Source organism: Lissotriton helveticus, chromosome 5_1 (genome assembly GCF_964261635.1).
Source record: "Lissotriton helveticus chromosome 5_1, aLisHel1.1, whole genome shotgun sequence".
NCBI lineage: Eukaryota > Metazoa > Chordata > Amphibia > Caudata > Salamandridae > Lissotriton > Lissotriton helveticus.
The window spans coordinates 657,883,015-657,955,103 of NC_136065.1; positions in this window are offsets into that span (position 1 = coordinate 657,883,015).

The window sequence follows — 72,089 nt, forward strand, 5'->3', positions numbered from 1 at the left end:
CCTCTTGTGTTGATGAGTCTTTGCAGTATTGCTGATCGGAGGACAGGATTATCTACTCATGAGATAATCATGGGCAGAACAATGGGATTACCAGCTGTACCTGCTAATGCACTTGTGAACATTACAGATGACATGATTATTGATTACTGCAAAAGACTGGCTGACATGGTGCGTTCTGTGTCTCATCAGGTTGCAGCTTCGAATCACCCGAGGTCTTGTTGAGTCAACAGTTGAAACTGAGACAGGAGAATCTAGTCCTGTGGCGTTGACTGAGCCAGATTCAGAACCTGACAAAGGGCTTAGTGCAGTGGCAACGTGAGTAAGACCTGAAGAACATTGGTCAAGACAGCAGGTGAGAGAGATATTGAGTCTACCTGAAAGATGTATGTCCCGCACCATCCCAGAGGGTACTGAGGATACTGATCTGAGTGACAGTGAAGAAGGGCCTGCACTCAGGAGATCAAAAAGAGCTAGAGTACACTGTTGGCGGTATTCTTCACCTCGATGGACATACCTTGCAACAAATGCCAAAGAGACATAATTTTGGTACTTGGAGGGTCAAAGTGCAAATCCAGCTGAACAACTGTGAATACTTACTTGCGGCTGAACTGTGTTTTGACTTTACTTTGCCATAGAACGGACTGACCCAAATTGTCCTTAATTTGATTTCTAGATTGAAGTTTGAAATTTGCTTTTGAACAGAGACATGGTAAACAGACTTTGTTAAAAGAATTAAGGAGAGTACTGAGGCACGAGGCAGCTGAAGGAGTGCAAGGTTGTCATTTAGAAGAACACGGCATAGGGCTAAGGAAGACTCATGAAGACTTGTAAATAATTTCATTGTGTGTCACTTGAATTTTGTTTTTCATTTGCACAGGTGGAAACTGACAGGGAAAAGACTCTGCTGCTGCTATTTTCTAGAAAAGTTATGGAACCTAATAATAACATTAATAGACGTAGGTACGTGATAGCAAGTGTGTTGATAACTGTAATTGCAGTACTGATTATGTTTCTTCTGATATTAGACTAAGGCTATACTTACCCTTAAGACCCCACTTTCTTCAGATGATAGAATGCACTACCTCGATGAGAAAGATTTAACACATAGATGTTTCTAAAGGAGACCTTACTTCAAATATTTTTGCAAATTGCTTTATAAGTACATTGACACTATGGAGGCTAGGGATTGCTACGGTTCAATGCAATTACCTGCATTGGCTAAAGAGGAATTCACCCACCATTACAATACTTTGGCTTATGGGGCTTCTTGAGCTTGTTAATGAATCTTCTGCATGGACAGGGTCATTTCCGGTATTATTTATTAAATTATGATTTTGATATTTTTGAAATTTCCAATACTTAAGCATTTGAATCATTACCCGCAAACTAACGCCCCTTTCACGCTAAGTGGTGCGTGAATGGGGTCATTAATCACTAGGCGGCATCAAGCCACAAAAAACGGCTTAGCGCCGGCTTGTAAATGAAGGTGAAGAAGCTAACGCCACCCAAACGTCAAAATATGTGACGTTCTGGTGGCATTGACTCCTTTTACATATGTCCCGTATTTTTATAAATTTTTACACTTATGTGTCAAGCTATATTACGATCAAATGAAAAGTGCTTCACAAGTGTAATCATGATTTTAGTATTCTTCTAACATGTATTTCAAAATAGTATGTGCGCCTATTTTAATCTAGCTGAAGTGCACTTTGAAGCTTGTTTAACTTGGCAAAAGTAGGCCTGGACTTCGAAATGTATACTTTTTGCTTGCATTGCATGTTCTCGCCTATGCAGGTGCAATCCCAATGCTTTATTAGTTAGAGAAAGGAGTACTATGTATTTAGATAGAGAGGCCTGACATGAAAATCTTGGCAGAAAGTGTGGAGAAGCTAATATTGTGAAGAAGCTGTATATTGATTGATATCTGCAACAATTGAGGAGCTCAAGGACGCAGGGACGACTAGGTTTTGTGAGATGGGAGAAAACCCCAAAGTTACTAAAATAAAGAAAGGTTCACCACCATTGGTCCAAGGAAAGACGGTGTCACAAATAGATCATGAGACTGTATCTGTATGCTTTAAATATTGTATATGCCGTTAGACTGTAGAGATGACATTGAGAGGTACAGACCTCTCTGCTTACCCCATTGCTTGCAGGTATATGGCTATAAGCGAAACACTTGTTCCCTTTAGAGGTTTCTTCTGAAATCTTCACAATGCTGATGCCTTCCTACATTCTTAAATTTCCCGCTGCCCATCCTTAATGACCCATCTATAGGTAGATTCTAATTCAGGTTAAACTACTTTAGAATTATTCATGTTTAGGGAGGAGGAACAGAGCCAGCAGCAGCAAGCATGACTTGTGGGGGTGGGGGTGGGGGTTGCGCTGGAAGGGGGGGGTCACACGGGTGGTTTAATTTAATAATTAAAAAAAATTTTGCTTACCTTGCCGCTGGCCGAGTCCCGCTTCGTCTCTGCTCCTCTCTTGCTCTCCTGCCTCCGGCAGGAACAGGATGCAGGCAGCCAAGCTCTCAGTCCCACCCTTCATCCAATCACAATGCTGCAAGCAGTGTTGTGATTGGTCGGGAAGTCCCTAAACCAGGGGCTAATGGCCCAGCCAGGTTCTCCATGTAGGCTGCATTGCAGCCTGTATGGAGAAGGGCAGAGTGAGCATGACTGGTTTGGGCGGCCCCAGAGGGCCGCCCAAACCAGCCATGCTTAATCAGGAGTGGGCACACCACTCCTCCCCTGCCTAGCCCGGCTCACAGAGCAGCCCCGCCGGCCCGCAAATAAACCCTTATGCTTTCACGCAGTGTGAGAAGCAGAAACGTAAAATGGTAGTTATTAACATTTTATGTTTCTGCTTTCTTTAAGAAAACAGGGGGGTGATGCTCCTCCGCCCTAGTGGAGGAGCAGCTCCTGAACAGAGTATGTGAGAGGAGCACCGAATTCTGTTCTTTTGTACTTGGATTATTTTGACCGTCATCTTTATTGGACTTTTGGTGTGTATATGTTGTATAAATATAATGTATGTTTCCAATGTTTCAATGAGTAATTGAACTCAGAAATATAAGGGACATTATAATTAAACAATCATGTGGAACTCATGATTACATTTTAAACTGTGTTTGGAGAGTAAAGAAAATGTGCCATCAAACTTGCTGCTCATGCATGTTTGCCTTTGGTTGGTTTTCTTTGTCCATTTTAAAGCACTTCACATTTGTTCTTTAGGCAATAGAAGGGTTAATGAGAACCGAGTCCACGCTCTAAAGATAGAGGAGGGACGCTGTACACCCTCACCCACTCTTAAATGCTCAAATTAAACCCATTCCGCCTAGGCAAAAAGAGGTGAAGTATTCAGTAGGGGTTTTATTCCACATCCCTCTGCTGCATAAAAAGGCTACCAAACGTTGACGGTTTTCAATTGATTGAGCCTTTGTCATAGTCAGCAGCTGACATCATAAAGAAAAGGTGGTGGGCGGGTGGGGCCGCGCGGGGGGCTTAGAAATACAACATTAAAAGAAAAAAAGTACAATTTGCCGCCAGCCGCCTCTAGCGTCGCGTCTTGTGGCGCTGCCTCTCCTCTTCCTGCCTGGTCCCAGCAGCCCCTGGGACAGACTTCCTGTCAAATATCCACACTGCAGAGCAGGGTAGAGATTGGTCTGAGTGGGCAGGAAAGACGGTCTGCTCAGACCAGGGAGTCTGTGGGGTTTCTCCCGCCCAGCTGTTCAATGCAGTTGAGCTGGAGAAAACTGCATGTGTGCTTTGGTCTGCCTGAGCCATCCCGCCAAACACACATGAGCACTTAGGGAGTGCCCCTCCCAACAGCGCTGGTTAAGAGCTGGCAAATGCAAAATAAAACGATACAAGAACATCGTTATATTTTACATTTGACTAAGCCAGGCAGTGGGGTGACGCTCCTTTGCCATGGCGGGCGAGCCGCTACTGGTCATAGTTCACACCCTACCCAGACTGGCATCCTTCACAAGCAAGGGTAAGCTACAAAGTGCTGGGTAAGTTGCTGCCCTGGCAGAGCAAGACTGCTCATGTCTGCTCCACATCAGTCTTCTTTCTTCAATGAGCCAGGTGAAATCAATACTTTTCTTTTAGAGCCAAGATATGTGTACTGTTTGTATTTATATGAGGATATGAGGTGGTATCATCCTGCACTCCAAATGATTTTCTCCCACTCTTTAGGTCTGGATTGGGAGCACAGCTGTCTGCAAGAACCATTGTTATCAGTTTTTTTAATTATACATGGAGTGGATTCTGGCTTCACCCAGAGGTGTATTGCTCTCTCACATTATGGTATTCTTTGGTGTAACATTCCACCTCCAGTGGAGTGCTTGCATTGCAAAGCATAAGGGACTTTTTTTTACATCTCAAAACTATTAGATTAGAAGTTGCTCTAACTGATCAGCCTACACATATACTACTGCATTATCCAATCTAGATTTAATACCAACATTAGCAACAATTATCAGTGATTGGGTGAAATAAAGCATAAGTAAAAACAACGTTCAGAGACAACTTGTACATGGTTGGAAATGGAGATTGGAGTCAACTGTAACACCAACATTCTTAATCTGTGACTGAAGATACTGTTGGTGAAGTTTTATGAGACGTCATTGATAATGTCACATGTGAAGTCAATTTTAATGGTAAATTAATATCAATAAAAAATGTGAGCTACACTGAAATTCATGCTATTTTACTTGCAAAATGTCTGGCACCTTATTCTATTATTGATTACAGTTAATTCATACTCATTTAGAAGAGGTTCTATAATTTGCTAAAAAGTTTGCATCCTATATTTAGCTGAGTTGCAAATTGAGCCGACAATTGTTTATTCCAAGGTGATATTTGCTTAATTACTTTAATAAATGCCCACATTTAGACCACAGCCCCAGTGTCTTCTGCCCATGGGATATATCCCTCGGGATACTATCTGAACCACAGATTTAAAAATGTGTAATATGTCTCTCAGTTAAAAAATGTCTCATTTTGGCTTCTCCTTTGCTCCAGATTCTTTTTTTAATTTGATGTGCGCATTCGCAAGTGCTTTTTGGGCCACTTGTATATTCACTTAAGACATGCAAATCTGTCAAAAAAACTACTCTGTAACTTTGGATAGAGGGGATTGTGTAAGGGCATGGTATTGGGCTCTGACTACACAATGTGATTCTCAAGTGGTGCACCCCTGTCACAGTAATTCAATTCAATAAGCTTTATTTCGACAATTCTTGTCATAAAAACAGATAAACCAATACAATAAAGAATATATGTTGCTGGTTCTTATATTAATCACACACGAGCCTTACCATCGAAGATTACAAGAGTGAGTGCTTCAAACATCATTCGAGCAAATGCCAGCTTCTCTACCCCAAATATTGCTTCCTTATTTACTATTGCATCATAAGAACGCGAAACAGGTAGATACAATGGGGTCATGGGACAAGAAGTTAAGAAATGCATACACCCTAAACCCTAAACAAGCTTATTAGTTTACCATAATATGCACGTGCCACACAAATCAATTATGATTAGTGCTACCAGTCATGTGGTATTTATTTATAAAAATTTGTCTGTTATTATGCATATTTATGTTTGCTCATTCTATATATATTTATTTTATGAAACAATGAACCTAAAACCACTAAATGTCAACATTTATTTACCCAATAAAAGTTACATTGGGGTGTGCTTTCGTTTTAGTGCCGTAAGAAACCATATATATTACTTCAGTAATACAAAGTACACTCATCTGACATTACCATTTTAGTATACTGGCAACTGTTTAAAGATTTATTAGGAAAACTCCCATGTTTAAAAAACTCCTGTGTTTCTGTCTGCGCAGCTATTGGCCTAGTAGTTATGACAAACAACATCAAAGATCACTCAAAAAATATCTATTTTCCGTATTTTTCCATATTATGTTCTTGCTAACCGATCATAGAGTTACGGGCATAATGGGTCCCCGCTGTCCATTAATAAAAAAGTGCAAAACATAATTGTCTGGATTATGCATCTGGCAGTCCATGTGTCAAGACAGTGATAGTCTGGTTTCCATAAGGGTTGCAGGTTGTTAAGCGTTGTTTAGAGTTATGTTGCTCAGCTGGACTGAGAACCAGCCCTGGCAATTAGGTCAGACTGGCCCCGGGGGGAGGGGAGTGCTACTGGTGGGAAGCACTGCTGCAAAACCGTCTCCCAGTAACAACAAGCATTGGCATAGCCAATAGGTCTCGCCTTTGGGACCTTATAAGTGTTTAGCCATGCAACAGTTGATGTTGTTGCACCAAGGAAATTGTGCTGGAATATCCTTGGTGCAACAACATCGCCTGTTGCATGGCTAAACACGTATAAGGTCCCAAAGGTGAGACCTATTGGCTATGCCAATGCTTGTCTCTCTTTTCTTCTACAGTGAGCGAGGGACCAAATAACTCACATTCACCTCCACAAACTGTGGGGAGTCTGTTGGGAACAGAGCGCGAGCCATGGCAGTGCAGGAGCCACACACATCTAGGAAAGGTAGGAGACAAATGCTGGCGATACACATACATACCACTGCCCCCTTCCCTGTTCATCCCACACACCCCCATCCCTAACCTGCATAAAGCTTGTATTGCATGATTCTTATCTGTAGGAACTAAACATCAACCCTATGGGGTCAAGGCCAATGCTGTATCATGGTCCATTCTTTTGTATGTACTATCCTACCTTTTTCTTTATGCCAGTTTGTTTGATTATTCAATAAAGAATTACAACAACAAAAAATGGTGCTTGAGTACAAATCTCAGCAAGACACTGCTCTCTCAACTTTGTGCCTTTACGCAATGCTTTAATTTCACACTAACATGACATTTTTATCACAAGAATGGCCAATACCACGGTCAGTGTGTGACTTTTATCAAATATGATGCTGCAGAATTTTCTCTCATTTAATCAACTTGGTGCTGTGTATTATTGCGCGGTACAAAAGGGGGTGGTAATGGACGGAGCACCTGAACCAATCGAACACTCACACCCAGCCAACAGATCTGGGTTGAATCCATCACCGTTCTTTAGCCCACTCGGCTTCCTTCTTTTAGCCAACTTGTTACTGAAACCTCCACGATGTATCACATGTATCCCCGCCCCAAAGCATTCTTGTGCCATCTCGTTGCTGTTGTGAATCACTTTGCAAAAACTAAAACACACAGCTACAGGCTGCCATCCTTCCGAGGTCGATAAACTGGGTATCATTAAACAATGTAATATTTAGGAACAGCCGAGGTTTGGATGTGAAGCGCTATCCAGGAAACACGTGAGTATTGTCGTGATCCCTGCTGGTGTGAAGGATGTGGGTTGTGGGAAGGTTGCTGACATCTGTGCAGGAAGATGGCTTACTGCCGGTTGTTTTCACCGATGATGTAGTGGGCCTGCTGCATTGTTACAGAAAGCGCAGCAGCATGATAGCGCCTTTCCTGTTGTAACAGGAAGCACAGGAGGGATCACTCAGAGGCCCCAAACAGGAAGAACAAGAGTTAACGGGGCTGAGAGGAAGCATGCACGACTCTGCGATGGAGCTGCAGCCACACCACGGAGCCCCGCCGCGCCGATCGGTCCTCCCGAGCGCATCCCTCCACAGACTTGGGGATGCCCCGCCGTGATCTCCTCACAATCGGAAAGTGCCCACCTGGGGGTCGGCTTCATTGCAGTGTTCTGACACCACCTTGTGGTGGAAGAACGCAATTCACTATAAGCATCTTGCAAAGATTTCACGCTGCATTTTGCAATGCAACGCGTGCACGTTTTTGCCCCCAAAGCTGTGGCGATGGCTACAGGTATCTCTCCTATGCAGCGCATGCGCGCTGCGTAGGCGAGACCTAAAAACTGCCCCCACCGCTCCAAAACCGGCCCCCACCCGTCCGGACCATCGGGATAATGCCTGGTGCCAGCTACAGCCAGTCCAGCCCTGGACATCTGCCCATTGCACAGGTCAGCTTTGTGGGGCGGAAATCTGAGTATTAGCGGTAGTTTCCCAAACATTTGTAAATCTATCTCCACTACTCTTGCACAGAAACCCTCTGCAAATGCAAAGTAGTGTGAGGAATCTTCAGTACATCCCAACCTTTCGGCACTCTTTCACAATTACGGTTATGTCAAAAATAGGACGCCCTCTCCTCAAGTAATTTTCTTTTTTGAGTTACAATCTCCGAGACATATGTGAATAGCAGAAAAATGATCCATTTTACTGATCAGAAAATTTCTATTCCAAGGTGCATTTTAGTCACTCCGTGCTACTGTGGTCACTCTTCATTCTTTCTACTGCCCTAAAGAAATATTTGACCTATAAGAATTGCATCTGATTTGAGTAGCTCCGCTTTGCCAACATTTATTTTCTTTGATTAATGCTCCTCAGTGCTGAATTACCAGTAAATGGAGCATTGATGCTATGCTGTAAAACTCAAATTGCATGGATGATCGCAGAATGTGGTTCATCAATTAGTCTAGAAGCAGACTAAAAGATCTCCTCAAAATGTCTCAGAAGGCTAGCAAGCGAGATGAATATTTTTTCCATGTTCCATTGACTCCCTTTCTTGCTTCCTGGAGATTGCATGTGTCAAGAAGGCATCTCGCCTGTCTCCAGTGGCCTTTGAACAAAATGTCAGAGGCCCCTGTAAAAGTCACAGCCTTTCTCTCAGAGGCACAGATAGGATGGCTACCCCTGACACCTGTGCAAATCTCCCCCTGCATCCCTGATCTCCCAAGGATTCTCTACGAGTTTCCATGAGGTCAGCTTCTGCATTCTGCTTCTAAGGTTGCTCCAGAATGGAGAACTGTGCTGCACAGCAAAGTTAAGAAGATGCAATTTAACTGTTTTGTTCCAAGCATATTTATTTCCTATGTAACGCCATGTTTTGTAGTGCTTTTTATGCTATATTGCTTCAGGCATTTTTGACTCTTTGTTCTCGAAATTATGGCTTTGACCATTGGAACAGGGTGTCATTTGCCTGCTTTTTCCTCCACCTTACCTGTGTTGGTGTCTTCGGACAGTTGTGTACTTTGAGTTGTTTAGGTGAAGGTTGATCCAAATGGGGCAGTTTTGCAACATTACACCTAATGCTTTTGCCTAAATAATATGTCGAAGGGAATGCGTGTGCATGTGGTCTGCACGGCACTGCCAATGATGGCTGTCAAACGTGGGGAACTGGCCTTGCACTCTCCCCTAAAATAGTGTGTGCGATCGGTGAGGTATGGGGTTTTGATTACATAGCAGTTAACTATATATAGCAAGTACTACTGGAATTATGTGATTATGTAGTGGTACCGTTTTGATTATAACTGTGGGTCTATTACACTTATTGCATAATCCCCCATCCCCTTCTTAATTAGCGGATTTCAACAAAAAAAACATTTTCTGGCTCAAATAGACCAAAATCTGCATTTAAAAAAATCATCATTATACATGGTGCAGTGAAACAGCAGAGTCACTGCACAGGTTAACTATTTGCTTTTTAGTTGCTGGGGCTTTATTAAATTGTTAACCAACTGATATGGAGCAACCTATGCTCAGACATGTGTCAGAATGATAAAATAGTAAACTAATACTGCCACAGATTGAGCTGCATTATTCCACATAATATGCCTTTTCTTGAAGCATGTTAGTCAACTCTGCTGAACAATTTGGTCATTCACTGCTGCTTAATTTCACTGGCCTTTACAATATACTAATGCATGTAACTACTTACACTCTACTACTCACTCTCTACTACTCACTCCCTATTACTCACTCTCTACTACTCTCTACTCTCTACAACTCTCTACTTTCTACTACTCTCTACTCTCTACTACTCACTCCCTACTACCCACTCCCAACTACTCACTCCCTACTACTCTACTACTCTCTACTCTGCTCCTCTCTCTCTACTACTCACTCTCTACTCTCTACTCTTCACTCTCTACCTCTCTACCTCTCTCTTCCCATCTACCTCTCTTTTCCTCTCTCTCTTCCTCCCTCTCTACCCCTCTCTCTACCCCTCTCCCAGCCTCTTTTACCTCTCTCTACACCTCTCTCTACCTCTACCTCTACACCTCTCTCGCTACCTCTCTACCTCTATCTCTCTCTCTACCTCTACGCGCATGCATATGCACATATATATATATATATATATATATATATATATATATATATATATATGTGTGTGTGTGTGTGTGTATATAAATGCATATATATGCATATGCATTTATATATATGTGTGTATATATATATATACATACACATATAAACATATATATGCATCTGCATATCTATATAAATACAAATATAAATGCATGCATACATATACATATATCCATACATATGCATGTTATGTACATGAAAGTTTGAAAAACACTAATAAAAGCAAAGCTAAAAAGCCACCTAATTACAAATAGAATTGCTTTAACTTAAACGAGGGCGCGACCCATTGCATTTTCAAGGCTTGTTTTACGTGTTTCCCCTCTGGATCTTTGAAAAATACACTGGAAGCAACAGTGTAACCACGTACACTTATTTATCTTCACCCCATTGTGTTTGACCACAAAAGGTACCTTGGTCCCAATCTACTGTGCTGAAGAAGATGACATGAACATTACGAAAACACTTTCATTTGAGGTTTCCTTGTTTGCTATTTCTAATTTTTACCCTGTTTTTTTTATCATAATTTCTGATCTCCTTAATAAACTTTTGTCATTTGGGTATAACTTTAAAAATGTATTTCTTTTTAGAGTAAACCCTTTTGGGGGGTTTAAATACAACACTCCAATTTGCTCTGAGGGAAACTTGGCACTTGAGCCACTCCACAAAAGTTAAGTAAAGGATTGCTTACCGAACTCTGCTTTTAGTTTCAGGCAATACTTTGTTTAACTTTAGGAGAACATAACTACGCACGAGAGCAAGAATGAGGCCTCTATCCCTCCTAGTTATCAATTTACAAAATTCAACAGTACAGTATGGTGCCTTATATAATTATTTTGGCAAATATTACAAAGGGATGTCCACAAAAACTCATTTTAGATTTGAAACACTCAAATGGTGCATTGAGTTCATAACTGCAACCCTTTAAAATTATTAAGGCCCCCGTGCTGAATTATTCTGTATTTCCAGAAGGTAGAACCACCCCTAATACCATTATATGGTGTGTTTGTTCTCCTGGATGATTTTTCCTCATAATTCTGAGTTCCTCAGATCGAAATAAGAAATAAATTGGAAGGTAAATGAGAGTCCAATGAATTTGTCAAATTGACGGCAGTTAGCCATGATGTGTTGTTCACAACTGAAATCATACAGCCTTACCTAATGTATGTAACACATTCTCATCACTGAATCCTATTGACTAGGTATTGACTCAATATGATACATTTTTTAATAGATTTTCCAGAAACGAGTGAATGATTTATAGATCCCAGAATATATGCATGTGACAGCATCTCCCTACAAAGCACTATTTACTTTATTTTATTGTGCACATTTTATAGAAACCCGAGGGCCTGTTACTTAAAGTCTCTGGGGCATTAGCAAGCGGCAGCGATAGTTATCGCTGACCGCTGCTAGCGTGAGGAAAACTATCGCCCGCCTTCGCTGGCGATAATCTCCATGGTAGCGTTGATAAAAATCCCAGCGATAGCGGGGATTATCGCCGTTTTCAATGGAATATCGCTGGTTTTCCGGCGATATTCCATTGAAAATGGCGATAACCTTGCTGATAGGGCAGGACAATCTTAGCCATGTAATCCACCTCCATTGGATTACATGGCTAAGAACAGGTCACAAGCAGGCGTTAGGAAAGTAGCGTTAACTGTGGTTAGCGCTACTTTTCCTAACGCTCTACTTATTCGCGAGCAGCTTGTTAATAGGAGAAATGTCGCTTAGCGACATTTCTCCTATTATTTTGCCCTGGAACGCCCACTTTGCATCTCATTAGAGATGCAAAGCTGGGCGTCATTGACAAGGGCGCAAAATCAGCAAAACCCGCGATAGCGTGTCTTTGCTGATAGGGCGAAGAAATTATCGCCGCTTTTCGGCCGAAAACGGCCGCAAAAACGGCGATAATTTCAAATCGCCTGCCTTGTTAATATGCCCCTCTGTTTCTTAAAGCCTCTGATTTAGAGATTTGCAAAAATTGTAGACCATATTTCATATATTTACAAGAACTAGAATCTCTGATTGTCAGCACTTTTTGCATGTAAAAACAAGTAAATAATAATTAGAAAATTGATATATAATAAAGTGTAAGATTTAAGTAGAACGATTATTATAAGTTATATATATTGTTTTAACGATTTTCTGATTTTATGTATTAGTTTTATGTATAATTGTATGCATTTTATGTTTTTGAAAGACGAATAAAGAATTGATTGAAGAAATAAATTAGGTTTCAGTTTTATTGCATTCTACAGTCTCATATTTTCCCTCATTCTGAGCAGTAAAATTCACAATAGGCTGCTTTTTCCCATGCACATTTTGCCCTATTGTAACATACAAAATTTGACCTGGGAAAATCACAGGTCTTAGCACTATCTGTGCAAGACTCAGAACATAAAACCAGGAATAAACAGCCATTTGCATGCAATTTTAAATTTTCTGGCCTCTTAAGAACCAACTAAGAAGGGACACATCTTTGGGTGCAAGGTCCCCCTATTTTTCCACGAAATATTCGCTTATCTAACAGCCAATGAAATGTGAATATCGCTCCTTAAAAGGACTGAATTTACGGAAGATTCTCCATAATGCAGTAAACTTGATCACATTGTATGCTTGAGTTGGATTCTTCAGTCGTTGCTTCTTGGTTCGAAGGCCCCTGCTCCTAAAACTCAAAAGCTCCTACTTTACAACTCAAAAGCTCCAGTTCACACTTCAATAGGCCACGTCACATTTAAAGAGCATGGATTTGAGCCATTGGAATGGACCACAGAGTACTGTTTACTGATTAAACTTATCTTCAATGGCAAATAGTACAATGTTTGATGCAAACAGATTTTACCACTGTGTCATGAAAGTGTGTATTTTTATGGGAGCTGTGATTGTGCATGGTTATTAGCACATACTACAGTTGAGAAATAAGAACACCACAACAGTAACACAATAGCAATAGTGTGGTTAAATAGGCTATAAATCAATATTATTTTGACATGTTGATGTTTTGCATACGGTGTAAGTATCTTAATTATTATTATTTAGGTTCTTTCTAAAATTAATGCATGCCTATTACATTTATTTTTTAAACTATTTAGGTAGCTAATGTATGATTGTAATTTGTCTCATGCTTTTAATTCAGAGGGGTCCTTTTATGGATTTAGTGTAAGATTGTTTTTATCACTTAATCTATTTCATTTTTCAGCCCTGAAGAAATTCCATAAGAAGGGAACGAAACAAATTGGCTGCTCCAGTTCAATTACAGATGTTTTGAACTTCATCACAAGCTGTTTGAATAAAGATAATGGGCCTGATTTAGAGATCGGAGGACAGGTTACTCCTTCACAAATGTGACGATTTCCCTTCTGCCGTATTCCAAGTGGCATGGAATATAATGTACATGTAATACGGCGGGCGAGATATTTTTGACGGAGTAGCCCATCCACCGAATTCTAAATCAGGCCCTCAGTCTGAAGCACACATCAAGATTAGACAATAAGTGGATTTGAAGAAAATATAGGGTTCTTTCATCCCAAAACATATTTTGAGATTGGATGTGAGTGCCTCTCTCAATATGTACTAAGGTATTGGAGTGTTCATGCTATGCTGAATACAAGTTCATAGGCAGTTTGCTCAGGATGAGGGCACCTCATATGAACTATGTGGCTCACCATGGGAATAATTTGTAACATACCTATTTTTTTAGTAAATTAGTGGATTGCATTACATACAGGATAATCCATTGGCTGGAACCAGTCTTCCTACAATCAAAACTCAGACTATACAACAAAAGAAGAATTCTTTTTTTTAATTATTTTTTTTAAAACATATTTTATTAAGGATTCCACATATAATGCAGGTCCCTGCACTCCAGAGATCACTGCCAGGCTCATAATCTTCAATACAGAAATCACAATCCAATTTCAAGGCAAGTGGTCAAGCAACAATGACCGGAGCAAACATAAAAGGAAACACTACCCCTCCCGCCCCTCCCTAACCCAACACCACCCCCTCTGCCCCCCTCCCCCCATCGCATGGTCAGCTTTCTTCATATTCGCACTCGCGCGGTACAACCAAACCCAAGCGTAGACGTAACAGCCACATCCTGAGCCAACATTAACCAGGGGATCCTGATCATCCGGGGGCTCAAGCTCCAGGCCTCTATAGTCAGCCCACCTCTTCCATATTTTGAAGTGTTTCCGTGGGCAGCCCCGAGCTACGAACACCGGTCCCTCCAGACCCATACAGAAGTCGAGTCCCCTCTTCCATGCTACAATCGCGGGGGCCCGAGTGTCCCTCCAGGCCCTAGCCACATCCCGCTTAGCCAGGGTGAGGCCCAATAACAGCAGGTGTCTTTTGTAAATGTTCCCTCCCACCCCTTCCATCACATGAAGGAGGCCCAGTCGTGGAGTGCGGGGGAGGCCCTACCCCAGAACCTCGGAGAGACAGTCCCAGACCCCCTTCCAAAACCTAGCCAGCACAGGACAGCCCCAGACCGTATGTATGAATGTCCTATCCTCCCGCTCACATCTTAAGCAGTCCGGGGAACCTATCAACCCTGCCCGCCGCAACCGATGGCGAGTGAAGTAGACCCTATGCAGGTATTTGAATTGTATCAACCGAAGGCGCATGGAAATGGCACCACCCCGGGGACCCCCCCAACGCCTCCCGCCAGTCCTCCTCTTCCAGGGTACCAACATCTGCCTCCCAGGAGTCCCGTAGCTTCTGCAGTGAGGGGGAACTATGCGTGACCAGGGATTGGTATAAACGGGAAATCTTCTTAGGCCCCAGGTCTCCCATAAAAACTTTTGCCTCCAGGGGACTAAACTCAGGAAGCAACTCCAATCCCACCAAACAGGGCGAGAGCGCGTGCCTGAACTGAAGGTATTTTAAAAACTGGGTACGGGGCATAGAAAATTCTTGACTCAACTCCTGGAAGGACTTCAGCATCACTCCCGTCAACACATCTCTTAACTTGGAGATACCAATGCTATCCCATCCCCCAAAGCCCTGGAGCGCGGCCAAGACAAGGAACCTACCATTGCGCCAAAAGGGGGTCTCACCCGTCAGGGTATTCCACCACCCCATCCGCCTCAGGGCCTGTCTCCAAATTTGGAATACTAGCTGCGTACTAGGCGGCAGGAGCCGCCGCCTCCGAGCCGCATATAAAAGAGTATGGAGCAAGTGATCTCCCATCAGTTAACGTTCCAGTGCATATGCCGGATCACTCCGATCCCCATACCACCAGTCTTTGAGGACCAGGAGGTGTGACGCCTGGTAGTAGGAGAGTATATCCGATGTCGCCAGCCCTCCACAGTACGTGGAAAGGAAGCAGGTACGCACTGCCACCCGTACGGCTCCCGGGGCCCATAAGAACTGACCCAGTGCCGCATTAACCTGCCGAAACCACGAGGTAGGGGCTGGATATGGATGATTTTGTAGCTGATACAATAATCTAGGGATGGCCACCATTTTGAATATCGGGGACCTGCCATAGATGGTGAGCGGCATGCGGGACCATGTTTTAATATCTATTTTTTAGCACGTTCCCACACCGGCACAACATTCCGTTCCCACGCAATCGCTGGAACCTCAGTGACAAACACTCCTAGATACTTAATGCCCCCAGTTGCCACCTGTAATGCAGAGGCCCAGGTCCCCGCCAGCGGGCCACCCCCCAGCTCCCACAATATGAATTTGCCAGGGTTCAGATACAGCCCCGAGGTCTCACCAAATATTTGCATTATCTCAAGGATCCGTGGCCCGGAGCGATTGACCTCCGTTAGAAAGAAGAGGACATTGTCCGCATATAACGCGATCCTGTCGGATAGGGTTGGGGTCCACTCGAACCCCCGCAACTGTGCGTCCATACGGACCCACGCTGCTAGTGGCTCCATGGCCAGAGCAAATAAATAAGGCGAGAGAGGACAACCCTGCCGGGTGCCCCTCCCAATGCTGAACGTAGAAGAAGCAACCCCTGCTATCTGAACTGAGGCCGTCAGGCCCGTGTATAAAAGCCGCAGATATGACAAAAAACGGGGGCCCAGATTCAGGCGGGACAATAGGGCAAAAAGGTAGACCCAGCTTAAAGAGTCAAAAGCCCTGTCCATATCTGCCAATAGAAGCGCCGCATGTACCCCAGTGTCTCGGACCGCCGCTATCGCCACGTGTGCCCGCCGTATATTATGTCTGGTCGCTCTCTGGGGCATAAACCCCGCCTGATCGGGGTGTACCAGCTCTGTGATGTAAGGGAGGAGGCGATTGGCCAGTGCTTTAGCTAGAATCTTCGCCTCTACATTCAAGAGGGAAATAGGGCGATGAGAGGCATGATGCTCAGGGGGACGACCAGGTTTATGAAAGACAACGACCTCCACATGTTGCCAGTCGGGAGAAAGGCAACCGCGCTCCCTCGCGTCCTCTACTACCTCCCGATAGAGCTTACCCAATTGTAAGTGGTGTTTCTTAAAGAATTCGCTTCGAAACCCGTTGGGCCCGGGCGCCTTACCAGTATTAAGTTCGCCAAGGGCAGTGCCGAGTTCCTCCTCCGTCAAAGGGAGATCTAAGCGGTCCCTCATCTCATCTGTAACAGCTCGCGGTGGCATATCGACCAGTAATTTGTCCACCACCTCAGCCGGAAGACATTCGTTCGGGGCGTACAAATTAGCGTAGTAAGTAGCAAACCCCTCTGCCAGTGCAGCAGGGTCAGTGATCGGCAGGCCCTCCTGATCCGTTATCCGAGGCAACGTCTGGGCCTGAAATGTGCCCTGGCAGAGACTGTGAAGCATGTTTCTGTATCTTTTCTGTATAAACTTTCATACAAAAAATATTTCAAAAAATTGAAGTTGATGGGTATAAAATAAATACCAGGCCAAACGTAAAAAATGTGTGTTTGTCCTACTGGTTGAAATAAGTGTTCAAAGAAAAGGTGGGGGCAGGCATTTTGTGTTTGCTAATATATAATAGGGTCCAGCCTACCCCACCCCTTGCATGGGCCTAACTCCTTAGTTTAAAAAAAAAAAAGCATCTATTAGATACAGCGCATTCCTGTCCTTTATCCCAGCGCCGGTGCACAATGGGTGGTGCGTCAACGCAGGCTGTTTTGCGCCATGGTGCACGGGTGCCTGCGTTGCGGGAATTATTATTTTTGTGCAGGGAGGGAAACCTTCCTGCACAAAAACAATCACAAGTGGCCTTTTCCTCTTTCTATGTGTGCTGCAGAATACAGCACACAAAGAAAGAGGAAAAATGAGAAGAAATAAAGATATTTGTCCTCTTTGTGCCTCTCTTACACCTCCCCTGGGAAGGCTTACGTTTTTGGCTTTGCTTCAGAATTACGATTTCTCGTAAATCTGGGGCAGTGTCAAATAACCATGGATGTTGCTGGGAATGCCCCCAGCAACACCCCTTTCGCACAGTTTTCTGTGTAAAAGGGGCACATATTTATAAGGCCATATAAAGCCACGTAATATGGCTTTGCGTGGCCTTATAAATATGCCAGTGGCAAATTGCACCACCGGAACATCAAAAAAGTGACGTTTTGGCGGTGCAAGAGTGCCTGTAGGGCCTCATAATTGAGTACCGCGGTCAACAATGGTATTGAATGATAAAATTAAAATAAAGGTGTTGATCACTCACAGGAACAGTTAGATGATACCAATATTTCAGCAACCTGCTAACTCATGTCAGTTTCAATCGTCTTTCTCATTCCATATCTCCAGTTTAAGTGCAGTAAACAATTTGTTGAAGACAGTATGCTAATCTCTACTTTGGTACCTTTTAAGATGTTAAAGAGGTAGCTCCCCAGGATTGGGTCTGCCATTAGATAAATACCCAACAGAAATATGGTAATATGGTTACTGAAGGTAAATAACTTATTTTTCTGGTGGATACTTCTAACAGCAGATTCCGCAATCCTTTAGAATAGATACTACGGCAATACCACCCAAATGCACAGAATCTGGGGTGTGAACGTAAGACCAAAAAGCCTTCAAAACCAGGCGAACTTCTCACTGGACCTGTCTGTCAAAGCAGTACTGCTTTGTGAATGCATGTACCAGCACCAATTTGCAGCCTGGAAGATGTCAACTACAAAGGAACCCCTTGTGTCATTGTCAATGTTGTGGCCTTGGCCTCTGTGGAATGGATTCTCAGACCTTCTGGGGCTGCTTTTTGGCCAGTACCTTTCAGATCTTGACACAGAAGGCTATATACCTTAACAGGGTCCTATTGTGCACTGCCTTACAGTTTTTTGCAACTGAAAACTTACCTGACTAGGAGCTGATCATCTAGCTGACGGTCTTTCGTGCGGTCCATGTAAAAACTTAACACCCTCTACTGACGAAGGCGATGAAGTATCCTCTCCTTCAAGCTGATGGAGTGATTGATTAGCCAATGTAGAAGAGTGTCACAACTTTAGGAAGGAAGGCCAACAACACCTGCAGTTCACTTACACAGTATGTGGACATATGTCAATATGAAATACATTTTTCAGTGTTAATAGCCTTAAAGAGCTGTATTACTTCGCATTCCCAGATAATATAAAATACTACTCTCCCACAAGGAGGCTCAAACACGACGAAGCAATAAACACAACACCACCTGGAAAGGGATTTCACTTTATAAAATTAAGCACATCAAAGTCTGTTCTCAGAATAAGGCTTGGGTTTTTATTTATGCAATGCTCCCCTACAGAAAGGCTTTCCCAGATGTCAAATTAACAGCATTCAAATGTATATAGAGATATAGGTATATATGCAAGCAATAATAATACACTTGGCAAATGCATCTGTTAAATGCATGGATAATAATATGAAATAAAACACAAGCAGATAATAATAAAATGAAACACAAGCAAACAATACTGGAATAAAACATAAACAGATTATGCTGGAATGAAACACAATTCAGAAAAGGGGGTGGTGATGGACAGAGTATCTGAATTAAGCAGAACACTCCTACCCAGTCAACAGATCAGGGCTTGATCCATCACCGTTTTTCAGCTCACTGCACCATCCCAGTTCAGAACCTGGCTACATGCAAATTAGTCTGTCCCTGGCCCAGTGCATCATGGGAACAGGGTAGACCAAACTACCAAGCCAATTCTTTACTGGAAAGGAAACAAGCTTCCGGGGACCGGTTTCTGGCATTTCAGCCGTCGTCGGCCCGGCTTGCTTGAATCCTGGTGGTGCAGTGAGCAAGCGACTCATGTCTGAGCATACCCTGCCACACCTGTAGTGGCCAAAAACGATTCAGAAAAGGGGGTGGTGATGGACAGAGTATCTGAATTAAGCAGAACACTCCTACCCAGTCAACAGATCAGGGCTTGATCCATCACCGTTTTTTAGCTCACTGCACCATCCCAGTTTAGAACCTGGCTACATGCAAATTAGTCTGTCCCTGGCCCAGTGCATCATGGGAATAGGGCAGACCAAACTACCAAGCCAATTCTTTACTGGAAAGGAAACAAGCTTCCGGGGACCGGTTTCTGGCATTTCAGCCGTCGTCGGCCCGGCTTGCTTGAATCCTGATGGTGCAGTGAGCAAGGGACTCATGTCTGAGCATACCCTGCCACACCTGTAGTGGCCAAAAACGATTCAGAAAAGGGGGTGGTGATGGACAGAGTATCTGAATTAAGCAGAACACTCCTACCCAGTCAACAGATCAGGGCTTGATCCATCACCGTTTTTTAGCTCACTGCACCATCCCAGTTCAGAACCTGGCTACATGCAAATTAGTCTGTCCCTGGCCCAGTGCATCATGGGAACAGGGCAGACCAAACTACCAAGCCAATTCTTTACTGGAAAGGAAACAAGCTTCCGGGGACCGGTTTCTGGCATTTCAGCCGTCGTCGGCCCAGCTTGCTTGAATCCTGATGGTACAGTGAGCAAGGGACTCATGTCTGAGCATACCCTGCCACACCTGTAGTGGCCAAAAACGATTCAGAAAAGGGGGTGGTGATGGACAGAGTATCTGAATTAAGCAGATCACTCCTACCCAGTCAACAGATCAGGGCTTGATCCATCACCGTTTTTTAGCTCACTGCACCATCCCAGTTCAGAACCTGGCTACATGCAAATTAGTCTGTACCTGGCCCAGTGCATCAGGGGAACAGGGCAGACCAAACTACCAAGCCAATTCTTTACTGGAAAGGAAACAAGCTTCCGGGGACCGGTTTCTGGTATTTCAGCCGTCGTCGTCCCGGCTTGCTTGAATCCTGATGGTGCAGTGAGCAAGGGACTCATGTCTGAGCATACCCTGCCACACCTGTAGTGGCCAAAAACGATTCAGAAAAGGGGGTGGTGATGGACAGAGTATCTGAATTAAGCAGAACACTCCTACCCAGTCAACAGATCAGGGCTTGATCCATCACCGTTTTTTAGCTCACTGCACCATCCCAGTTCAGAACCTGGCTACATGCAAATTAGTCTGTCCCTGGCCCAGTGCATCATGGGAACAGGGCAGACCAAACTATCAAGCCAATTCTTTACTGGAAAGGAAACAAGCTTCCGGGGACCGGTTTCTGGCATTTCAGCCGTCGTCGGCCCGGCTTGCTTGAATCCTGATGGTGCAGTGAGCAAGGGACTGCCCTGTTCCCATGATGCACTGGGCCAGGGACAGACTAATTTGCATGTAGCCAGGTTCTGAACTGGGATGGTGCAGTGAGCTAAAAAACGGTGATGGATCAAGCCCTGATCTCTTGACTGGGTAGGAGTGTTCTGCTTAATTCAGATACTCTGTCCATCATCACCCCCTTTTCTGAATCGTTTTGGCCACCATAAGCGTGGTAAGGTATGCTCAGATGTGAGTCCCTTGCTCACTGCACCATCAGGATTCAAGCAAGCCGGGCCGACGACGGCTGAAATGCCAGAAACCGGTCCCCGGAAGCTTGTTTCCTTTCCAGTAAAGAATTGGCTTGGTAGTTTGGTCTGCCCTGTTCCCATGATGCACTGGGCCAGGGACAGACTAATTTGCATGTAGCCAGGTTCTGAACTGGGATGGTGCAGTGAGCTAAAAAACGGTGATGGATCAAACCCTGATCTCTTGACTGGGTAGGAGTGTTCTGCTTAATTCAGATACTCTGTCCATCATTACCCCCTTTTTTTAATCGGAATGAAACACAAGCAGATTATGCTGGACGTCCTGCAAGAAATCAAAAAGTTATATACACTAAATACATCAGATTATTAACTTGGATATGCACACAAAGTCACTCACACATCACAAAGTCAATACTCAAAAACAAATCACCTCCTTGGCTGCAAACACTGCATCTTAGCCCACTACAGACTGGGGAATTCACAGCCAGGGTTAAGAGCCTCAGCAAACCGGGGTTCTGCTATAACGAAGTAGACGCGTCCGTCCCTGTTTGGGTTCCAAAGCAATCCCAGTCTCTAAGTCAACAAACCCCAGCTTTAAAGTCTCAAAACACACTAGAAGGTTCCGAGAGGCCTTCCTCTGTGCCAAGGAAACTTACTGGATTTGGCCACTTTCCATGCAAGCATTCCAAAAGCTAAGAAGCTCTCATGTTCTTTCTGCATTCTCATGTGTTCCAGCCTTTATCTTAACGAAGCTTACAAAAGTCTGTGGCAGTACATTCAATAATCTCCAAAAGTAGAGAAAACAACCTTGAAAGTGAATAGCCCAAACAACTTGAGTAATCTGGGGGCCTGCCTGTGCGTGCAAAAGCTTAAGCAAGAGTCAGAATTCATGATGACATGAGAGCATGTAAAAGCCTATAGTAAGAACTTCATATTACTTCCCAATGTACAACACAATGAACATTTGTGCACCACTGCCTATAACACTGCACACGTCATCCCCAATGTACAAAATAATGCACATTTGAGCACCATTGCTTACAACACTGCACTCCGAGTCCAAGAAGTACATTCCACGTCTCTCTCTCTCATGCTTTCAAATGCACGATCCCAAACAGATCCTACCAAGTCATGGACAAAGACTGCCTCTCTGACAGCTTTTCAATGATTTGTGGTGTCCCTCAGGGATCGTCTCTTAGCCCCACATTGTTTAATGTATATGTGCGCCAGCTTGCCACCTTAGTGTAGGACTTTAACCTGTCAGCGGTCTCCTATTCAGTTGGTTGTTTCTCTTACATAAGATAAACAGAAGATAAATTGCGCTGCTGGATGTCAAGCTACTGGCTAAAGCTGAATGGTGATAAGACGGAATTAATGATTCTTGAAAACCAGGCCATACACAGACATCTGATCAGGTGGCCTGTTGGCATGACCCCCCCCGGTTCCCAAAGCGGTGATGAGAAATTTGGAAATTTTGTTGGACAAATTGCTAGCAATGGACCACCAGGCAAATACATTGTCTGGCATCTGTTTCTCTTTACTCAGAATGCTCAGGAAGATACTGGTATTGATCCCAGAGCATCTAAGGAAAACGGTCATTCAATCCATCATAGTTTTCCGTCTGGATTATGGCAACTCACTTTCTGTGGGCGCACCCAAATACGTAATAAAGAGACTTTACACTGTGCAAAATGCGGCAGCAAGGCTCCTCGTAAAGGTTCCTAGCTATGTCTCCACAAGAGAACCCCTCAAACACCTGCATTTGCTCCCAACCGGGGCAAGGATTTTGTTTAAATCCCTCTGTATTGCTCATAGGGCCAGAAATAACAAGGGCCCAGTAAAGCTCAGAGAGTTGGTCAACATGTATGTTCAAACTAGACACCTGAGATCCTCGCATCTTCATTTCCTAAGTACTACCAGGGTAAAAAGGATGAGATGGGGAGGAAGATCGTTTCCACACGTAGTACCAAAGTTGTGGAACGATCTTCCACCCAGTCTCAGAGCACTGAAAAATGACTTTCCTTCAGGAAGAAACACAAGACCAGGCTGTTTTCCCGTTAATGTACCAATGGCCCTACTCTCAGCACAGTACTCACCAGTGCGGGGAAGCCTTTGGGTAGCCATGCGCTTTACAAAACATAAACACATGTTCTGTTCCTGGCAAGGCTGTTCTACTCTGTGAAAGCTCCCACTTTAAGACTACAAGATTACACGAAAGACATCTTCAGGGAACAAAGCACATGCAGGGAAAAATAATGTCATAAATTCAGGCTAGGGTAAAATAAAACACCAAAAGTCAGTTAAAATAATGGTAGTCGAAGGTCATCACATGGTATCAAAACATAGGAGAGCCTCTAGAACTTCAGGAGCAACTGTGCACAGGCACCAAGGGCATGCACATAAGACATACCAAATCCAGGTCATTGTCCCACTGAGACATCACAAATGGGTTGGGGAGAAATCTTTAGCAAAACACCTCACAATCTGTGACCTACCCAAGGATGATTGGTCGGGAAAACTCAGAAAGGCGTAAAAGTTGATAAATAATCTTTCAATGCACTTACTGAAAGGTCTTGCTTGCTTAAACTCCAGTAGGTTGATATAGAACTGGCTGTCTTCGGGAGACCTCTCATCTCCACCTCTCTATCTCATGTGGCCCCCTTAACCCACCAGTGGTGCATCTGCTACAACCATAACTCTGGATGGGGATTGTGGGTTGTCTGTCACAGGTCAGGATGGCATCTGCAGGTCAGCACTTCAGCTCTTGAGACATCTCTTTCAAGAATTGAATAGAGTCAGAGAGGCAGCCCGGGAGATGAGCTCACCGGATTCAGAGGCTCCACATCAGGGTCCCCATATGACACCCGGTGATTGAGATGAGGAGAATTCATGAGGCTAGAAGACCAAGAAGCCTCAGTACTGTCTTCACCAAAACCCAGTACTGGTCCCAAAACATCAGAGTTATATCCTGAATATCCTGGACGTGCAGCGAGGGAGAAAAGGCCTTGAACACAGCCATGTACTGGATTGCTCCAATGACTGGGATTCATTGCCTGGGGTTCAGGTGGTACTGCAGCTCATTGATAATGAATCCCAATGATGTCAGAAGTGTGACCATCTTCTGGAGGCGGTCTGAAACTGGCAGTGGTCAGCCCTCCGTCAGCAGTCAGTCATAGGAGTGCATGAATACATTTACTCCTGAACTTTGATCACCTCCATCACTTTTGTGAACAATTGACTGGGCAGAGTTAAGGTTGATGGGAGCATGAACAACAAATCCATTGTTCTTGACCCAAACTAAACCGCAAGCAACTCCATTGGGAATGTAAGACAGGTGTATGCAAATACGCATCCTGCAACATCAAGGACACAATCTGGTCTACTCGGTCCACAGCAGAGAGGATCTCAGCCAGTGTGAATTTGTCCTTCAACAGAAAGGCATTCATTGGGAAGGGATCCAGAAGAGGCCTAAATGTGCATCCTTGTTCAGAACGAGGAAATAGCAGGAAATGCACACTTCACCTTTCTCAGAGTCTGGTACCCATTTAATGGCACACTTGGAGAGTGAGCTACTTCATTAGGATTGCAGAGTGCTTTCCTGAAATTCGTTCTGGTGTGGGAGGGAGGTGGGGTGGGGTGGGGAGAGAATGAATGGTAGGGCAAAGCCCTTTGCGACACTCTGTTAGACCCATCTTTGAACCGTTCTAGTGCTGAATGAGCATTTTCTCTGTAGTGTGCAGACCCATCAACAAGTATAACCAATAGCACTTGAAAACCCTTTTGACCTCATCCAGGTGTGCCTTTTGAGCACAACATTAAGGCCAATGCAAGCAGTAGAGTCAAGCTTGGTCCTTAGTCTGCCTTTTGCCATGTTGTCCAGTATCCTCTAGGCTAGCAAGTCCAAAAGGTCTTCAGGGACCGCAGGCAAGATTTCAGTAGCCATATCTGTTGTGCGTAAGTAATTACATAGTACAATATTGGTGTAGATCAAGCTGACATTGGCTCAGGGTCCAAGATTGGAGTTGGAACCAGATGTTTTATCCTCAGCAGTGAAGTCAGTGTTGGCATTAATATCAGTGGGTACCAAGACAGCAGACGACATTGGAGGCAGATCCGTCATTGGTATTCTGATTGGAGGCGCCTGCGGCTCCTTGGGGTCAAAAGAGGCACCAAAGGAAGTTGTATATGTACAAAACATTTAGAGCTTGGCCTCTTAATTGCCTCTATCTGCTGTGGCCCAGGAACTCAGAGTGCCCTGGGACCAATTGTGAAATTGGTTTAGATTCCAGGGACTTCGAAGGGTTGTGATTTGTATCTTGATGCCCTCGCACAGTCTCATTGGATTTCAAATAGCAGAATCGGATGGAGTCCTATTGCGTCTTTTTATGCTCATTGTTTGATTTCGACTTACCAGAAGACTTCAAGCTGGGAGTAGATATTTCATTAAAGCAGCCTTGTGACGGGGTCCTAGACAGCATCCATGACTTAAACTGTGACCTGTGTTTAGAGTGACCTCTTCTTGTGTATGTAACTGTGGGGGTTCCTCTCCCTGTGTAGGATCACCTTCAGGTGCATAAAAGGGCAAACTGGTCATATGACTTGGAGTCGTGATCGTAACCCAAGCACAAAAGACATACCTTGGGCAGGTCCATGACCAACATCCGTTTCTTGCAATCTTGGCATGAACTTAAAAACTGTTGTTTTCTGAGAGGACACTCTTCCCTAGCTCACTTGAAAGTTCTGAAATCATCCAAAGGATGACAAAAGTGGGAGTGGAGCACCTGATCCGCATCTGAAGGTGCAGGAAAAGGGATGCTGGGGCTCTGTGATGACGCTTATATGTGGCGCCACTTTGTCACCTCTGGGACGGTGTGAAGCCACAGCAGAGCCACACAATGCCACTTACCAGTGCAGAAGAGCCCTGGTATGAAAAATCTTTGGACCAAGTCTGAACCCTGAGGATATTTAAAAAAAAAAAGGAATCTGCAGTTAGACACATCCATCAGAATGATTGCATACTGGCAATATACCTTTCACTCCCTAACAATATCATTGACAAATTAGACTTATTCCAATGTGATCCCTGCGCATAAATGTATTCAGGAAAATTGAGTATCATTAAATGGGTAATAGTAGCATGTTTTATTTACAGTGCCTAGAAATAACAGGTGTGTTGTGTTTGTATTAGTAACAACTGACGTGCTGTGTTTTTATTAGTAATATTAATATAACAACATTAGTAATAAAATCAAATAATAATTACAATAATCATAGTAATATTAACAACAGCAATAATGATAATAAGCGTCTGATCATGTTTTTGGGGAAAAGGACTTATAGAAGTCTCTGTATTAAAAGCCCTGGGAGAGTTGGTTATTAGTATCCACTAACCATCGCACTCCTACAAGTGTGACAGTTCAGGCTATTCAGTCTCCCAAAGCAGTAAGAATGGCTTTGGAGGTAGGTATTAGTTGTTTTAATGTATGTTGAATTAATAAACAACTGTTGTTCTTCTCATCTCTAAATTAGTCAAACACTGCCACCTTGTGGTGGACTGTCATAAATGCCAGTTTTGACACTTAAGAGTAGCCTAGCACAGGAAACCACTGGCTCAAATTAAGCACAGGTTGGTTGGTATCCCTTCCAACATGGAATCTATCTGCCAGAGCGTGAAGCATGCGTGGTAGAACTATAACAGCTCAAAAGAAACGTGCATTAAAAATGCCCCGGCGCTTGCGGCCTACGACGGCAAAGCACTACCTTCGACCCTATATGGGGCTGAATTATGGGGCTTTAAGAATGTTAGTGAGCTTGCCAAATCGGAAAATACATTTTTGAGAGACCTTATTTCCCTCCCTATTTCCACCCCGTTGAAGCCCTTATTTTACGATATGGGAAGGCGTTCCATCCAGGATATTGCACGCCTTTGTCCCCTGCTCTTTTGGGCGCGCATAAGAAGGACTGCTGAATTGTCCAACTATGCGGCTGCCCTCAATGAATTGGTATTAGCTGACACAGGGAGCAGGATTAAATGGATAGCCGACCTCAGACAGCTTCTAATAGATATTGGACTTTAAGAGGCTTTGATTAGCCAGATCCCTCCCTCAAAGCAGGATCTGAAGGGTGTCTATTGGGATTGGGTGCAGACACAAGAGTTCTCTAACCCCAAAATAGGGAAACTCACTGAGGGGTTCTTCTAACATAAATCCATCTGTAGATTGGAACCCTACCTAGATTTTATACAGGTCCCTAGGGACAGGGTCCTATTTATGAAGTTGAGACTAGGGACCCTCCCCCTCAACAGTGTGACAGCATCTTGGAAAGGGCCTAATCCAACATCATGCCCTGCCCAGGCTGCGCCTATCATAATGAGTCTGTTGCCCACTTTTTCTTTGCTTGCCCAGCCTACAGAACGGCTAGAGCCAAATGGCTCAAACCAGTCTGTAAAATAGTAGGCCTAATGAATCACCGTGCTGCACTTCGCATCTTAAGAACCAATACTTCTTCACTAATACTGATCTGTGGAGTAGCCAAGTTTCTGGGATGCACATGGTTGATAAGAAAAAAGATCCAGGCAATAAAATGTGATATGTCCCGATAGCTTTGACGCGCATTGTTGATAGATAAAATAAGAGCAAGGCTCTGAGTGAATAATGCCTAGTGCAATAGCCTTTATGGTTCTGATCCAATATTATTAGCTTGTGAAATGGATTGCTCTTTTTTATCTCTTGTCTTCTTTTAAATGTATTGATTTTAATATGCAATTTATATTGTAATGTATAGTATGATGCACTTTTATCTTGTCACATGGTTTTTAGTATCTGAATTTTTAAATGTATATGCTTTTATGATATTTTTTTATCGAATAAAGCTCATACTACTACTACTACTAGTACTACTGCATTAAAAATGCGGTAAAAAGTAGCAGTACTTTAGAGAACTGAGGCTTTGGCGGCTAAAAACTAACATGTTCTGAGTTGGAAACTAGTCAGTTTCAAAGCCACAAAATAGTCAAGAAATGTAAAATGATTGAAAAAGGTGCCATGTGGAAAACTGATGTGGATGCACAAAATATCACACTTTTTATAATTTGATAAATATTTAATCAGGTCCCGCCCATAAAGTGGTAGAATGTTTTGACTCCTGTAATGGTTTTATCAATCTCAGCCTATGAAATCCTCCATGTGCAGCTCACAACAGACACCATAGTAAGGGGCCAGATCGTTAGGCACTTATCTATTATGAAACGCGAATTAAGAAATAACATAAAACATATGTCTGCTGCATATTGGACATTGATCGAGGGTCACAGTCTGTAACTAGTAGAAAAGGGGAAAGAGAAATCCCTTGTGAATGATTATGTCAGTACTTTAAGTGGGCCGGGTCTTGCCAATGCTCAGCACTGGCAGTTCTTAAAAGCAGGTGCAGGGACAGGTCCCTATCGGGCTCTCCTTTTTTGCCTTCACCATTAACATTTTTTTTTTACCTCTGCCCCAGTACCACCCATCACTGCTTTTGATGTAACTTCAAAGAGACTTGTTATAGTTCTTTCACAGTCCCACCATTTCAGAACTGAAGCATTTTCAATATGCTATACTATGAAGGAATGGTTGTCAGGGTCAGATTGGTAAGGTGGACACTCGGTCATTGGCCGAGGGGCCGGTATCTGAGTTCCAGCTGTGGGCTGCTTTTTTGGGCAGCCTGGGGGACGATTTGGGTGGTGTCTGTGTTGTTCAGATGCTGTGTTTAAGAAAATCAAAAAAGAGGGAGGCCTCCTTACTGGTAAGGGACAAGGAGGAATAACTGAAAAAGTTAGGACAAGTCCCAAAGTAAACACTAGTGTGTGATAGGCCCAGTTGTGTATATGCCGTATATCTCAAATGATTCTACCAAACATATGGATATCTGAGATTCAAAAAATAACAATAATATTAACCATGTGAATTTAAAAGAAAACACTTTATTCGCAATCAATAAAACAATGTTTATACCCAAGTAAATGTACAATGTTAAAAAAAAATTCAAATGGATTCACGCAATTCACTATTCAATAAAAGAACAATTATACAATAAACACAAATTATAAAAAAGTAAAAATTGTTGTAGTTGTCGACGCAGCGTTTCGGTGTACCATCGATGTCACCTTCTTCAGGACCAACAATTTCTAAGTGGAAGAACATCACAATTCAAATCATGCCATGAACTATACAAAAAGAGTTTTCTCCTATTTACATAAATGGTTCATTGTTTGTATCTTTTCTGTTACAAGACTTGGGGCTTGGGGTAATATACATGTCACATGGTAATTTTTTCATTAACTCAAGAGGTCTGGGATTCATCCTTTTCCGTTACAGAAGGATTTGAGACATAACTGGCATTACACATGGGACTTTACAAAGTAGTGAATGGTGATTACCCTTCCTACGTCTGAGAGAAGAATTCTCAGGGAACATACCTGTAGACACAGTTTACTTCACACACAAATCCGTTTTTTTCAATTTACTCGGGTTTGTGGTTCCAGGATAGTTCGGGTTTTATAGGTCATCTGGTGTCTTAAATTCCAGATAGATCAACCTTAAAGAAATGAAATTGATCTTGTGACTTTATGCAAGAAAGAAAGGGACTGGATAGTCAATACTCAGTTCTGTCCCCATTTACCTTAGTCCATCAGGCGATTTCTTTAGTCGGAGGAACTGGAGGGGGGCCACCGTATTTTGTTATATTAAAAACCACTATGGATTAGAAATAACAAAAAGAGCACATAAATAGTCCCCTGGTATTTTTGTTGGTCATAAAAATTTAGCCATACAGATTCCATTACTGACTAATGTTATTGCATTAAGAGAGAGAGGGTCAATTGATTATATTGATAAAACTCACCACAAAATAGGGGGTTAATGGTCCCTTCAATGCAGAGCCACTGGATGCCTTCAATTGAATCCACGGTGTCGGTGCACTTGTTTTATCATTAAAATTAGCATGGAGGTTCCTTATTTTCCTCGGTGCTGTGTAAAATTAAATGAAACACACAGTCTTAGTGTGTGTTCGTTTATTATTGCTCCTTAGTTTAATTAAGCTGTCTTCATAGACTTAGATGCCTGAAGTACGTTCTGTTCTGCCCGTTTTTATAACATGGGGTCAGTTAGTTGTATTCTATTCTATTTACGCGAAGTAATACTAAGTGCTCATTGTTTCTGAGAAAAAAACACACACATAGACCAATCCAAAATATTTCTTTCAGTTGCATTTTGGTCCATTGTTTCATTTTATACTTTTTTTCAGTGGTTATATTTACTCAGTTTCTTTAACCATTCTATATTATTTCCTCTCGTTCTATTTCTCATTTAGTTACCTAACTGGTGCTCTACCTAACTTAAACACTCTCTGAAGTGAGCATGCGAACGGCACTTACCTATCGAGTTAATAGCGGCCTCCCTGCTCCCCTCACAGTCCTGTTCTCCGTCTCCGTCTTTCAGCCAATGTTGAAAATGGCAACACCGAGCGGCTTCCTTATGAAGGATCGAGCTTGGCGGGAAACGGGGTTAATTGTGCTCATTAATCAATTAAGGCATCCCGGTAACATCCGGACTACATTTGTAGTTTTTCCATTGATGTGGATATTCGAGGACCGCTGATGGTCGCGGTAATGCGTCATTGTTATGCGATCTCTTTTTTCGAACTACACTTGTAGTTCTATGTGCCTTGCGCGTCATTGTTGTGCGATCTCGTTTTTCCGCACTACAATTGTAGTTCTATGTTAATTACGCGATTACTAAGGAACAATAGTTTATTTTAAGCCCTAAATACCCATAAAATTAATGCCTATATGCTGCTATAACTGTTTATTGTTTTTACGAAATACAATTTCAGTTCTCTCATTGTATTTCAATCATGACGGATTTCTTCTATGTTCATGCGACAATACAGTATTTATTGATTTTATGTTTAGGGTCCGCCTGATGACGACCAATATTATAGACAATTTATTCACTATTTACTATATTGTCTGTTAAGGTCCGCCTAATCATGACCAATATTACCGAGATTTATTTTGTATTACACTTATGGTCGGCATAACTGATTGTTCCTGCACGGTTATTAATGTAAGACTAGAGAGTTTGATAAAACGGTATACAGCAAAAAAGTATTTTAAATGAAACAAACCCGGCACACCCTTAGTTGGTTCAAGTGCACAGGTACATGCAATCATTGATATAGGACTAGAAGGTTTGATAAAGCAGAAAGGTATTTTAAATGAAACAGACCTGGCGCACCCTTAGTTGGTTCAAATACACGGGTGCATTCAATGGCCAGGGTTTTTTAGATATGAAGTTCATTTTTTGCAGATGTCTGATATCTATTCGCGCTTTTTTGAGTAAAGACTCCCTAGTGATTTAGGGCCTATTGATAAAGGTAAAAGAGACACTGGTTATAGAATTCTTTCCCAGTCTTCTCTGGAGTTCAAGCCTTCATTTACTGAATTGAAGCGTGACATAAAGAATTGCTCACGTCTTTTTCGTTTCGTATTCATGTCACCTCCTCTCGCATTTTGAGTGACAATTTCCAGGCCACACCATTTTAAGTCTTCTATTTGGTGTCCTGTTCTTTTCCAATGTTCTGTCAATGGTGCTCCTACTTTGTTACATCTAATTGCTGATTTATGTTCGTTTAATCTAATTCTGATTTCTCGAGATGTTTCGCCGATATAAACCAGCTCACATGGGCATTTAATAAAATAGATAAGATTTTTAGTTCTACAGTTGATGAAAGATCTAATGTTATGTTTTATTTTTTTATGTTCAACTGTCTGTCCCTTGATTACACTACTACAGTTAGTACAGTTACTGCAAGGAAAGGTACCTCCAGGTAAGGGGTTGTTATGTATCGTTTTTTGGGTTGTCTCCAGCTCTCTGTATGTATGTACCAAGCTATTTTTAATTGTACGATTTCTTCTAAATGCGAAAATTGGTTTCGCAATTGGTTGACTATTGTCTTTGTTGGGTATTAAATTCCAATTGCGATTGATGATGTTCTTGATTTTATTACTGACTCCACTATAGTTTGTCACGAAAACCAGCTTTTTGTCTTGTGTCGTTGGTGTTGGTTTCTTTTGAAGGAGATTATCTCTATTAAAATATTTTGCCCTTTTTAGTGATTGCTTAACCATTTTTTTCGGGTATCCCCTATCTGTCAGTTTTTTTGATAGTATTTCTGCATGTTTCAGGAAATCCTTACTCTCTGTACAGTTGCGTTTTAGTCTCAGAAATTGTCCGAATGGGATATTGTTTTTCTGACTTGGGGGATGATAGCTTTGGTAATGGAGCATGGTGTTCCTGTCTGTTTTCTTGGTGAATAACTCAACTTGTAAGCTGCCTAAGGAGTGTTTAATAACAATATCTAGAAATTCACACTTTTCTGTACTGTATTGGCATGTGAAATTGAGGTTGTCATCTCCAAGGTTGAGCCAGGTGATAAACTCGTCAAGATATTCCTTGGATCCTGTCCAGATGAAAAAAATATCATCTATATATCTTGACCACATAGTGATATTTTCATAGAATGGGGCTATGGGATTGTGGATGTGTTTATCCTCAAACTGTGCCACATAGAGGCATGCCAGGCTGGGAGCACAGGTGGCTCCCATGCTGGTGCCCTTGATTTGTTTATATAGCTCTTTTCCAAATAGGAAGATATTATTTTTCAGAACTACTGTTACGCAGTCTATGATGAATGCTTCATGCGAGTTTGGATCCTGCTCACATTCGCATAGAATTTGTTTAATAGTTTCTATGGTGTTGTCTTGTGGAATGTTAGTATATAAAGCTTCTATGTCTAATGTGACTAAAAACTGTGTCTCTGGGTCAAATGGGAAATTCTCAACTTTTTGAATAATAGCCGCTGTATCCTTGATATATGCTTTTTGTTTCACTACGTGGTATTGTAAAAAAATATCGGCGTATTTACTAAGAGGCTCGGTAAGTGAACCAATACTAGACACTATGGGTCTCATTGGTGGATCAGAGGGGTTTTTGTGGACTTTTGGTAGTCCATACAGTGCCGGTATGGTGGGATTATTGTTCTTTAGGAATCTAAATTCTTCCTCACAAATGATATCATCTTCTTTTGCAAAGTTCAGTAAATTATTAATGTTGGTTTCTAATGCCGACCACTCCTGTCTTGATGATTTCTGATAGTGGTCTCTGTTGTTTAAGAGATGAATCATCTTATTAAGAGTGAAAAAATAGCACTAACTGAACTCGAAAACAATCATACACTGACCATTAAACCAGCCGATAAAGGCGGAGGCATTGTAGTGATGTCCACCTCACAATATAATAATAAGATGATTCATGCCACCTGTGCTCCCAGCCTGGCATGCCTCTATGTGGCACAGTTTGAGGATAAACACATCCACAATCCCATAGCCCCATTCTATGAAAATATCACTATGTGGTCAAGATATATAGATGATATTTTTTTCATCTGGACAGGATCCAAGGAATATCTTGACGAGTTTATCACCTGGCTCAACCTTGGAGATGACAACCTCAATTTCACATGCCAATACAGTACAGAAAAGTGAGAATTTCTAGATATTGTTATTAAACACTCCTTAGGCAGCTTACAAGTTGAGTTATTCACCAAGAAAACAGACAGGAACACCATGCTCCATTACCAAAGCTATCATCCCCCAAGTCAGAAAAACAATATCCCATTCGGACAATTTCTGAGACTAAAACGCAACTGTACAGAGAGTAAGGATTTCCTGAAACATGCAGAAATACTATCAAAAAAACTGACAGATAGGGGATACCCGAAAAAAATGGTTAAGCAATCACTAAAAAGGGCAAAATATTTTAATAGAGATAATCTCCTTCAAAAGAAACCAACACCAACGACACAAGACAAAAAGCTGGTTTTCGTGACAAACTATAGTGGAGTCAGTAATAAAATCAAGAACATCATCAATCGCAATTGGAATTTAATACCCAACAAAGACAATAGTCAACCAATTGCGAAACCAATTTTCGCATTTAGAAGAAATCGTACAATTAAAAATAGCTTGGTACATACATACAGAGAGCTGGAGACAACCCAAAAAACGATACATAACAACCCCTTACCTGGAGGTACCTTTCCTTGCAGTAACTGTACTAACTGTAGTAGTGTAATCAAGGGACAGACAGTTGAACATAAAAAAATAAAACATAACATTAGATCTTTCATCAACTGTAGAACTAAAAATCTTATCTATTTTATTAAATGCCCATGTGAGCTGGTTTATATCGGCGAAACATCTCGAGAAATCAGAATTAGATTAAACGAACATAAATCAGCAATTAGATGTAACAAAGTAGGAGCACCATTGACAGAACATTGGAAAAGAACAGGACACCAAATAGAAGACTTAAAATGGTGTGGCCTGGAAATTGTCACTCAAAATGCGAGAGGAGGTGACATGAATACGAAACGAAAAAGACGTGAGCAATTCTTTATGTCACGCTTCAATTCAGTAAATGAAGGCTTGAACTCCAGAGAAGACTGGGAAAGAATTCTATAACCAGTGTCTCTTTTACCTTTATCAATAGGCCCTAAATCACTATGGAGTCTTTACTCAAAAAAGTGCGAATAGATATCAGACATCTGCAAAAAATGAACTTCATATCTAAAAAACCCTGGCCATTGAATGCACCCGTGTATTTGAACCAACTAAGGGTGCGCCAGGTCTGTTTCATTTAAAATACCTTTCTGCTTTATCAAACCTTCTAGTCCTATATCAATGATTGCATGTACCTGTGCACTTGAACCAACTAAGGGTGTGCCGGGTTTGTTTCATTTAAAATACTTTTTTGCTGTATACCGTTTTATCAAACTCTCTAGTCTTACATTAATAACCGTGCAGGAACAATCAGTTATGCCGACCATAAGTTTAATACAAAATAAATCTCGGTAATATTGGTCATGATTAGGCGGACCTTAACAGACAATATAGTAAATAGTGAATAAATTGTCTATAATATTGGTCGTCATCAGGCGGACCCTAAACATAAAATCAATAAATACTGTATTGTCGCATGAACATAGAAGAAATCCGTCATGATTGAAATACAATGAGAGAACTGAAATTGTATTTCGTAAAAACAATAAACAGTTATAGCAGCATATAGGCATTAATTTTATGGGTATTTAGGGCTTAAAATAAACTATTGTTCCTTAGTAATCGCGTAATTAACATAGAACTACAATTGTAGTGCGGAAAAACGAGATCGCACAACAATGACGCGCAAGGCACATAGAACTACAAGTGTAGTTCGAAAAAAGAGATCGCATAACAATGACGCATTACCGCGACCATCAGCGGTCCTCGAATATCCACATCAATGGAAAAACTACAAATGTAGTCCGGATGTTACCGGGATGCCTTAATTGATTAATGAGCACAATTAACCCCGTTTCCCGCCAAGCTCGATCCTTCATAAGGAAGCCGCTCGGTGTTGCCATTTTCAACATTGGCTGAAAGACGGAGACGGAGAACAGGACTGTGAGGGGAGCAGGGAGGCCGCTATTAAGTCGATAGGTAAGTGCCGTTCGCATGCTCACTTCAGAGAGTGTTTAAGTTAGGTAGAGCACCAGGTAGGTAACTAAATGAGAAATAGAACGAGAGGAAATAATATAGAATGGTTAAAGAAACTGAGTAAATATAACCACTGAAAAAAAGTATAAAATGAAACAATGGACCAAAATGCAACTGAAAGAAATATTTTGGATTGGTCTATGTGTTTGTTTTTTTCTCAGAAACAATGAGCACTTAGTATTACTTCGCGTAAATAGAATAGAATACAACTAACTGACCCCATGTTATAAAAACGGGCAGAACAGAACGTACTTCAGGCATCTAAGTCTATGAAGACAGCTTAATTAAACTAAGGAGCAATAATAAACAAACACACACTAAGACTGTGTGTTTCATTTAATTTTACACAGCACCGAGGAAAATAAGGAACCTCCATGCTAATTTTAATGATAAAACAAGTGCACCGACACCGTGGATTCAATTGAAGGCATCCAGTGGCTCTGCATTGAAGGGACCATTAACCCCCTATTTTGTGGTGAGTTTTATCAATATAATCAATTGACCCTCTCTCTCTTAATGCAATAACATTAGTCAGTAATGGAATCTGTATGGCTAAATTTTTATGACCAACAAAAATACCAGGGGACTATAAATGTGCTCTTTTTGTTATTTCTAATCCATAGTGGTTTTTAATATAACAAAATACGGTGGCCCCCCTCCAGTTCCTCCGACTAAAGAAATCGCCTGATGGACTAAGGTAAATGGGGACAGAACTGAGTATTGACTATCCAGTCCCTTTCTTTCTTGCATAAAGTCACAAGATCAATTTCATTTCTTTAAGGTTGATCTATCTGGAATTTAAGACACCAGATGACCTATAAAACCCGAACTATCCTGGAACCACAAACCCGAGTAAATTGAAAAAAACGGATTTGTGTGTGAAGTAAACTGTGTCTACAGGTATGTTCCCTGAGAATTCTTCTCTCAGACGTAGGAAGGGTAATCACCATTCACTACTTTGTAAAGTCCTATGTATAATGCCAGTTATGTCTCAAATCCTTCTGTAACGGAAAAGGATGAATCCCAGACCTCTTGAGTTAATGAAAAAATTACCATGTGACATGTATATTACCCCAAGCCCCAAGTCTTGTAACAGAAAAGATACAAACAATGAACCATTTATGTAAATAGGAGAAAACTCTTTTTGTATAGTTCATGGCATGATTTGAATTGTGATGTTCTTCCACTTAGAAATTGTTGGTCCTGAAGAAGGTGACATCGTTGGTACACCGAAACGCTGCGTCGACAACTACAACAATTTTTACTTTTTTATAATTTGTGTTTATTGTATAATTGTTCTTTTATTGAATAGTGAATTGCGTGAATCCATTTGAATTTTTTTTTAACATTGTACATTTACTTGGGTATAAACATTGTTTTATTGATTGCGAATAAAGTGTTTGCTTTTAAATTCACATGGTTAATATTATTGTTATTTTTTGAATCTCAGATATCCATATGTTTGGTAGAATCATTTGAGATATACGGCATATACACAACTGGGCCTATCACACACTAGTGTTTACTTTGGGACTTGTCCTAACTTTTTCAGTTATTCCTCCTTGTCCCTTACCAGTAAGGAGGCCTCCCTCTTTTTTGATTTTCTTAAACACGGTTTGTCAACCGGGGAGGTGTTTTCATTGACACCTTATCTAAGTCAAATAATACCATGGAAGGTATTAAGATCTTAAGTTATACAGAAGATCAGTTTAACCAAATAATAAATGGTACAACTAAAAACATATCATCCGTCCAAATTAATAACACGGATGAGGAAGAGTGGCGTAGACTATGGAATACTAAGAAAAAAATCATACGCACTGAATTACACTCTGACTTCCTAATAGACTATTGTAAAAATGGTATTATTCCCAAAGGATTACAGGTAACCAATGAACCTGGTATCTTTATTGGTAACCCCAAATTCATAGAAAAATGGACTTTGGTAGCAAATAGATGCAGCCGTGATTGGATGCTTTTAATTATTGAAACGGCCTCGGATATTTTAATAGTAGAGAGACAAGAACTGAAAGAAATGGAGAAAAAATTGAGTGAAAGTATAGCACTTGAAGATGCTATTAAAAAACTAGAAGACATCCAAAAAGATGTAGATGGCTATAGGGACTACCTTTTTAATAAGAAAAGCAACAAGTTGAGGAACGATGTAGCTAGATATAACCCTGAACACACATACCCATACTTACAAAAAGATTATTATGACAGACCCAGGGAAACTCCCCAATATAGGAAACAATGGCTGCAACAGCAATCTAACAACTTCCAAAAGAAGAGAGTTAGATTTTTTGATACCTCGTATACGAGCTCTGATAGCGAGACGGAAGCCCAGAGTGAGAGTAGGCCTAACAATAAAGAGCATGAGAACCCAAAAGGCCCTAACAAACCCTCATTACCTTTTTTAGAACAACGCCAGAACTTCACCCAACAGAGAGGGAGAGGGAGAGGGAGAAGCAAGTATGTCCCGCAACAACATCAACGACCATACACACGGAGTCAGAAGAAATGGGACATGTAAATAAAGCCCCAATCATTAATCTTTCTGATACAGTCCTGTCCCCCATACAAATACAAATACTAGAGAAAGGCTTAGGATTTGCAATTGCATCTCACGTAGACAAATTTAGTCTAGAGCGAGACCTCCGGAATTTTTTCCGAAAAATTAGATTGATTAAATTTTTTGATGGTAAAGAAAAAATCAACCATCCTAACAAATCTGGTCTCAAACCAAAGTCATCCTGGACCCCACAACTATGTCAAGTAAACAAACAAATAGAGGCCTTTGAGATAGCTGTAAGTAAATGTGTTTCGGATGTCCTGGAACAAAAAAATTGGGTAGAGTTTAACTTGACCAAGAGTGAAAAAATAGCACTAACTGAACTCGAAAACAATCATACACTGACCATTAAACCAGCCGATAAAGGCGGAGGCATTGTAGTGATGTCCACCTCACAATATAATAATAAGATGATTCATCTCTTAAACAACAGAGACCACTATCAGAAATCATCAAGACAGGAGTGGTTGGCATTAGAAACCAACATTAATAATTTACTGAACTTTGCAAAAGAAGATGATATCATTTGTGAGGAAGAATTTAGATTCCTAAAGAACAATAATCCCACCATACCGGCACTGTATGGACTACCAAAAGTCCACAAAAACCCCTCTGATCCACCAATGAGACCCATAGTGTCTAGTATTGGTTCACTTACCGAGCCTCTTAGTAAATACGCCGATATTTTTTTACAATCCCACGTAGTGAAACAAAAAGCATATATCAAGGATACAGCGGCTATTATTCAAAAAGTTGAGAATTTCCCATTTGACCCAGAGACACAGTTTTTAGTCACATTAGACATAGAAGCTTTATATACTAACATTCCACAAGACAACACCATAGAAACTATTAAACACATTCTATGCGAATGTGAGCAGGATCCAAACTCGCATGAAGCATTCATCATAGACTGCGTAACAGTAGTTCTGAAAAATAATATCTTCCTATTTGGAAAAGAGCTATATAAACAAATCAAGGGCACCAGCATGGGAGCCACCTGTGCTCCCAGCCTGGCATGCCTCTATGTGGCACAGTTTGAGGATAAACACATCCACAATCCCATGTCGTGTATTTCTATAGGTTCTGAATCAGTCCCCCTATTCCTGACCCTATTCTGGTTAAACTAACTATCAAGTTAACGAACAGTCAGCCCATGAGGCAAGAAAACCCCCATGATGCAGATACCGTTATCTGACGCAGTCACACTCCGGCACAGGAACGTGTTATCTGATTAGGTCATAACGCTTGAGATCTAATTAGACAAGCGACATTCCTCCAGCCCCTGATAAGGCATACGACGTTCTCATAACAAATCAAACCTATGACAACCTGGAAAATCCGTGCGGCCATTGTTTTGATTTCACAGAGAACTTTAGTAAAGAATGTGCTAACGAGCAAGTCGTATGACATCTTTATTGACGTATCTATGTCCATCCTTACGTCAATCTCGGCACCTTTAAGGTATAAATATTGCCGACCTTGCCCTATGCAAACACACGCGTGGTGACAAGACGGAGCAGCCATACTTGCCGAAGCCGAGAGCAGAAGCAGACCCCGCTGGCAGCAGCCCCGCCTTCCTGACGCGCTGAGAGACGCGCTGCTATCTCAAGCCGAGAGACCCAGCACCGGCGCTTCTGGGCAGCCCTCGCAGGCAGCCTGGAATATCGAGAGCAGAGAAAGAGATACCATTCCTCATTCATCCTAACTTCCAGGTACAGAACTGAATAACCCCTCACAGAGAATTCCTTAGTTATTCACTTGGCAAAAACAAACTTAACTTAAACTGTAACTTTCTATTCCCGCCCACGCATTAGACTTAGGTCAGGTACACGGGGTAGGCGTATTTAGAAACACCAGTTGAGTACGTTTAGTCAAATGTATATGTGTATGTAAATATATTTTAATCATTTTAAACATCATATGGCTCAGAAACCATATCAATGTTTTTACAGTATTATTTTATACTATTGCTTTTAATGTATGCACTTTACTTAACTATAAGTATTGCAATAATATCGATCCATTTCTCTTGTACGAGAAAAGAGACTGATCAATAAATAACACCTTTTTATTGAACACGCCCGTCTCTTCCTTTTCTCTACATTCTGATGAGACTAAGAATGCACGTACTGACTGAGTAAAATAATTGCCTTGTGCTCACATGACTCTTGAGATTGACTCTTGATTAGGGGAGAGCAAAGTTGTCATGTTCTATGGTTGTCAGAAACTAAATCCCTTCTTGTCTAATCAGGGAAGTTAATCCTTCCTTGAACATTCGAGAAAGTTTCTAGCGAACTCTGAGCTTAGCTGGCAATCCCAAAAATTAAGTCTAGTATCGACATTAGTAGACCTAGTTAACGTCTGGCCTAGGCCTTTACTGCTGTAGGTACTATTCCAATGCGCAGAGCCTATTGGGAAAATAGGAGCTACACTACATGGCGCCCAACGCGTTTGGAAAGGGCGATAAAACTAACGTAAGACATTTAGAGTAACTCAGTCGTGCTTTCTCACTCAGACCCCTTTTCCCAAATACTCCAAAGACGTCTGGAGTGGGTGAAAGGTAATATCCTCCAAAACCTCGCAGGAGGGAACTCCTATGTATGGTTCTTGGTATAGTCAACGTTGAAGGATACACCGTTCCAAAATATTGTGCATCTAATCTTTGTTCCATAAGAAACCTGATCTGCAAACAAACATAATACCATCCTGTCTGTAAAATGGCAGAGAGTGATGATGAAAGAGAGGCAGTTAGATTAGCAACTGAACTCGCAGATGCTGATGCTACCATGCAAGCAGCAGACCCAAATATAACACTCATTCCGGTCATTAAAAGGAGATCTATAACCTTAAAACTTATAGAAAATGGACTGACACCTAGAGGTGGAACAGTCATATTCGTAATTGAGGCACACGAATATCGGCAGACAGAGGTATACTATACATGGATACATTTTCCAGCAGCAAATGCTGTAACAAAGTACTTCCACTATTACAAAGTAGAGGAACCTCCTGAAACGTACACTCCTTTCGAGGAGGTGGAAGTACCACTCAAATTCCAAGAGCATTTGCTCTTATTTGATGGCGCCCTAAAACATAACAATCACATTACAAGGCTCGGTCCTTTAGGAAGACCAGGAGCAACGTGGCCGGTCTTAGCCGGATACACACCACATCCAGACATCGAAAGAATGCCTGCAGCAGAGCTATTAATACAGCTAAAACAACTACTAAAAATTCATAGACAATTAGTTCAGTATGTAATGCGGACTTCAACAATTCAGCCAGCGATTAAACTTCCACAGCTGACCCCTCACCAGGGGAACACAAATAAAATCACACCACAGAACATCCAATCCTGCCTAGGTAAAGTTCCAGCTAAACGGGAACAAATACCATTCTGGTTGGCACAGAAAATCACCCAAATAGAGGCGGTGTTTCCTGACACCACCCCGCTGGAAAAACACAGGATTCTGACTATATGTCTCCCAATGGGAATCGCACCACACATTGAGGACTGTGACACTTGGGGTACAGTCTTTGCTTCCATCTACACAAAAACGCACGGTGTTCCATCCATTTCGGTAATACCAGATGTGCTAAAACAAATTCAAGATGAATACGGTCCAGAACCTGCTTTAACTCTTGGTATGAAATTACTAAAAGACTTCAAGCAGGTCTCGGCTATATTATTAGCCAACATAAAAGGTGAAGCAGCAAACGTGGCGATCCGCCAGAGGTTAAAAGAGACAGATATAGCAGACCAACCAGCTGAAATTGCCAGAATCATAGAAAAATCCTATGAAGAACTAGGCAGAGATAGTCTAGGTGGAATACCAGTAAAACCGCAACTGACTACAAGTCCAGAAAAAATATTTTTTAATAATAATAATTCACCAAAAAAGAACTGGGATGGAAATAAACAATCCAATCCTAAAGAAAAGAAATTCCAGTCCAGAGGAAGGTCTCCGAGGCGAAGAGAGAAATCTCCAAACCAAAGACAGAGGTCACCACAGAGTGACCCCTCTGGGAATAGATATAACCTTAGAAATAGGGATAATATTAAAAAACCTGATAGATATCAAGACATTGATACACGTCCCTCTCAATCTTTTCAGAATTCCTCGCAGAAATCGGAAAGAAGAGGACGATCAGAAGATCAGTCCAAAGACAAGGAACCTGCTCAACTAAAAAAGAAATTACAATTTCCAAAAAAGAAGGTAGCCAGTATCAAGGTAGTTAACAATGCCGAGAATACTGAGGACACAACTGAAAAACGGAGAGTGGGCTCAGACAATGCTAGACAGCGCAGCAGAGGTGAGCATAGCTCGCAAAGTCCTTATGAATCATCTGGAGACAGTGGACACGAATGAATACCTTCAAGTGGAAACTGCAGACACCAGAGTTAGCAAGCCCCACAAGATATACGAGATAACATTACGTATAGAGGGAGATAAGACTAGGAAAATAAGGGGACTATTTTGGGATAACCTCTCCAAAGGCTATGACATCCTTCTAGCTGAAAAAGACTGGCCACCAGAGTTTGTCAGGGAGTGCCCTCATGGCGAAGAAGTAATTATGCCTGCCTTCTCGAATCAAATACCGATTCATAAAAAATACACACTTGCTAGAAAGTGGGCAGTGGCCTTAGCCCCTGCTTTATATAAAAATCATGTAGGATGGGATGAGGATTCTCCTCCTCACAAAATCCAGTTAAAATCACAACCAACTGCACAAAGGCAGTACCCAATTAAGCAAGAAGCTAAAAAACAAGTAAATGAAATACTAGATCAGCTAGAATACCAGGGGGTGATTGAAACTTGCACCTCACAAATGAACAATCCTTTGTTTCCGGTCTCCAAACCAGACAATTCATATCGTCTAGTTTTGGATTACCGACACCTTAACACATGTTGCAAAACCTTTGCAGTGCAAAACTCACACAGTGCTGCACTAATGAATAACATAGTGCGCAAAAAATACAAAACTACCTTGGACATTTCCAATGGATTCTTTTGACAAAACATAGCACCAGAGAGCAGATATTTAACTGCATTCTCAGTAAATGGCACTCAAAAACAATTCTGTCGGTTAGCCCAGGGGTACAAGAACAGCCCGGGGGTATTCTCAGCGAGAGTAACAGAATTACTACAACTATATGATGATGAAGCATTATCTTATGTTGATGACATTTACCTAACAGATGATGACTTGGAGACTCACTTGAAAAGAGTGAACACCATAATACTTGGGTTCGCTGCAGAGGGTTACAAATTCAACTTCAAAAAATCCAGAATTGCCCATCTAAAAATTCTATACGAAGGATATGAATTATCAAGTATAGCCTGGTTGACAATTTTTTAAGAACTAGAAGAATTAAAAAATCTAAAATATGAAAAGACGTATCCTCTGCCAATCGACATTCTGCCTCTACGACATTACGCCTGTGTAATCTATACAGACGGACATGCTCAACCCTCCGTTTGGGGAGAACATGCATACAACCCCACATGTGAGATTACAAAAGAAGTGTGGCGCGGAGGTAAACTAAGACCTCTATTAACAAAATCACACTCAGTAGAAACTAATTCAGAACTACAAACTGAAATAATAGCTTTGAAAATGGCGCTAGATAATGCGGATCGCGAATTCCCGACGCTTATAGTGTCAGATTCATATTACTGCGTCAAAGCATATAACAAGGATTTGCAGACATGGATTCAGAACGGTTACAAAGATGACACAGATGCACCAATAAAGCAGAGACTGCTCTGGGAACAAGTAGCTCTTTTGAAAAAAGAACTACCAAAGACTCACGTGACTCACTCACTGAGTCATCAACGTGATGGCGTTCACGTTGTAGGGAATTCATTGGCTGAAACAGCCGCAGCGGCAGCCACTATACCGGCTCCCGTAGATCGAAAAAAGCGTACATTAAAATACATTGACGGTGAAACAATGCTGGCGGTGAAAACGTCATCAAAAGGCGACTGCTCAGCGTTACCGATCAACTATCCACTCAATTATACATACATAATCGATGCAAACTCCGTCCCTTTTGCTCGAATCCCTGGAGTGGGGGATAGAGTGATTCCAAACATGGACAGGAGAAACTTGTTAATCGCAGACGCACACATGGGCGAGGGTCACAGACACCTTAAATTAAAAGATTCTCTGGAAGAATTACAATCACGGTACTGGTGGCCAGGCATGAGCCTGCACTACACCATGTTTGTAAAAAACTGCCCAAACTGCAACAGAGATCGCAGTGGGGAGAGAAGCAGTTTAATACCTCGTCGTATCAAGGCAGATAATATTACCAGCAAAAAGAATGGCTTGCGATTAACATATACAGGCTAGTTTCCACTTATAATGTAGATCACCAGCACTCGGCTGACGTCCGGACTATTATACAAGATTTGCGAGTCTAAATGGCATATACGCTAAGAGCATGCTACGTTCGACCATTGTTTTCACTCAGGCAATCCAGCCTGGGGGGGAAACATGGCCAAATGAGCACAGCCCAGCGGGAATCTTCTCACTTCCTTCCTGAGGGTACGGGATGGTGTAAAGAAAAAACCAAGGCAGAAAGCAATCTATAATGGAAAGGATATTAGGTTCGGGAGCTGGGGGGGTCAAACATCTAATAAGTGTCCAACGTAGTCTAAATAACTTGCCAAGAAATTCTCTGAAGGGATTCAGTCCGTACGAATTATTATTCGGAACTAGGATGTTGATCTCTGACCTTGATAGTCAGACTTCAGTGGTAATAGAAAAAACCTTTGATGTCAAAGACCGTTTGGCTATTTTGCAGGACTTAAACAAAACAAGAAAAGACCTGAGCAACATACAGTTGAAACAACAGCCAACAACCACTGAAGAATCACCACCTGTCCCAGCAAGACCTGTCTGGATTCCAAAAGTCGGGGATCTAGTCAGGGAGAAGATCGCGGTAAAGAAGGAATTTGGGCCTTCTTACAGAAAAGCAGTTCCTGTCTTGTCTGTCAACGGGACAAGATCAGTTGTACTACCGCCACTTGCTGGAAAAAAGGAGAACCGAGTTGTATCCATCGACCTGGTAAAACCACAACATGTGGCCGATAACAAACAGTAGGCCAAGTGGACTCCCAATAAGTAGCAGAACACCAAGGTTTGCTACCAGCACAGAGGTCCTATCAAAAAGGCTCATCACATTCGAAACGCCTGCAGAAGAACAAGAAGGACTATGCAACAATGCAATAGAACTAAGACCTCTGAAAACCCAAATAAAGACATTTAGCAGAGACACACCAATCTATACTGAAGTACCAAGTGAAAATGCAAGGAACAAAAATCCTGAAGCAATTGGAACAATTGACAGAACTGCATCCAGGTACTTCATCAACTTCGATGATTCCTCTGACGGCTTCAGTGAATCAAAGACACAGCCATCATCAAAATCCTTTAAAGACAAAGCTAAGGAACTTTTGAAACATCTGAAAGAAACATATCTGGTTTCTCCATGGATTGATTTTTGGGTGGGTTTTGGTGCATTTATCCTCATACTTTGGCTCATCATGGTATTTACTTTGGGACGCTTCATTGAGGGAAAATATGCTAAAATGGACACAGCAAGTCAGAACATCAACTTGGTCCTCAAACCACACACATCTTCACACGTCGAGAAAAGAGAACTTTCTTCAGAACTTTCTTCAGCCAACTTCACAGCCAATCCGATACCTGGTGGGGTAGCCTGGGACAACACTGACTATGAAATTTATGGTCCGGTCGAGATCCTGAAATATCCACACCAAATCAAGATCTCTTTGAGTGACTTTGCAAAACCAAACTCATTTGCTGATGATTGGGACTTCGAGAGTATTAACAACATGATGTCTGACTTAGTAATGTCTGCTAAATTTACAAAACATGATTATTTGCAAGGTTCTACAAATTATGATAGTATGTATTGCTATAACCATTATGGTAACCATTTTTTGCATAAATCTGCACAACCTAGAAATGTTTTAAATTATAATCAATGGGAACATTGCGCTACACCTCCAAAAGGGAGCTCTAGAACCGTGTATGACAAATATTCATATTTTTCAGGTTTTAACATAAGTAATGCTGAAACATTTTATTTTAAATTGTCAAACAAGACAGGGATGAAAACCATGATAACCAACACAAAATTGATATATTCAGATTCATTCTTTGAAAAAATGAATACATTTGGATTTGATTATTGGGACAAAAATGTTGATTTAAAAAGTGTTTGGGGTACAAAAGAATGGCAAGTACAGGGTTTAGAAGCTTTGTTTAGAGCCTGCATGATCCCAGAACAAATGATATTTTTAAATGACACTGTTCAACAAACCACCTGTCTTGGCTTAGCCAAAATCAAAGATTTAAATAATCCGTCTATTCCAAAGCCAACAATGTTTAGCAATAACTCTGATACAGATGAAGAGATAGACGTAAACCATATATTAAACAAAAACAGAACACATCCTGATTGGAAACAATGGTTGATCTGGCCCACAGATACAAATAACTGTCAAGATAGATTCCTGAATAAAACACAGGGTTTTAAAATGACCAGGCCAGACCCTAGATATCCCCAAAGACATCACCCAGGGATAATAACAACCTACAGTGTGGGCAAATTATGCCTTCAATGGCTACAGACTTCCACACTGCCTGAAATTAAGCAACACCTAACTTTACTTACTGATGGTGCTGACTTGCGTGATTTCATAATGGGATCACGCAAACAGCGTCAAAAGCGTTTCATAGCAGCCTCTGTATATGCAGCATACAATGAGGCCTGGAAGGGTACTCAAATTGAAACAGCAGAAAGAATACGGGAAATTGACCGTATCAATTTGGAAAAATCACTTTATGTAGTGGACAATGGGTTAATGACTCTGTCCTCCAGAATTTTTTCATTGGACAGCATTGTGTCTTCAGCAATCGATATATTATCGCAAGACTTACTGTTATTACAACATGGTCAGTCACAATTGCGTTCCATTGTACAGCTTGGCTGGACGTTACAAAATCTGCGTTCAGGCTATGTGCCTTGGCGTTTAATCAACACAACGTCACTATTCCAAATCTTTAACCTTACTGATAGACAAATCGGTATGGCGCAAAAGGGTGCTGATTATACAATCTTGAGCATTGAAAAACTAGAAATATTACCAATGACAATGTCAGAACGACCTGTCAGTGAATGGATAATACACGGAATCATAAATATTCCAATCTCAACCTTCAGGTTTCAATACTGCCAAAAATATATACAGGCTGGCATGTACGAGAAATTGGGAAAGGGGTACCTTAAAACAACTTGGAACCTGCCCTATTCACATGCATGTGTCAGTATTAAAGGACAGAAAGTGTTTCTTAGTGGCAACAATTGTGCTATGTCACTAAGCGGCACGCTTCTGTGTAACGGAATTAGTTTGCATGGAGCCTGTGAAGGGAATTCATACAACCTTTCATGTTACCAGCAAGGCGCACCTGCAACTGAAATAGAACCATTCTTTCAAAGACTCTATAATGGGAGTTACATTCTTATTGTAGACCGCAGATGTTGCAGTCTTATGCCCGGGACTCCTTATCTAGTAACTACAACGGCGAAGGTCAAGTGCTGTGGACGCTCTTTATTCCCCAGCTCCTTTCCAGACAGGGAGGCAAGGGCATGGCCCAGTTTGAAAATTACTTCTATTCGAATAGACACTTTAAGCAGAATGAAAACAGTGCTTCTTCAGACGCCTACAAGGCTCACGTCATCAAAAGAAACGTATGATCTACAAGTCGCAAGGACGACTGCAGAGATACATACATTATTATCAACTAATTCCCCCGTACATTTCGCGGAAATCCTAAGCGAAATCTTAAATATTTCTGATACCACTGGGGTCTCAAAGGTATTTAAGACAGTATTTTCGATGGCATTAACACCATTCAAAGCCATACTGGGTATTTTTCCAGATTTCGTCCATTCGATTTTTGGCGGACTTCCCCTGATCCTGGGACTAATTGCAGGAATCCTATTCCTAGTCCTTATTTTTCGTTATGGCAACCCATGTCACAGATCAAACTCTCGCGACAATGGAAGATACGATCCTAGCCATTGGATACCGGGACCGGATATCAAAAATCCTGGGACTCTCCCGGCTTAGAGACCTGAACATGACTTGGTTTCTATCATTTCGACCAGTGTGGCAAAGGTGTGTTTTACCTGTACTAAGGTGTCTGCTATGCGGAGAAGAATGCGTGTTAGACACCTGTCTGACGCTACAATCGGATGCGCCGGTGGATGCAGATACACTGTTGGTTCCTACCAAGGTTCACGCTTTGTGCTGCCCTCAAAGGCTGCCAATCCTGATGACGGCATTCCTGGAAACTTCACCACTACGATTGAAGAGTAGTGAAGTTCAAGATGAAAGCAGCATCGAACAGGTACGACCTTCTGTCAGCAATGCGAATCAGAATGTCAATGGAGACAATCATGCGCACGAATGCATGGTTACACCTATTTCCGACTTAGTGGAACTTTCCCATGAAGCTGTTGACAGTTTTTTCGAAAGCCTGAATGATATGATGTTCTCTCCAGAACAGAAATAGAGACTTTTGAGTAAAACTCGCACACGGCGTTCCCTGAATTCGGCCTTCAACTTTAAAAATAAAGTCACATGAACAATTTCACTCCAGTTCACGGACAGCAATTTTTTCAGCATGCCCCTTAAAATATTTTTCTACATATTTTTTCCCGGGACACTGATCTTCTGCTTAAAGTAAGAAACTATTCCTAGAGAACTAAAATTTCTATTTTTAGATACTTTATAGACTTTAGCTGCCCGCTGGTAGGTTCACAAATATTTTATTATGTGATGAAATGGTCTCGGACTTCCTTTCTGTATAGCCATATTAAGAGCCATTTCATGTGTATTTCTCATATACCGATAAGCAATAATGCATAAAAATGCGTGTTTACTTTTGCATTTAATTCATAGCTTAAGTGCATACAATATATATGACTGCAATTTTTCAGTATATTTGAAAATTTCGAAATGCATTTATGTATTTTGGGGTGGTAAGGTATACACTATACTCTATAGTATGTTGTACTATGTTATACTATGCATAGATTAGTAGATATGACCATAGTTAGCGTGGAGTGGGTGTCGTGTATTTCTATAGGTTCTGAATCAGTCCCCCTATTCCTGACCCTATTCTGGTTAAACTAACTATCAAGTTAACTAACAGTCAGCCCATGAGGCAAGAAAACCCCCATGATGCAGATACCGTTATCTGACGCAGTCACACTCCGGCACAGGAACGTGTTATCTGATTAGGTCATAACGCTTGAGATCTAATTAGACAAGCGACATTCCTCCAGCCCCTGATAAGGCATACGACGTTATCATAACAAATCAAACCTATGACAACCTGGAAAATCCGTGCGGCCATTGTTTTGATTTCACAGAGAACTTTAGTAAAGAATGTGCTAACGAGCAAGTCGTATGACATCTTTATTGACGTATCTATGTCCATCCTTACGTCAATCTCGGCACCTTTAAGGTATAAATATTGCCGACCTTGCCCTATGCAAACACACGCGTGGTGACAAGACGGAGCAGCCATACTTGCCGAAGCCGAGAGCAGAAGCAGACCCCGCTGGCAGCAGCCCCGCCTTCCTGACGCGCTGAGAGACGCGCTGCTATCTCAAGCCGAGAGACCCAGCACCGGCGCTTCTGGGCAGCCCTCGCAGGCAGCCTGGAATATCGAGAGCAGAGAAAGAGATACCATTCCTCATTCATCCTAACTTCGAGGTACAGAACTGAATAACCCCTCACAGAGAATTCCTTAGTTATTCACTTGGCAAAAACAAACTTAACTTAAACTGTAACTTTCTATTCCCGCCCACGCATTAGACTTAGGTCAGGTACACGGGGTAGGCGTATTTAGAAACACCAGTTGAGTACGTTTAGTCAAATGTATATGTGTATGTAAATATATTTTAATCATTTTAAACATCATATGGCTCAGAAACCATATCAATGTTTTTACAGTATTATTTTATACTATTGCTTTTAATGTATGCACTTTACTTAACTATAAGTATTGCAATAATAACGATCCATTTCTCTTGTACGAGAAAAGAGACTGATCAATAAATAACACCTTTTTATTGAACACGCCCGTCTCTTCCTTTTCTCTACATTCTGATGAGACTAAGAATGCACGTACTGACTGAGTAAAATAATTGCCTTGTGCTCACGCGACTCTTGAGATTGACTCTTGATTAGGGGAGAGCAAAGTTGTCATGTTCTATGGTTGTCAGAAACTAAATCCCTTCTTGTCTAATCAGGGAAGTTAATCCTTCCTTGAACATTCGAGAAAGTTTCTAGCGAACTCTGAGCTTAGCTGGCAAACCCAAAAATTAAGTCTAGTATCGACAGTAGTAGACCTAGTTAACGTCTGGCCTAGGCCTTTACTGCTGTAGGTACTATTCCAATGCGCAGAGCCTATTGGGAAAATAGGAGCTACACTACACCCATAGCCCCATTCTATGAAAATATCACTATGTGGTCAAGATATATAGATGATATTTTTTTCATCTGGACAGGATCCAAGGAATATCTTGACGAGTTTATCACCTGGCTCAACCTTGGAGATGACAACCTCAATTTCACATGCCAATACAGTACAGAAAAGTGAGAATTTCTAGATATTGTTATTAAACACTCCTTAGGCAGCTTACAAGTTGAGTTATTCATCAAGAAAACAGACAGGAACACCATGCTCCATTACCAAAGCTATCATCCCCCAAGTCAGAAAAATAATATCCCATTCGGACAATTTCTGAGACTAAAACGCAACTGTACAGAGAGTAAGGATTTCCTGAAACATGCAGAAATACTATCAAAAAAACTGACAGATAGGGGATACCCGAAAAAAATGGTTAAGCAATCACTAAAAAGGGCAAAATATTTTAATAGAGATAATCTCCTTCAAAAGAAACCAACACCAACGACACAAGACAAAAAGCTGGTTTTCGTGACAAACTATAGTGGAGTCAGTAATAAAATCAAGAACATCATCAATCGCAATTGGAATTTAATACCCAACAAAGACAATAGTCAACCAATTGCGAAACCAATTTTCGCATTTAGAAGAAATCGTACAATTAAAAATAGCTTGGTACATACCTACAGAGAGCTGGAGACAACCCAAAAAACGATACATAACAACCCCTTACCTGGAGGTACCTTTCCTTGCAGTAACTGTACTAACTGTAGTATTGTAATCAAGGGACAGACAGTTGAACATAAAAAAATAAAACATAACATTAGATCTTTCATCAACTGTAGAACTAAAAATCTTATCTATTTTATTAAATGCCCATGTGAGCTGGTTTATATCGGCGAAACATCTTGAGAAATCAGAATTAGATTAAACGAACATAAATCAGCAATTAGATGTAACAAAGTAGGAGCACCATTGACAGAACATTGGAAAAGAACAGGACACCAAATAGAAGACTTAAAATGGTGTGGCCTGGAAATTGTCACTCAAAATGCGAGAGGAGGTGACATGAATACGAAACGAAAAAGACGTGAGCAATTCTTTATGTCACGCTTCAATTCAGTAAATGAAGGCTTGAACTCCAGAGAAGACTGGGAAAGAATTCTATAACCAGTGTCTCTTTTACCTTTATCAATAGGCCCTAAATCACTAGGGAGTCTTTACTCAAAAAAGCGCGAATAGATATCAGACATCTGCAAAAAATGAACTTCATATCTAAAAAACCCTGGCCATTGAATGCACCCGTGTATTTGAACCAACTAAGGGTGCGTCAGGTCTGTTTCATTTAAAATACCTTTCTGCTTTATCAAACCTTCTAGTCCTATATCAATGATTGCATGTACCTGTGCACTTGAACCAACTAAGGGTGTGCCGGGTTTGTTTCATTTAAAATACTTTTTTGCTGTATACCGTTTTATCAAACTCTCTAGTCTTACATTAATAACCGTGCAGGAACAATCAGTTATGCCGACCATAAGTTTAATACAAAATAAATCTCAGTAATATTGGTCATGATTAGGCGGACCTTAACAGACAATATAGTAAATAGTGAATAAATTGTCTATAATATTGGTCGTCATCAGGCGGACCCTAAACATAAATCAATAAATACTGTATTGTCGCATGAACATAGAAGAAATCCGTCATGATTGAAATACAATGAGAGAACTGAAATTGTATTTCGTAAAAACAATAAACAGTTATAGCAGCATATAGGCATTAATTTTATGGGTATTTAGGGCTTAAAATAAACTATTGTTCCTTAGTAATCGCGTAATTAACATAGAACTACAATTGTAGTGCGGAAAAACGAGATCGCACAACAATGACGCGCAAGGCACATAGAACTACAAGTGTAGTTCGAAAAAAGAGATCGCATAACAATGACGCATTACCGCGACCATCAGCGGTCCTCGAATATCCACATCAATGGAAAAACTACAAATGTAGTCCGGATGTTACCGGGATGCCTTAATTGATTAATGAGCACAATTAACCCCGTTTCCCGCCAAGCTCGATCCTTCATAAGGAAGCCGCTCGGTGTTGCCATTTTCAACATTGGCTGAAAGACGGAGACGGAGAACAGGACTGTGAGGGGAGCAGGGAGGCCGCTATTAACTCGATAGGTAAGTGCCGTTCGCATGCTCACTTCAGAGAGTGTTTAAGTTAGGTAGAGCACCAGTTAGGTAACTAAATGAGAAATAGAACGAGAGGAAATAATATAGAATGGTTAAAGAAACTGAGTAAATATAACCACTGAAAAAAAGTATAAAATGAAACAATGGACCAAAATGCAACTGAAAGAAATATTTTGGATTGGTCTATGTGTTTGTTTTTTTCTCAGAAACAATGAGCACTTAGTATTACTTCGCGTAAATAGAATAGAATACAACTAACTGACCCCATGTTATAAAAACGGGCAGAACAGAACGTACTTCAGGCATCTAAGTCTATGAAGACAGCTTAATTAAACTAAGGAGCAATAATAAACAAACACACACTAAGACTGTGTGTTTCATTTAATTTTACACAGCACCGAGGAAAATAAGGAACCTCCATGCTAATTTTAATGATAAAACAAGTGCACCGACACCGTGGATTCAATTGAAGGCATCCAGTGGCTCTGCATTGAAGGGACCATTAACCCCCTATTTTGTGGTGAGTTTTATCAATATAATCAATTGACCCTCTCTCTCTTAATGCAATAACATTAGTCAGTAATGGAATCTGTATGGCTAAATTTTTATGACCAACAAAAATACCAGGGGACTATAAATGTGCTCTTTTTGTTATTTCTAATCCATAGTGGTTTTTAATATAACAAAATACGGTGGCCCCCCTCCAGTTCCTCCGACTAAAGAAATCGCCTGATGGACTAAGGTAAATGGGGACAGAACTGAGTATTGACTATCCAGTCCCTTTCTTTCTTGCATAAAGTCACAAGATCGATTTCATTTCTTTAAGGTTGATCTATCTGGAATTTAAGACACCAGGGGCCAGATGTAGGTAGCCCTTTACCGATCGGAATCGGCCGAAAATACCGATTTTCGGCCGTTTCCGATCGGTAAAGGGCTATGGAGATGTAGGGGCACATTTTCGGTAATTTTACCGAATCGTTATCATTACCGAATCGGTAAATTTACCGAGTCGGTAATATTTACCGATTCGGTAATGATAACGAATCGGTAAAATTACCGAAAATGCAATGTAGGTAGCCTATGTTCCATCAGCACATGGCTTACAGAATCGGTATTTTACCATGGAATACAAATCCATGGTAAAAAACCGATTCCTGTGTACATGCACATCTGTGCATGTACACATGTGCCATGTGACAGACAGACGTGCCCTTAGGGCATGTCTGTGTGCCACATTGCACACATGGCCGTTTTGGGGGTGCTAGAGGGTGTCAAAGTGACACCCCCTGCACCCTTGTGAATTCTTTAATTACCGACTCGGTAAATACCGAATCGGTAATGCCTAATCATTCCTATGGGCTTCAAAGCCCATAGGAAAGAATGGGCATTACCTATTCGGTATTTACCGATTCGGTAATTATAGAATTGTTAAGGATTCGGTAACGAATCCAGATGTTGGGACCTACATCCCATTTACCGATTTTAAAATACCGAATCGGTAAGATTCGGTATTTCAAAATCGGTAAATGGGATTTACCTACATCGGGCCCTTGATGACCTATAAAACCCGAACTATCCTGGAACCACAAACCCGAGTAAATTGAAAAAAACGGATTTGTGTGTGAAGTAAACTGTGTCTACAGGTATGTTCCCTGAGAATTCTTCTCTCAGACGTAGGAAGGGTAATCACCATTCACTACTTTGTAAAGTCCCATGTGTAATGCCAGTTATGTCTCAAATCCTTCTGTAACGGAAAAGGATGAATCCCAGACCTCTTGAGTTAATGAAAAAATTACCATGTGACATGTATATTACCCCAAGCCCCAAGTCTTGTAACAGAAAAGATACAAACAATGAACCATTTATGTAAATAGGAGAAAACTCTTTTTGTATAGTTCATGGCATGATTTTAATTGTGATGTTCTTCCACTTAGAAATTGTTTGTCCTGAAGAAGGTGACATCGTTGGTACACCGAAACGCTGCGTCGACAACTACAACAATTTTTACTTTTTTATAATTTGTGTTTATTGTATAATTGTTCTTTTATTGAATAGTGAATTGCGTGAATCCATTTGAAATTTTTTTTAACGTTGTACATTTACTTGGGTATAAACATTGTTTTCTTGATTGCGAATAAAGTGTTTGCTTTTAAATTCACATGGTTAATATTATTGTTATTTTTTGAATCTCAGATATCCATATGTTTGGTAGAATCATTTGAGATATACGGCATATACACAACTGGGCCTATCACACACTAGTGTTTACTTTGGGACTTGTCCTAACTTTTTCAGTTGTTCAGATGCTGCCCAGTGAGTGCCTGAGTGGCCTTTCTGGAGGCAGATGGGCATCCATTACCTCCGTTTTATCAACGGGCAGAGGTGTCACTCCCTTCCTCTCGCTGGGCCGGCCCATTAATATATGCGTATTGAGCAGGGGCAGGGGGACTGAGCAAAAGTGGCCTCACTTGTTTTCAGGTGTGTTTCACCAGAGAGAACTAATCCATGCTTTTGGTTTTCTCGAAGTAAAGTTAAGAAAACATGCCTCTGTTAAAGCCCCCTCCCCCTTTTCTTTTTATAAAACTTCGCCGAAGCAGTGTTTTGCGGAAAGGCAATATGCAAATGTGGTAGGGTGACCAGATCGTGCAACCCAAAAACCGGGACATTTCTCAAAAATAGAGGAAGGACTACACATGTACATCAACAAAGTGGCAAAGAATGACAGTCCTCATCCCCATAGAAACACAGAAGAGGCACTAAGAAAATAAATGAAATGTAATTTTTAAACCACCAATCATATCTGTTAATTAAATTGCTTACTCATAACAGCTGCTTACTATCCCTCCTTTGGAACACCTGAAAAAGTGCCTCCCACTGTTTTCAGTTTACCCTCTCCAAAAACGGGACATGAGCCACTTTTACCAAAATTTGCCAGGACAACTGTTGAAAAACCGGGAACGTCAGGGCAAATCTGGGATGCTTCTTGGTCACCCTAAAATGTGGGCCACTTTTTTTTTAGCGTGCCGGGGACGATTTTTAGTCCTGAGCCTGAGTCATGTCTTCTCCTGTCAGATACCTTCTGACAGTGATGAGTTTTTGGATACCGAGGCAGTAGCCTTATTACTCCATATTCATTTAGAATTTTGTAGTCGCTGTTTAGGTTGTCTTATTGGTGTGTGACGCTTTGTCACAGGGTGTGTGACGCTTTGTCACAGAATTTTTAGTCCCAATCCAACCCTGATGGTTGTTGCTTATTTATCTTATGCAACTAACAGCCATTGACAAATCCAATAGTATTGGCTTGTTGTAAGTGCAATGTGTCTTTCTCTATTACATATCTGGATGTTACCACAGAAGTAGCAAAATACCAGTGGGGCGGCACACTAAGCTAAGTATAGATATTCAGCCAACGTGCTTTAAGCCACGCCCTTATTACATCGGCCACGCCCCTTTCAGAGACGCTCCAGTTGTCTTTTATTTTATCCCACTTAAACCCCTGGGTTATTGAGTAACAATTTACGGTCACTCTTTTCGAAAATGTCCACACAACGCAGCTGTGTGGTCATCCAATAGAATAAGAGAAGCTGCATTCACCCGGATGTAATATATAGATCATTGGCTCAGAGAGGAGCGCCTGATAATAATGGACGCTTCGGCCACCGTACTTCACGTGCAGTGCTAAAGCCCAGACAACGGGGGATTCACAGACTCGCAATAGTAGATATTCCGCATCTGCTGACTCCAAATTAAAGAGCGCGGCTAGATTTCGATATGATCGCTCTCATCTGCTTCCCCTCAGGGGTGCCAGCAGCAGCTGGAACAGCAGCCGTTTAACAGGCCGGAAAGTAAAGCTGCGCTGCTCTGGCATCTGACCAAGAAGAAGCGAGAGGTCTATCATCTTGTAAGAAGGAGGGTATCAATTACCGTATCAATCACCGACAAATTCTACATTCATCAATTAAAAATGAAGCACATCTAAAGACTTGAGTGTAATGTCCCTCTCCTCTGTGTGCGGTACAGGCTCGTCTTAATAAAGACGAGACTAGGGCGGGAACGTTGATATCCAGCCCTGTTACCGAGCTCTGCGAGCGGGGCTCGTCTGTAGGGCAAACATGTCTTGGGCTGCTACATTTGCTGGAGACACGGCACTTTTAATGGGAAGAATAAGGCTGTTTAATGGGAAGAAAAGCCTTTGTATCATTCATGCCCTCTGGAGGGGCGTGTGAGCGTCACACTTCCCACCAATCACGCTGGGACATCTTGTTAGAACACATTAAAGGGCAGTGGCAAGAGAGAGCAGTTTGGGTTGTTAGGGGTACTTTAAGGCCTTCAATAAATGCACGAGAGAGAGAGTGTGTGAACTTTCGTCACTGTGTCACATAAAACTCCCAGGTTAAATCTGACAGACACTTCACATTAGCCGACCTAAAGCACTTGTACCCAAATATTTGCTACAGAATACATTTTTTAGAGGGGTGTAAAACCCCAAACACCCCCCCCCCACCCCCAGCTATGCGCCCATGCCCTATAATACCTCTGACTTCTGGTGCTGTGGAGCCATAATGTCTACTTCTCTTCCATCCCTCCTCCTCTCCAGTGTAGTAGGAAAGTATCTCTGGAAAAAAAAGGAAGTGCAGAAAAGTAGGGTACCGAGAATCACAATTTAATGAATACGATGAAGATCAGCCTAAAGCATAACTTTGGGTAATTGCCTATTCTACTATTTAATGTATTGTTTGTGTATAATACTAGCACAAATATGAGATTGGGTCATGGAACTTTTGCAGTAATGGTGGCATCGGGTGAAGGGAAGAAAAACCTAGAAGTTATTCTGTGTCCAGTCTATTTGATTACGAAGGACGTTCTTCAAGCATTTGTGAACTATGTCAAAGCCCTCAAAGAAGTGAAGAGATCGAAGTAGGGAATTTTAAAGCTTAGAGTGTACAGAGCCGCTTACACGAAGTGATGATATATGGCGGGAAAAAGTGAAGGCAGATCCTGGACAGCCAATTTCTGACATCTGGTTCATTGTTTTGAGGGAGCAGATTAGAAATGTACATTATGCAGGACTTCAGGGACAAGTGACTTAAACTTGACTTATTTATTAACCAGAAGCCAGCGGAGTGATTTCTCTGCTAGTGTGATGTGACCTGATCATCCTAAGCCTGGGAGAAGGCAGACTGCAAGAAGTTTGCACCCTACCATCCTCATATGAAATCTGATATTAACCGGTTAAAAAACAAGCAAACTGCAGCTTTACATAACTATATTTGCTCAGGGGTATAAGTCTGGATAATATGTTAATATTTCCTGGGCAATCTGAGGTGCACGCAAGGAATATCATGCCCCCATTTGCAAGAATTGGGCATAAACCTCCAGAATGTCAATCTCAGAAAGTCTACTTCTGGGGCAGACACCCCTGATTAAGTGGGATTTGTGTTTTCTCAGGCAGCCATTCTGTAGGGGGAGGATATGCGTTTGTTTGTTTTTCAAATGCAGGTCATAGATCAATATCCTGGTTCCCTTACTTCCCTTCAACTTTGCTGCCATACCCAGTAGTAAATAAATAAATAATACAACTCTGAAAAGGGGTCCTTGCATCTTCACCACTGTTATGATATCCGGGCCATAGACTTGTATGTCCCAGATGTAGATGGAATAGTTTATATTTGTTCTGGTGGCCCATTGGAGAGCATCCTGTTGGAAACTGCTTATGCTGATTAAAAAAGTCTGAAAAGGACTAGAGACTCCCAATAAAATGCTTTCTCCAACCAGTGCCATTACTTGATGGGTGCCCGTCATCCAGTGCTAGTGCAAACAGATCACAGGAATCTGTGCATTGGCCGCGGGCTGCGGGCGCGCCGCTGGTGCACCGAAGGCGTGTCAAAGGCAAGCACGTCTGTGCCCGTCCGCGACCAGCACCAGGAACCCTGGACCTCCGCCCCGCCAACGCTACGACCCAGCAGCACTCCACGCACTCAACCCAGGCTGCAACAACAACTGCAAGCTAGCATCACCAGCCGACACCCATGGACCCTTCAGATGTTACCGCTGCCGGCACACCTGCAGCACCGCCAAGAACACGGATCCCGCACAACCCGCCCACAAGAACACAACTGAACCGAAGACCCTGCAATGCATCCTCCTCAACGTCCGATCCCTCCACAAACACGCCACAGAAATCTGGGACCTCCTCGACAGCACCACCCCGGACGTAGCATTCTTCACCGAAACCTGGACCAACGCCACCTCGGGACCGGACATCGCCATCGCCATCCCCCCAAGGATACAAGATCTCCAGGAAGGACCGCCCCACCCACCCAGGAGGAGGAATCGCCATCGTCCACAAATCCAGCCTCCGCCTGAGCACACTCCCTGACGAGTCCACAGAACTGATGGAACACCTTCACTTCAAGATACTGGCCAGCCCCACCGCCACCCTCCGAGGAACCCTCATCTACCGACCCCCTGGACCCCGCGGACCCTTCGCCAACTCCATTACGGATATTATCTCCCAGCAGGCCATCGCATCCACCAACTACACCCTGCTGGGAGACCTCAACTTCCACCTCGACAATCAACTGGACCCCAACACCACATGCCTCCTGGACAACCTCCACAACATTGGACTCTGCCAGATCATGACCGAGCCCATGCACTCAGCAGGACACACCCTCAACCCCCTCTTCACTACAGGAAACTCCATCACCTTCAGCCACACCACCGAACTCCCATGGACCGACCATCGTTGCGTCCACTTCACCTTCAGAACACCCACCATCCACAAACACCAGCACCTGCTTCCACAAAGAAACTGGACCAAAATCACCGACGACCAGCTCACCTCCTCACTCAACAACTCCATCCCAACCATCGCGGAATACGACGACCCCAACACCGCAGCCCGAACCCTGCATAGATGGATCTCAGACAGCACCAACACCATAGCCCCGCTCAAGAAAAACAATACCCGTGCCAAGAAAGCCAGATGGTTTACCACCGAACTTCGAGAGTCCAGGCGCATGCCGCTGCCTCGAATAGGCCTGGAGAAACACCAAATCCACAGAAGCCCACAACAACTTCAGAGCCGCCACCAACGCCCACCATCAACTCATCAGAGAAACGAGGAAAAAAGCGATTGAAGACAGAATCTCCACCCACGCACACAACAGCAAGGAACTCTTCAGCATCATCAAGGAGTTCGCCCAACCCACCAGCGAGTCTACCGACATCCCTCCCTCACAAGACCTCTGCGACAAACTCAGCACCTTTTTCCACCACAAAATCAAGAGCATCTACGACAACTTCGACGAAGACAACCAACACACTGAACCCTCACCAACCACCCCCGACACCCGGAAACCAGTGATTGATGACTGGACAGCCCTCACCACCGAAGACACACTGAAGACAATGAAGTCAATCCACTCAGGGGCCCCCACGGACCCCTGCCCCCACCACATCTTCAACAGAGCCGCCGACACCATTGCACCCATGCCGCGCCACACCATCAACCGCTCCCTGGCGACCGCCTCGTTCCCCGACGACTGGAAACACGCCGAGGTCAACCCCCTCCTAAAGAAACCCTCAGCGAACCCCACCGACCTCAAAAACTACAGACCCATCTCCCTGCTCCCTTTCCCAGCAAAAGTCATCGAGAAAGCCATCAACAGCCAACTCACCACATTCATTGAAGAACACAACATCCTCGACTCCTCCCAATCCGGCTTCAGAAAAAGCCACAGTACGGAAAACGCCCTCCTCGCTGCAACAGACGACATCCGCACCCTACTGGACAAAGGAGAAACAGTAGCCCTCATCCTCCTAGACCTATCAGCAGCCTTCGACACAGTCTCCCACCGCACCCTAATACGCAGACTCTACGACGCAGGAATCCAGGACAAGGCCCTCGACTGGATCTGCTCCTTCCTCTCCAGCAGGACGCAACGGGTCAGACTCCCCCCTTTCCTCTCAGACCCCACACCTACCACCTGCGGAGTCCCCCAGGGCTCCTCCCTCAGCCCGACGCTCTTCAACGTCTACATGGCACCACTTGCTCCCATCGTCAGAACCTACGGACTCAACATCGTGTCATACGCAGACGACACCCAGCTCATCCTCTCCCTATCCAACGAGCCCAACACCGCCAGACGCAACTTTAGAGAAGGCATGGAAGCCGTTGCCAAATGGATGAAAAACAGCTGCCTACAACTAAACACCAACAAAACAGAAGTACTCATCATGGGCCCAAACCCCGACGCCTGGAGCGACACCTGGTGGCCCACCGCCCTCGGAATCCCGCCAACCCCCACAGACCACGCACGCAACCTGGGATTCATCCTGGACTCCGAGCTCAAAATGGACCGCCAGATCAACTCTGTCTCATCTTCCTGCTTCCACACCCTCCGCCTCCTTCGTAAGACCTTCAAATGGATCGCCCTTGAATACCGAAAGACAGTCACTCACGCCCTGGTCACCAGCAGACTCGACTACGGCAACGCACTCTACGCCAGAATAAACAAAAACCTCATCCGCAAGCTACAGAACATCAAGAACGCCGCCGCAAGACTGGTCCTCAACCTGCCAAAACACTGCCACATCTCCCAGCACCTGCGCACACTCCAATGGCTCCCCGTCGAGGCGAGAATCACCTTTAAGATGCTCACCCACGCACACAAGGCCCTCCACGGCACCAGACCAGCATACCTGAACAGCCGGCTCAAATTCCACGCACCCCAAAGGACCCTACGATCAGCCCAGCTCTCCTACCCCGTGGTCCCCCGCACCAGAAAGACCAGATCGGGAGGCCGCTCCTTATACTTCCTCGCGGCCAAAGCATGTAACGCCCTTCCGCTCCACCTCAGACAGACAACATCGCTCCCCATCTTCGCAAGAAACCTCAAAACCTGGCTCTTTGACAGACCCCCTCCTTGATGGAATGGAACCTGCACCCCCCCCCCCACCCCTAGCGCCTTGAGACCCTTACGGGTGAGTAGTTGCGCTTTAACAAACTCCTGATTGATTGTAGTCACAGATATGATGCTACTTAAATGCCCTTTAAGCACACTGATTTCTTTTATTACATATATAGATTTGCATACCAGGGGTAAGACTGTCAAAGAAGATACTTCATCATATACTGTCAAGACTCATGGGTACCTGAGAGTGAAACAATCGAGGTGTATTGCAGGAGTTCTTCCAATAAATGACACGTTTCAATCAATAGAGGAAATGTTTGCATTTCGATGCATCCAGTTCTTCCACGCAGAGAGATCTTCAAATAAATTGAAATTAAACAGATGAAATAGTGGTAAGATATGTTGGACCTGGTCCTTTCTGCAGGGTCACCTCCACACATTTTGCCTCCCCCCCTCCTATTTTTTTTAATTAGTTTTTGTTGGCACTAGGACTCTGTGAATTTTACCACTGCTGACCAATGCTAAAGGGCTCGTGGTCTCTCCCTAAAACATGGTAAAATTGGCAAACACTTGTGTTGCATATTTAATTTACTTATATGTCCCTATATATATGGTACTAAATGGTAACCAGGGCCAGTAAATTAAATGCCAATAGTGAACCTGCAGCACTCATTGTACCATCCACTAAAGTAGCACTTTAAAACTTGCCTCAGGCCTGCCAATCGCAGCCTGTCATGCAGTTTTAAACTGCCAATTCGACCTGGCAAAATCAACCTTTTGCCAGGTCTAAATCTTCCTTTTTAATAAATATATCATCCCTAAGGCCCATAAAGCAGGGTGCAATGTATTTATCAAATAGGACATGTTGGTTCAAGTTTTAATGGCCTGGTCGTGAAAAACTCCTAAAGTCATTTTTCATTACTGTAAGGCCTACCTCTCCCATTGAATGACATTGGATCACCGTATTACATTTGAATAAGTGCTACCTTTTGATTGGGAGCAGTTGGAAATGTCATTTTTAGACTCAAAACAATTGTAATAAAAAAAAGCAGTTTTCATGTTAAAGTCAGATTTTAAATCACAAATCTGAAAATGCCTCATTTAGAAAGTGTGCATTTTCCTGTCCTAACCATCTCTGTTCCTTCAGTGTCCTGGGTCACATGACTGTGAATGTTTGCTGTTGGGCATTGTGTATTCCTACCAAACAGTGAGACAAAAGGGGACTAGCTGTTGGCAGGGTGGGCCATCCTGGCAGGCCTGCCCTGCTGCTTGTGGACTGCCCTGCTGCTTGTGGTCTGCCCTGCTCTCTGAGAAGGAATACTGGATCTGCTCCCTTCCCCACAGGCTCACCTGAGTGGCTCCATGGTTCAGTAGGCTTAACTCCTGTTCTGAGCAACAGGGACACAACAACTTTTAGAGACATCCCTGCAACTGGATACGCCTGGACCTTCAACTGACATGCCTGAGCCGTGTCGGCCTCTGCCAGAGTGAGTCCCTGATCCCCAATCCCCAAGATGTTCCTCCCCAGGTACTGGACCCTTGGCTGGCATCAGAGTGCACTCCTCTTCTGAAAAAGGAGAAATCCTGAAGTTTTGGGATTTTTGCTATCACAAATGGGCCCGTTCATGTGGAGACAATGCTGCCCTCGACTGCCACCAAAATCAAAGCTCCGGTGTACTCTTTTTCTCCCTGCTTTCGCTCACTGTCTACTTTTTATCTATCTTTCTCTTCCTGCTTCTCCCCTCTTCTGCGATTTTCAATCTCTTGTTCTGTGTCTAACTCTTATGAAGAAAAATAAATGCTGGTCCCCAAAAATGAGTGGCAGTGGGCCCCACCTATAACCACTGACTCAAGTTAAGCCCTGGCAGTGGCAGGTACCCTATGTCAGAGTGCCTGCTTGTTTCTCAGAAATGCCCTTGCTCTCCAATAAAAAATATCGCACCTCTGCTGAAAAGTGCAGGTACTCCCCCTCGAAAAATAACCTGACAGCACCAGCCCATTTAAAGCACCAGTCATGCTCCCTAGAGCAAGACAGGACATACCCCCCAGGCTTCCTGTTTGGATGAAAAAAATGCAGCAATAATCATGGTTCAGTGGGTCTAGCTTCAATTGGTGCAGCAAGTGCAGTGGCAGTGGGGATCATGTGGGGCCCACTGAACCCTGATTATTGCTGTATTTTCCCAACACTGGCATTGGATTCCAGGTGTCTATTGGTGGGCAATAAACACGCAAACTCAGGGATGGGTGAATAGTACACAGGCTCCAGGCAGGTAGGCAACATGTTCGAGTGTGGGCAAGTGGCACACAGGTTTAAAGGGTGGTTTGATGGTTTACAAGCTCAGGGAGGCAAGCAGCACACTGAATCCAAAATGGCAAGAAGCACATAGGCTTGTGGCAAGTAGCTCACAGGTCTGAGAGGGAGCAAATAAGTAGCATACAGGCTAGAGCACAGCTTTCCAAACTTTTCATGTTGGTGACACACTTTTTGGAGATGCATCATTTTGTGACACAGTAAGGCAGTGTAGCGAGCGAGCAAGCCCGAACTACTTAAGATTTAAGGGGGATTTGGAGGGGGGGTTTGAAATGAAAGTGGGCAAATGGTCTCTCTCTGTCTGTCTCCCTCCCTCTATCTCCATCCCTCTGTCGCCCTCCTCCCTCTGTCTGTCTCCCTTTGTCTGTCTCCCTCCCTCTGTCTTCCTCCCTCTGTCAGTCGCCCTCTGTCTGTCGCCCTCTGTCCCCCTCCCCCTGTCTCCCTCTCTCTCTTTGTCTCTGTCTCCCTCCCTGTTTCTCTCTGTCTCCCTCCCTCTCTCTATCTCTCTCCCACTCTCTCTCCCTCTGTCTCCCTCTGTCTCCCTCCCTCTCTCTCCCTCTTGCCTGATCCCCCTTGCCTATCTCCCTCCCTCTGTTTCCCTCCCTCTGTCTCCCTCCCTCTGTCTCCCTCCCTCTGTCTGTAACCCTCTGTCACCTCACCCCAGCTTCCCGGGCACACACACAGCTGCACCCCAGCACTTCACGGGTCTTTAAAAGACCATGAAGCAGAGTGTCTAGGAATGCCTCTTAATTAGCAGCAATTATGTGCTAAGTGCCCGCGACACACCCACCATTTGCAGGTGACACAGTACTGTGTCGGGACACAAAGTTAGGAAAGCTCTGGGCTAGAGGATGAGGAAATAGCACAAAGGTGTATGGGTGGGTTAGTAGTAGCAGCACACATGCTCGAGACATGTAGTGTACAGGCTCAAAGGTGTGTTATGGCCCCATAGGGCAGATTGAAATACTCAAGTACTGAGCCAATGGGCATCATTCAATATTAGAGAAACAAGCCCTTTCCAGTTCTATGCCACCACAAAGCGCCTGTTTTTATTTATGAACTGAATGCAGTTAAAAATAATTTATCATTGCTTTCCCACGGTGTGGCGCTATGGGCGCATACTTTATGCCCTGAGGTACATTTCTACTGGGCACGAGCAGTGAATTCTGTGAAAAGGGGTATGGGACTTAGAGTACAGTCATCCGCGCTACATTGTCTACTCGGACATGTCTCAAAGACCAAGAAAAGCAAATTGGAGTATAAATTGCTACAGCTCCTCCTGGCTCTGACTAAGCGCAGGGTGGAGATAACCTGGATGGGAGGTTCATATGAAAGCTAGCACGAGGGATGAGAAGCTGGAAGAGGACCTCAGTCCCTGGAGGGAGTTATGCCACGCTTTTTTAAACCCTGAGGTGCACTCGAGTGATCAGCATTTATTGGACGCAAGTGGATGTTCAGCTGAGGAGGATTAGATGTTTTTTAACACCCACACTGAGAAAATATAATTTACTGGCAGTATTTATAGACCCTTCGAGTGAACATCTGCACAGGATTTGTTATTCTTCTTTGTTTTGGGATAAAAGGTGAATAGGTGTGGTCCGCTTCGGGGTACAGTCAGCACGCCAGCCCAGCACCCACTTTACCCATCAGACTATGCACATGAGGACAGAGGAAGCCTAGGTGAGCTACATCAATCTACCTGGTTTGAAGGTCCGATCACAGCTCTTCAGAAGAAAAGAGACTAGGATTTGGATAGGAAAGACCTGACACACTTCCTTCTTCTTGAAAGAATGATATTGCCCAGTTCCTATACAATACTTCATACTGCCACCTTCTGCTTTTATGAAAAAGGGATTTTAGATAGAGCTTACAATTTCTTGTCCATCGTATTGGGCCCCGCCACCCTCCTTTGAGGGACTGGCTAGAACACACTTGCGTGCGTCCAGAAACCCTTTCTCTTCCCCGTCTACGTACCAAGCTAGTCTTCTGAAGTACCCACAAAGACAACTCTGTAATATCATACAATACACCAAAAAGAATATGTAAGTATACTATCAGGATCAAAATAAAACATACTTAAAGTCATAGAGTATTGTACCACAACGGGCCTGCTATACATTGCAATACAATGTAAATGGACATCAAAATGAGTTATCCCTTATCTGCAGAATATGATTGACCTTGGTGATTGTGGAATCTATTACAGAACTTTCACACTATTCAATGGAAAGAGTCACCTAAAGAAACGAGTACAGCAGCCATGTCTCTAATTGGTCACTGGTATCATTGGATTTGTTCTACTTTGGCATTGCAAACTGGGCCAGGTGCACCCTTTCCATAATTGACTCTCAGGGTACTGAGGGTGAGAGATCAAGGGAGATAGTGTAGGGAAGAAGACCTCACTACTCAACATTCTAACAGGCCTAATAATCAATTATCCAGCCCAGTACTTATCTTAGTAAAAAGAAAGTACTTTAATACCACAGCAAAACGTAATCCTGCACAATTCAATGGGGCTGAGCTACAGGGTGGTGAATCCAACTAAAATTCCTATGTAAGCATTTACACCATCCATGGCAGCCTCACCTCTTTCTTAGGAGCTTCTCTGCTGTCTTTCATACTTATACCCATAGGTAATGGCATACATTAGACACATGTGACGTTGACTAGGTCTTTAACCATGAGGGGTATTTCACAGTACAGTCCATAAGTTCAAACCAAAATAGGGCTGCCTAGGTAAAACTCGTTGTCCTGCTGCAAAACGGATTCTGCGAAACAGACTCAGACTTTTGCATGAGAAACTATGTTATCCATGCATGTTGCAGTGGTCCTGTGGCACTGGTGGGCATTGGCTTCACTGGGGATTCGGGCCTGGTAGATGTGGCCTCTGGCCCAAGATCTGATTAGTGCTTATTGCGGACAGTTGCAGTCTCTGGGCCTGGATCATATGGGTGCTCATCAGACAGGTGCGGCCTCCTATCTAGGATAAGGTTTCTATGTTGGTGGTGACAGCAGTCCCCCCACTGGATTTATGTGGAGCTGGGCAGCAGGAGCACCAGTTCTTCTGGGGTAGGAGGAGTGCCAGACAGCGCGTGATTTCATCTAGGGCTTGATGTCTGTATGCTGTCCACTGTGGGCACCTCTATGGGATACTCCTGAAAACATGTCTGCTCCTGCTTCATTTCGAAGGGCAATCAGAAACTTGTGGTTGTTCCTCAAGCTGGGAACACTGCTGTGTTCTCCTCCTGGAGGCACACTCTCTGAGCAGGAGGGCAGTCTTCTGGGTACTAGGCAGACAATCAACTTCTGCACGAAGTTTCAGAGACTTCAGGTGATGTCCTTACATCTCTGGAAGACTGCTGCCATACAGACACCAGCATAGATCACACATCAGCTTTTCAAGTGCTCCACAGAAGACTCCCTTCCTTGGTCAAAAAGAACAAAGAGGGGTGCTTTGTATCCCACCTTTTTCTGACATAGAATGTGGATCCTTTGTCTAAGATTACAAAATCAGTTTGGGCTGGCTCTCATTCAAATGTCATTTTGAGTCTGCTCCTCAGATAGCAGATAGTAATGGGGCTGACTCCAGCCAAGAGTATCCAAAACGAGGTTGTAATGAGCTGTGAGATCTTTGCAACCAGCTGTCATCTGTATTTTTTAAATAGTTATCAGAAATAGATAAAAGGGCATGCCTAGCCTAGAAACATCATCACCTTAAACAGAAATAGCAGCTCCAGCCCTCCCATTGACCAAAAGGCAGTTTTCAGGAAGAATTAATCAGCAGCCATTTGCTAACATTGTCCTCATTGAATTTGTAAAGGCAGCACTGTATCAATCCTCTCTTTCTGCCACAGTACACTTTCTTAATAGGAGGTAACTGTTTCACCCTCCATTGTGTCCCACACTCAGCTAGCAGCCATAAAAAACGGATCCCACTAGATGATTCGATTCATACCACACACAGAGCTACTATCATAAAAGTGCTACCGCTCACTGCAAGTACTTGCACTCGTCATGCACGCAAAATGTCAGCATCAAGTTCTGGGGCTCACATAACAAAATAACTTTAAATGAAAGCAGCCAGCAGATTCTATTCTTTCTGACAGAGAAAAGGGATTGGTCATATTGCAGATTTAAAACAAAGCAGGATTCTGCCACCACCATTTAATGAGATTCGCCCAGGGCATGGACAGTAGTCCTCCACCCCTTTTGAGGTCATGCTTTGTGCGTCCCCACCAGCTCATGAAACTGGTTCTGGACCTTGCATTACCAGGGACAGCTCTAAGCTTCTGAGCACAAGCTAGATTAGTCCAATGCGAGAGCGAAACTAAAAAGTTGGGATCCAGTTTTACAAACAGTCAGGCGCTCAATGCAGGGATAGATGTCCATTTACCATGGAGAAGATATTCCAGGTCCAACACATGCACATGTAGGTCCTAGCTTCCCTTCTGGTCAATATGTATTAATGTCTATTCTTTCAACCGTGTTTCTTTCTCCCTCTCACTTAACTCACTGATTTGTTTTATGTATTCTAATAGCTATATCAGGTTCTAATTTACCTTTTCTAAAAATTACTCATGTAAAAGTTTCTTCACTAAACAAAAATATATGAAAATGTGATTTTATTCCAAACACCCTTTATATTTATAACAGCAAAATAAGTTAGAAACCTCAGTGTTTGGTTGATCCTTTTTCTCATATTGCTACCCGTAGTGGTAAGAATAGTCTTCCAAATAAAAAGCTCTTTCTGACCTACAAGGTCCTTGGCCCTGTTCTTGCTTGCTTCTTGCACAACATTCTCTGTAGGATCTCGATATTATGGAACTCAGAAGCTTCATAAGCTATAGAACCAAACAGCTAGACTTTCCCTCTACTCGATTAAATTTGAACCATCACTCCGATTTGAAAGCTTCAACTGACTCTCAGAGGAGCAAATTGTCAACTTCAATCTTCCATTTTTATTTCTCATAGTCTTTACGGGTAACAGGTCTAAATTACCCGGAACATGAACCCAAACTATAATTCCATCTAACACTCTTAATCCATGAGTGAACATGTAATCACCCAAACATCGTTTAACTGAAAAAAGCCAAAGGAAGAGTAATCAACTTTGAACACCCCAAGAGTACTTGAGGGGAACCAGCCTTGCATGCTGGTATCTTCAAGGAGGCTTCCACCCCTGATAAATAAAAAAAAGGTTAAATTCCCAGCCAGGACCAGTCCCCCATCCAAAAGGGCTTCAGAAAATAAAATTAATCACTGACCTTAACTGGCCCGCTCTTCTCATGGTGGATTAAAAAGAGAAAGCAACACTGTTCCGGGGGTCTTACTTTCCCACGTGATCCTAAAAACAGTCCAACAGTTGCTCTGATGTGAACAAAGGTTAATTCCATAACTACTATGGCTCTTTCTTAAAGCAATCAATTCAATTTTTCAATTCAAAAATCTTTATTTCGATCGTAAAAGATCATAAAAGATATACAGTAATTAATCACTATTAAACAATTTAAAAGCATTATACAGATGTACTGTCCTTTTTAAAATACAGTTTCCAAAGAGATGTTTAGGCCAGTGCTTAATAAAGTGGGATTTTTTCTTTTTAAAAGCAGAATCACACCATTTGTACAAAAGAGTAAAAGATTTTTCACACAGTTATGGTATCCTTAATTATTCTTGCACGCACTCGCCACATTGCGGTCAGGAATTTTGCCATGGCAAACACTGTTGGTGCAGATAAATCTGTCTTTAAAACTCTGTAGGCCGGAGCGTATGTTCTGAAGCCCAGGTTTTTTAAGTGTGGAACCAACCAGTAGCTCCTAATTCTACTATACGCTCTGCAGAACAAAACCACATGTAGATCGCTTTCCAATTTATATGCACAGGCGGGACAGACTCCTGACTCCAAACTGCCAACCCTGGATTTTGTGAAGGACCTTAAAGGGAGAGATCCATACCTCCATTGCATATAGATCTTCCGTGCAAATACTGGTGTCATGCCATCTAGTACGTATTTGTGGCAATATAAGTCTTTTGTTTTGATGAAGGTGTCGGTTAAAGACCCTTCCCGGGTTGAACTCAGTGTTTTTTGGAGCATAAAGGTGTAGAATAGATTTGAAAGTGCTTTTCTAGAGATCCTCGTGCACGCACTTTCCGGCTCTGTCCATAGCTCTGGCACTCCAAGAGTCGTGCACATATCCCTGATATACTTTAACCATGGAATTTTGGTGGCATTGGTTAACCTAAGAAATTCCTGCAACTCATTTCTATAATTTACAAGGTCCTGACTGCTCCACAGGCGGCGCCAGTAGGTCAGCGGTTTAAGGCCCAATTCCTCAGTGATTGGTCGCAGTGCCAAGTCCAGTCTTAGAGGGAGAAGCGGGGTGGTTGGGGGGAGTGCAGCCAGTTGTCTAATAAAATTATTTTCTGCAACCTGTATGGTGTGTAGCGGAGTATGACCCCAAAGCTCGCCCCCATAGATGATGCCCCCCGAGCTTGAGCTTTATAAATGTGAATAGCAGGTGCCAGCGGGCGAAGAGGAGATTTCTTTGCAATTCTTGTAATGCCTCCCGCCCTCTGTGCTAATTTTGTGGTTGCTTTTGCTTTATGTGCCAGCCATGTTAAATTCTGGTGTATGGTTATTCCGAGATATTCTATTGTGTGGACCCTTTCCAGAAATGTCGAACCTAGACGGGGATTTGGGCAATTTTTGGGCTTGGTGTTAAGGATCATAAATTTTGTTTTTGAAGGGTTTATTTCAAGGCCCCTTTCGTTACAGAAACCCAAGAACCCATTCAAGATCCTCTGTAACCCCATTGGCGATTTGGACAGCAGCAGGGTGTCATCCGCAAACATAATCGCGGGCACCCTGCTGCCGTTCAATCGTGGCGCATCAATATTGGGAATCCTGCTCAGATGCTCTATGACCCCGTTCACAAAGAGGCAAAACAGTGTCGGGGCCACACGCAGCCCTGCCGTACCACTCTGCAAACTGGGAAACTTTCCGTCAACCCACCACCTTTCCCGCATCTAACTCGGGCATAATTGTCTGTGTGCAATCTAATTAAGATGTGGAGGATATCTCCTGGGACATCCAGCTCAGTCAGTACCTCCCACAGTTTTGCCCGTGGGACCAGATCGAAGGCAGCACGGAGGTCCACAAAGACCGCGTATAATGTGCCGCCTTCGATCAGTACTGTCTTCCAATAGATGATATTCAAACGGAGAATTTGATCAACTGTAGAAACTCCTTTTCTGAATCCCGCCTGCAGGGGACTTAGGATATCGTTCTCCTCCATCCAAGATTGTAACCTGTTAAGTATTAATCTACCAAATAACTTCTGGGAGACATCAATGAGGCTTATTGGGCGATAATTGACTGGGAGCAGAGGTGAGCCCTTTTTAAAAATCGGGACCACCTCCGCCCCCAGCCAAGTATCAGGTATTTCCATCCCCCCAAGCACTGCATTGAATAACACTAGCAAATAGGGTGCCCATATTCCTGGCTCCTGTTTGAATAGGTCGCCCGGCACCCCGTCCAGGCCAGGTGCCTTTCCTGAGGATAACCCTGCTATCGCCATCCTAATGTCTTTCTCAGTGAAAGGATCCAAGGCCTGATTGTCTCGGATGGTGGGAGGTGGAGGTTCTATCCCTCCAGGCTCCGAGGCATATAGTGTCTGGTAATGATTTTGCCAGACACTAGGGGCGATGTTTGGTTCGGTTGCCGAGGGGAGGTCTTCAGAACCATGATTGACTACTCGCCAGAATTTACGGGAGTCTCTTGTTACTAATAACTCCGAGAGATTCTCCCAGTGTTGGAGATCCCACTCAATCTTAGCATTAGCCACGAGTGTTTTATACGCCCTCCTTCTAATGCGGATCTCCTCCCTTGGACCTCCAGCTTTAATGGTAAATAGAAGGTCACGTTTGGCATTTCGGCATGAGGTATTATACCAGATGCCTTT